This window comes from Corvus hawaiiensis, chromosome 7 (assembly GCF_020740725.1).
Source record: "Corvus hawaiiensis isolate bCorHaw1 chromosome 7, bCorHaw1.pri.cur, whole genome shotgun sequence".
Taxonomy (NCBI): domain Eukaryota; kingdom Metazoa; phylum Chordata; class Aves; order Passeriformes; family Corvidae; genus Corvus; species Corvus hawaiiensis.
Genome location: NC_063219.1, coordinates 6,755,217 through 6,827,305, shown reverse-complemented (window position 1 = coordinate 6,827,305; position 72,089 = coordinate 6,755,217). Strand labels below are relative to the sequence as shown.

Genomic DNA, 72,089 nt, shown 5'->3' with positions numbered 1-72,089 from the left:
GACTCCTGAAGGAACAGAAAGCAATTAGGAATAGTCAACAAGAGTTTGCCACAAGGAAACCCTGCCAGACCAACCTGACCACCTCCTATGTGACCTCCTAAGTGAGCAGGTTTGTGGACAAGGGGAGAGCAGCAGACAGTATCTACTTGATATTTAGCAAGACTTTCAACCAGAGTCTTGTATCCCAGTTCTGCTCTTTACACTCTAGATGGATGGATAGGTCTAATGTTTGGAAGGCCAAGCTCAGAGGCTGGTGGTTAATGGATTAACCATCTCTCCAGATGGAGACCAATAACTTCACCTTGCACACCTGCAGCAAGGCCAGGGCTAAGGCAAGAACTGAGGTAAGGAGAAATGTTCACCTGTGTATTATCAATGGCAGATCAGGAGTTACTGCCACTGAACTGTTTGCTTTGCCATCTTCCCAGGTGTCTGAGAGGGTCATAAGCATTCCCTGGGTTGCAGCTGAGAAAGTCTGTGTTGCTCTCAAGTAATTTAGATTATATTCCACCTGGAAAGGAGCTATTTTTACCTTTATTTCTGTTCACAGAGGCACAGCAAGCTCACCTCCAGCTGCATTAATGCTCACTATGTTTCAAGGTCTGCTCGAAAGTTGCGAAAAATGGTGAAATAATAGCCTACGGGAAACTCTGGCATCTTCCAGATGGAGATCAAGCCTACTGTCAGTTTACTATAACTGTTTAGCCAGCCAAGTTTCACTCTAAGATACCCCCCTTTTGGCACTGCTCCCTCCTGAACATTGCTGCACAGCATCCTGGCAATGCTCATCCCTGCAGCGCACAGCCCTCCTCACTTGGAGCTCAGCAAGACACTTTGGAGTGGATTCTGGAAGCACTTCAAAAAGCACAGCCATAATATTCTTCACAACAGTTTCCTAAAAGTAGAGATTCATTTTTCACTAATGAAATGCTAATATATAAATAACTGAATATTTATGGAAGTTGAAATTTAACAATGAACACAGCAATAAATAGCGCAAACAGCCATTTAGTTCATAATTGTATTTTCCCATTAATTCTTATTTTGCTACTGCAATTCCCTTCACCACCACCTTCATCATAAACAGGTGATATGTGGATACTTAATGCAAAGAGCGAGGGTTTAAGCTATGAATTTAGAGAACATTTCTGAGGGCAGAATTCACCTTTAAGTGCAGATTTATCTCTTGCACAGACTTTGTGCCATCCCCTTCCATCAGCAAAATCATAGGTTTTTCAGGTATCCATCTAAAGAACATACTGCTGTGAAGTTCCAGTTGTGCAGTGATTTACATTCCCTCCAAACATTAGTTGACAGAACTCTTGAGGGTTATATCTGTAAACCATTAATTTTTTTATGCATCAGGAAAGCTTTTTATTAACAAGTTTAATATTACACCTGTAAACAATATGCTTGCAGTATACACCAGATGATTCATCGCAGTTGTTGATATTTTTATTCTATTTTAGGTTTACTTTGTATTAGTTTCCAATAAGGTAACACGGTCAGAAAAAAGAGTGAGGAACAAAGCTGTAAATGGAGACCAGGGAAAGGGCAAATAACAACAATTCCTGGGGAAAAAATATAACTTCTATGAAGTGCAAAAGTTGTATTTTTCATCATCAATGACATTGCCATTGTCATTATTAATATGTCTCTTTACATTACTGGCACTTTAGTGCAGTTAATGGCCCATTTCCCAAGCTACCTCACTCTTAATCTGTGCCTTTCTTTATTAAACTACTGGTAAGTGAGCAAAGACAGTGCTCTTTATTAACACCTTCCACCAAAGACTGGATGTTGCATTGCTTCAAACAAGAAGTACACAGATCCCTAGAAATATTCTTAAATTATAAGTAACACATGCAATTCATGTCTTAATATCCATTAGTTCAAAGATTCTGTGGCAATTCATTTTCAACCCATAATGTATTTTAAAAAGTCTGTTTTATTTGCATGAGAATATTCAGAGTGAGCAAATACAGCATTTTTTGTGCCTGGAAATACTGATAAAGTTGGGGTTTCCACTTACCACTCATTTAATAAATCAAACTGATTTTCAGCAATTTTTTTAAATAACAAATTGTTGTTCTACTGTTACTGTGAAAATAGAATATGCATTTAAGGATAAATATTCATTTCTTCCAAGAACAACTAGAGAAAGTAATTTCAAAAAAAATAAGACTACAAGCCAAAATATGGAAATATTTGCTACATTCTTTTCATACACAGAACAGAAGGGCCAGAACTGCTGGTTCCTGGCTTAATTTTTTCCTACATTTATCACACCTCTGTTCCAGAAAGAATAACTGAATGTGCAAATGTGAATATTGTGTTAGGCCACACACTACTGTGTACCTGTTTACGCAGCAGAATTTTGACAATAGAGTAGATCAAGGGTCCAAAGAAAATGCCTGAATATTTTCCTTAGGACTGATTATACTGATACAGGAAGGTTACTCGTGAATCTGCCTTCCTTCCCTGTTGAAGCAAGGAAGGAAGGCAGGGACCCTCCTCGTCACCTGTTTTGGTACAAACCCAGAGCTTCACTAAAACCATACTGGATTACAAAATTCTGTGCGAAGTAACTAAAAAGGTGTGCTAATGGTTGTGCTTACAAATGTTCTCTTTTGACAGTTTCCTAGTGTTGTTTGCAGTGGAAAACTGCATGAAGCCAGTTTTACCCAATCCTTTGCTATAGTAAACAGATCTCTTGATATATCACTGAAATATGGGAAAGTGAGGAAATATTTCAAAACAAAAATATTCTTCAATAGCAAAATTTATTTGGATAAAGAAAGCTGGAAGTTTGAACCCAGTATGAAGTATAACTCTGATTGAAATATATTAAGGAATGGAAATTTCACATCCACCCCTTTTTTTTCTGCTGAAGAGGCAATCACCCAAATATCTCATCTATCACAGAAAGCCTGGCTGCTGCATTCAGTTTCTTTGAGACTCAGATCAGCTGTGATATGTCATTTGACTTTGAGGCTCTGGAAATTCATCCATCACATTCTTTAAAGCTTTGCACATCACCTTGTGCACAGAAGATGCTCAGAAAAAAACCAAAAAAAACCACCAAGATGATGCTGTGTCACCCTGTCAAGTTGCACTATGAAACAGGTTTCCGAAAAAAAAAAAAAGAACTGATTGTTGCTCCCTCAAATATTAGATGACGGCTTTAAGACTTGGCCTGCTTAAGGCACCCGCATTCATTTATAATTCTACATTTAAAACTTTATTTCCTGTTTGAATTTGACCTAAATTCATGAACAGTTTCAGATCACATTTCCCTGTACAGATTATTCACCGAGAGGAAACAACCCCAACTCTGAATATTAAATTTAAGAGAAAATTATCTGAATGGCTTTCTCCAAGAAAACCCAGAAGGGGATACATTCTAGTGTGGAAATTTTTCTGACATTTTGTTAAGCATTAAAAAACCTCAGTGAAGATGGTGGGGTGAGGGTTTGTAGGGGTTTTTTCTGGGTTTTTTTTCCGGGTTTTTTTTCCCGCTACACTCAGAAGTTTAAACTTTTTCTTTTCCACCCTTTTCAGACTCAGCCCCAGAGCATTCTATCTCCTTCCACATCACTGCATTGCTGCATGTCCATCACCTTTTCCATCACACACAGCTCAGATGTACATGATGCAGATCTGGTGCTGCATTTTGTACTCTAACTGACAAGCTGCTCTGGTTCATTTCTTTCCTCTCCTTTTCTAAGGGTCAGTTTTACAGTAGGTCACAGATTATAGGAGCAAATAGGTAAGAGCAGCAATAATCTAAGAAGCCATGTTATGCATTCTCAACTATGAGAGAACAATTTAAGCCATGTGGAAGCACAAAACTTAGCCTTCACTTCTAGACTAATAAAGAGGGAGTTTTGAAACGATGCAGCTGTCCTGATAAGGTGTGCTAACCAGGGAACAGGAGGGGTGAACACCGAATTTTTTTAATCATAACATGACTATGGAAGCTTGCCAATGTAAGTCCAATTATGTAGAAATAGAAATGTGCTGTGATAAGCTTTAAGCCACTTAGGAGTTAACAAGCTGGTATACTATATAAGTGCCTTTGGATTGCTAATAAACCGGAGTTTTGCGCTTATCAACCATATTGGTTTGGACTTCATCTCTCTCCCCGCCGGGATCCCCGGGCTCTCATCCTTTTACAATTCCAACAGACTAACATCTCATTGTTTGAGCTTGGACTAAGAACTTCATGGGACAACTTATTTTGGTAAGGCACAAACCAGGTGAATGCACTGTTCCTATACAGCCCATGGATAACACTGTACGTCCCCAACCACCACAACACTTCAGCTATTGACCACAGACATCTTGTTAAGGACTAATCTTCCACTACACCTGATAGAGCTTCAACACTAAAGCTGAAATCACTTCTATCTCTAAATATTAAAAAGATTCTGTTGTTGATTCTGACTGCCAGAGGCAAATTCACTGTTGATCTCCTCGTAAGATTTAACACTGAAATTGCTACAAGAAGAAAACAAGACGAATAAAACTAAACTTCAAATATAAACAGAGAAGAAAATTGGGTGAAGTATCAGTCTATCTAACTCCTCACAGCTGATTATAACGTAACAAGACACACACAACTATTATATAAGCCACTAGATAGAATATAAAAATATTCATATTAAATACAGTTGGAAAATATGCTTAGAATTCCTAGAATAAGGGCAAGAGGAATGAATGACATCAGATTTGGAAGTGTCACATGCAGTAATTGACTGTTAACATTTCTCCTACCTTAAAAATGTATGCTGCTGAATTGCCAAGAATAATATTTTTCACTACTCTCAAACAATATTTCTTGTTGTATGTCTAGATCAATCAGGTAAGTTAAAGAACACAGGATATTCAAAAGGAAGAGCTAGTTTTTACTGGGAATCTGACCCATTGGCAGGCTGGGAACGTCTTTTTTACAAAATGGATCTTGAAGAATCGATATTGTCAGAAAAATCAAACCCCTCTTACGTGGTAATGACCAGGAGTGTGGCAATTTCCTCCCTGGTGGTCTGTGAAGAGCAGCTTCCAGCCCTGTAAAACCTGCCTGAGTACTGGATCTGCAAGCTGAGATAACACAAGACACCACTTGCAAGTGACAACTCAGTCATCAAAGCATTAGAGAGCGATTACTTCCCTCTCCTTCTGCGAAAAATCTGAAGTAGGCATAAATGAAGTGTCTCCTACTACAGAAACAGCTGCTGATCTTGCAACACAAGCACAGGCAAAGCTACCTGTGACTACACGTAAGGAGTTCCCATCCCAAAAGTAATCACACTTCTAAGCTGTGGATAGGGCTCCCAGCCAAGCAGCACTTTGAGAGCTTTGAGGGAACAGAAAATTCAGGATCAGCACTTCTGGTGCCTCGGTTTTACCCCACCATTTGTCAAATACTCAGTAAAGGGTTGGGTTTCTAGTTTTGATGGCACCACTCAAAATAGGATCTGGAGAGAGGTGTTTCCATATGGCATAAAAGCACATCATTTTTTGACTTATTCACTACAGGAAGACCTGACAGAAGGTCAATTTACTATTAAGTAAATTGTCTGCTATGAATAATCATTCAACAGCTATGTACAGGAAAAACAACCAGGCTCTCATTACGGGAAGGACCAATGACTGTCTCTGTGTAGCCTCTTGTTGGGGTTTTAAGAGTTCTAGGGTTTTTTTCTGTTAAAGGAATTTTCCCCCCATACTGTTACTAAGACAACAAATCGATGGGGTACTTAAGGAAGACAAAAGAGCTACCCACTGGGGGTGGGGTGGGCCTGGCTACTCCTTTGTTTCACCTGGGTGTGGGGTCAGTTCACTCTCGGCGTTCAGAGAGAGAAGCTGCTGGTTCTTTTTGGCCGCTTTTCTTTCTGTTGAGAAAGATCCCAGGATCCCTGGCCCACCTTCCCTGCCCCGCTGGAGGCCGGGCTGTGGCCGCCCTGCCCCGCCTCTGCTTCGAGCCTTCCTTGCGTTGTAGCCATGCTCGACCTGCCTGCCCAGACCTCCGGGGGGTTCCCTGCTTGGATACATCTCGTCTGCCATCCGGGATTTGTGCTCATCCCTGCTGCTCCAGCCTGCCGTTCCAGCCTGCTGTTCCTGAAGGTCCAGCCGGACACCGGGGCCAGCTGCCCAGGGGTTTGTGAAGCCTTTGTTCCATCCTTCCCCGGGACCCCAGACCACCAGTGCCGCGTGCTCCCTGAGCTCGCTCTAGAGCGCCCCCTGCAGCCGCGGGGAAACCATCGCACCTGCCCTGCTCACCGGGAGCCGCCAGCGCCCCTGCCGGCTGTGAGCGGAACTGCACCCGAGGGGAAAGGGCCTGACAGCCGAGAAGGCTGGCACTGGGTTTGTGATTGTTTGCTGTTACTGCCATAGTTATTGTTGTTTTGTTTGACTGGTTATATATATAATAGTAAAGAACTGTTATTCCTGTTTCCCACATCTTTGCCTAAAAGCCCTTGATTTTAAAATTATAATAACTCAGAGAGAAAGGGGTTACATCTGCCACTTCAAGGGAGGCTTCTGCCTTCCTTAGCAGACACCTGTCTTTCAAAACCAAGACACCTCTACAGTCACTTCTCTCAACACTGTTCTGAATTTTGAAAACCCAAATATCTTTAAGCAAAGATGACCAAAGAAGTTTAAATCTGAATGATATCTTCAAGATGACAACCTAACTAATTTGCATTGAAAAGAATTCTTTGTATAGCACCTGAAGGAAAAAGAAACACTCTCTTATTTTTAGTTTAAGAAAAACATATAATTTGGAATTTAAGATTAAATTATTCATATTAGAAGGGTTACCTACTTGCAAGAAGCAAGGCCTCAAATGGGTTGTCCAGAAAAGGACCTGTGTTCTCAAAGACTGTGTGGTTGAGCACAGATATTTACTTCATTATTAACAACCAAAACAGCTGTTACTCCAGACCCTGACTTCTTAGTCTTTGCTTTCTCTAGCTGCCTTTTAACGATTTTGGTTCTTTAGCTCAAACAACTGATTTGCTAAGAATCAGTTGCTTTACTGTTTCACAGTCTCCAAACAATGATACTGTAATTGTATTTTTAAGAGCTGAATTTTAAGTGGCAACTGCAAACCAGCATTGAGAATAGTTTCTACAATAACAATGCAAGAGAGTCATGTGATGGAGTACTGGCACCAAGGTGGAAAATGGGAAAGGTGGTTTGAGAAAGGCCTTTTTTGGATGACTCCTACATCAGCAACCTTAATGGAAATCAAATAGATAAGAAAAGTACCAATCTCAAGACAGGGTATGGTTTTATATTACCCAAGCTATATTTCATTCAGTATGAACATTTCTTACAGAAGCTTCATGAAAACAATCATTTAACACTTTCCATTACAATTTAATTTAAGAATTAGTAATATTTTACCTGTACAATTTATTCAGCATAAGGGCAGACAGGAAATTGAAAATACATGGAGAAAATCTCTTACTTCTGAAATCACCTTTATGTTTGTACAATAAAACCACAGTCAAAAGACCTTGCTACTTGTCCAATAAAAGATATAACACAAAGCAAGCTCATACTGAAATGCAAACCAAAGTAAAACAGTTTACTGAATCATCTAGAAACCATAAATATTTTAGTAGGACAAGGGAGGTAATTCTACCACTCCATCCCACTCCCAAACCCACTCCTCTTGGAGTACTGCATCCATCTCTTGGGTGTCACACAGGTCTGAGACTTTGAACAGAAGTGTAAAGGGATTTTAGGAATCTTTTGTTTGAATTTCCTATACCGCTGCCACCTTTTTTCTTTTTCATGCTACCCATATGTGGATACAGAACACCTGAAAGAGAAGGAATTGAAAAGCTGAGCAGCAACAGAGGCTGATGAGTACCCCTGTGTGAGACACTAACTGGGAATTCTTGCAGCTCTGGTGTGGTCTAGTGAAGGAACCACAAAACATCCAGAGCACCAACATGCTCCACACAAACATCCTGCAGGAAGCAGGTATTTACTGCTGCATTCATTCCTGCTAATCTGACATGTTCGAGCAATTAAGGGAGCACAGTGTTCTCTAATAAGTACAGTCACTTATTTAGCTCATACTTTGCTGCCACTTAATCTTTTACTTTGACTTCTAACTACTCTTTCCTAGAGATATTTGACTCAGCTGCACAGCACTTCCTAAGGGTTTCTTTACTTTTATCCCAAACCGTGCATGCACACACTTGGCTTCTCAGGACTGGCGTTGGATTTCAGGTTTTGGGATCTTTTGTTTGGGTTGTTTTTTTGGTGGGTTTCTTTTTTTGGTTTGGGTTTTCGTGGTTGGTTGGTTGGTTGGTTGGTTGGTTTTTTTATTGTGTTTGTTTGTTTGAGGGTTTTTGCTTGGCTTGTTGGTTTGGCTTTTTTGGTTTGGATTGGTTTTGGAGGGGGGATATTTGTTTGGCTTTTGCTTAAATTATTAGCTAGTTTTCCTTTTTCCATCTGAACTCTCCCCTGACTTCAGCAGCCCCTTCAGGAGGGCTTTCTTAGCTCAATTTGACCCTTTGAACACCTCATCTACTAAATATTTCCTCCATGGCTACAGTTATCCAATTCAAACTCTTGTTGAAAGCCTTAGTGAAAATAAAGAGCACTTCCAACGTAGACATAGTATTGAAATAATTTTTCTTGGTTGGTGTTTTGGTTGGCTTTTTTTTCTTTTTTTTTTTTCAGTTTATTTTCCTTTGGTTGGTTTGTGGTGGGTTTTTGCAGGGTTTCTTTTTTGCACATATATATATTTAATTTTCTTGTTAAATGGGGTTTTCAGCTAATTGGACACATTTCAGTTGTAGCTTTTTTTATTGGTTTTGTCTGCTATGACAGACATCAAGTATCTGAGCCACTTATTCAAGTGTGTGTTAAATGATTCCCACAAGAACTGATGAAATATCATTTCTGTAGTTTACTTTTGAAGCCTACTTTTTTTACTACTTTTTTTACTAGGGAAGGCAAGATTGGGAGAGTACACACACAGAAGAACAAAGGGAAAAGCCCATGTATGATATTTTGCTGATTAAGGTAACAAGGACACATTATTTTCTGAAATAATATTTCGCTTTCATTTGTAATTCCTCACACAACTGATTAAAATCATAGAAGTACCACCAGCAGCCTTCCATTACCTATTGAAGTCAAGTTGCTTAGGTAAACATTTGTATTTGTGCAGCAATTATATAAATAGAATGGTCCCATTTGCCTTTTAAGGAGTAATGAGATGGTACTGACTGCTCTTACGTTGTACAGACATAACTTTTTAATTAATTTATTATGTTAGAAGACATTTAAAGGCAGAGGTATATTTTTTTCAATAAGTTGAGTCATTTCTACTTTGATCTATCCATTCCACAGTAAGAATTATCATTTTTTGGGTAGCTATTAGCAAAATACTTTTGAGCTAATATTTTGACATATTGCCTAATGGCAACAAGTCATCAATTGAGCTTTTTCCAACAGACACCACAAAAAGGCTTTTAACATGTAACAGACTGTTTTAATATTGTTTCCGTGGAGAAAACATGTGAGCTTTACTAAAGTTCTCTGCAGTAGATAAGTATTTTATACATTGAAGAGGCCGCTGATGAATATAGCTGGATTGAAGAGATAAAGTAGACACACATGGTTATTAAAAAATTAGTCACTTTCCCTAAATGGAGACTTGTGCCCTTCAGAGCTGAAGGTACTTCTCACATACCAATGTCTCTTAAAACATTTTAGAGTAATTTCACAAGAGTGTGAAAAGCACAAATTTATTAGAATAAACCTTATTTTAAATGTTGCAAGCTAGTCTGCCTAAAACTCAGAGTGAGTCATTTTGCTCCTCAAAAGGATGATAAATGAAAATGCTTAATTTTAGTTGGACCCAATAAGTGATACTTAATCACATGAACTTATACTTCCTTCAATAGTAATGAAAATCTAGCAGGACTACTTTATCTCTCCAGTTGATCATCACATCAGTCTGAGAAGAGGGACAATTTCCCTTTTGTGTACTCACAGCGGATTTCAAATACTGCTGCACAAATGATTCAATACAGGCCATGGCCTGAAACAATGCACCAGGAATTTATCAAGAAGTGCCCTTCATTCACCTTACAGCAGTGCTCTGCTAGGAAGAATTTCCAGTCCTACATCACATACTGCTCACAGAGATGAGAAAAAAGAGTTGTTGTATCCACCAGAAACAATTTCCATCCTCAGCACAGCCCTAAATTGCAGATGGAAAGCAATTTTGAGTGTGCCAGCTTATCACACAGACAAACCACACAAGCACTGAGTACAGCAGTGGAACAAGGAGTCTGGCTCAGGCAAGGTTATGCACATGTCCTGACTGTGATCATACACACACATGCCTGAATAAAGAAAACACCAAATTTCCTAAACATATCATCTTCTTAAACGCTGAGAGATACACAGAGTGAACCAGAGTTCAAAAACCTTCCTGCCCCCAAAACTATAGCATAGAAAGCCTCAGCCCAGTGAGAACATCAGTACAAATATTTTAAGCTAACACAGCAAAAAAAGTTGAAATCATTTTGTTTCCTACTTTATTCTTTGAGCCTGAACCTGGTTTTGCAAGATCCACTTTTAAGCACAGCAAGATCCAACTGAGAGCCGTCTGCATGCAAAAGAGCAAATCTAAAGGCAGATGAGAAAATACTGAAAATACCCTTTTTACTCATGTCCTGGGTGTCACACAATACCCTGGTATGTACACCCTTCTGCCAGAGTTTGACCTGGGAGCTGAGAAGTCCAGCTACAAGACCTGTTGAGAGATCTGAAATCTGTGGATTAAATTCACATTTCTTGGCATACAGAGGCTTTCAAAAGAGTCTTTGCAGGAGTGGCTGAGATAGACGATACGTGGCATTGAATAGTTAAGAAACCATACAAATCAGAGTGTGTGTATCTGGCACAACAATGATCTCCAAGGAGCAAGATGCCTCTAGATCCATTCTGCATGAGAGCCTTCTCCACCAAATACCTCAGGAGGAGCATGCAAATACCACCACTGAGAACGAAATGGTCAATTAAGACACAACAACGAAGTGGAAAGCTTAATCTTTTGTCTTGCAAAGGCAATTTGCTGAGGAACAGAAGCACACCTGTGGGCCCTAGTACTTATTTCAGACTGGCAAGAGATCAGAAGCTACCTGTAGGACTGAACCCAATGTTCCTCCATGTGAGAGGGCCAGGAAGCACCTCTATAATCCTTTCACTTAGTTCACACTTCAAAGCAGCAGAAAGCCACTGCTGAAGAAACTAGGTCTTTCAAAATAACAAAGTTCCTAGCTGTTTATTTAACAAAAATTCCCTTCTCCCATTTAACATCCTGCTTCAATATGAATTAAAAACCATCAATCTGCACATTGTCTACTGCCTTGTGCAACTCCTGTTCCATCAGGGTCAAGATACCAACTTGCAATATCAAGTTTTTTGGCACAAATGTGGCTGCTTGTCTTCAAGTGAAGAGGAGAAATAACAAGTGATAAATTCAGAATACCTGAATTACAGCAATGGGCTCTGAAAATCACAGCACCACAAATACATTCAGTTTGACTTCTGGGTAATGGCAACATATAGAACAGAAATTATCTCAAGGCTTTAAAAGGAAAATAGATACTTGCTTATGGGGCACATTTTAAAATCATTCTTAGAAAGATCTCAACACAGGAGTGTACTTGCAGAAACCAGAAAGGTAGAAGTAATCTGAGGAAGAGAACTCTATAAAGGAACCAGATAAATTATCATAATATCCTTAATTATTCCTCCTTATTCAATATCAGACAGCCTACCAGTTTTCCCTTCCAAACAGGGAATAGGGATTCCAGGAATGCTAGAGGAATTTCCATGTGTTCTAACTCCCATCTCCCTCAATAAAATGCCTCTGGTTTGTCTCCTCTGGAAATACAAAGGCAACCATCATTTCTGAGTGAATGATTCATCTCTGAGCTTTCTGTTCTGGCATCTCCTTATGGTTGCTGATATTTCAGCTACAGCTCAACAACGCGAAAACAGAAATCCTGACCTTCCCACTCAAGTTAACTCTTTTTCCTAGTCATGCAAGTCAGTTCTCTGCTCCCTGTCACTCAAACCCATCACTTGCAGGTCACTGCCAATTCTTTTCCTCCCATCCAGTATCTGGCTAAGCCTACTCCTGCTATCTTTCAGGCCAGGCTTTCCTGTCCATCTGTGCACCAAGGATTCACAGCCACTATTCGCATCACAACACATCTATACCCTGCAATGTGCTCAGTGCAAGTCCCCCTTGCTTCACTTCATTGACCAGTCCTCCAGCTGCACTGAAAGTTCTCCTCATACTTTTCCTTCTTATTCACCACTATCTTAAAAGTAATCTCTTTTAAAGAGGAAATTCTTTTTCAGTGCAAGTGTGTATGTTGCAAACACGCTGCAGTGGAGGCGTGACGATCTTTACTGGTCTCTGCTGCTATCAAGTCAATACTGTGTCACCACTGCCACACACACAAAATAAATACTGCAGGACACCACTCAAAGATGAGGAAGTATCAGTAATTAAGACTGGTGGACAGACTTCATAAATCACACACTAGAGCAGGCGTGTGACAAAGAAAGAATGAGGATGAAGGGGGAAATGGCTACTCCGAAGCAGAAGGATGTCTGTAAGGAGCAAGAGCACAAGGGCACAAATGAAAACAGGCAGTCCAAAAGAGAAAATGCTTCTTAAGAGATAAAAGGGAGGCAGTGAGCAAAGAAAACATAAGATAGTGGCTGCACAAAAAAAAGTCAAGACAGGTGATGGTTCCATGTTTGCTGTAAATCGCCCCTTTCATGGAATCTTCACAGATAAGTGATTTTTAAGCCCAAAACCCATTGAAAAGTGACGGGAGCAATAAAGTAGTTTGAAATTAAAAGGTCCACCAGGGTGAAAGGAAGCTTAGATTAGAAATAAGCTGCACAGAAGGACAAAATGACTGCTCTGATCTGTTCAAAATCAACAGGAATCCTTGAATAATTTTAAGTTAATGAATGAGGTTTTGGTTTGGAGGAAGAGAGGGAGAAGAAATAAATTTGAAAGTGAAAATTAATTGAAAAGAAAGATCTGTCCTGAAGGAAGCTGAAAAACTGGAAACACTGATTTTATCCATTCTTATTGCCAGTTTAAGGAACTTCTAAATAATTTGTCTTCTACATTTATATCTCAAGTCTTTCATCAATGTAAACACACTAAAAATGCACAGTAATTATATGAAAAATGTCAGTCATCATTGCATTACTAAAATTAGTTTATTCAACAAGTCTCTTCTTTCCACATAAAGCATGAGAGGACAAACACCCCATGGCTACTGAATTAAAATTTTACAGCCATCTTCATACACCTTTTTAAGCTTAAGTACAATCCAAAATCCTAGAAGTAGCAGAAAATACCTGATCCATAGATAATAGTTATTATCACATTCAAGGAGTTTAATAAAAATTAGATTAAAAAATCTGAAGTAAGTCTATTTCTTATTTAAAATTACATCTGCTACATGCATTCTTTTCAAGACTTGTTCAAAATTTTCTAGACCTTTGATAAATTTCTCCTCTAAAAATATCCCCAAATTTTTTACAACAAATGTTAAATGAAATGCTGCACATCCCTTCTGAAGAAAGCTCTCACACAGTACAATTAGAAATGTCAATCTGAAAATGTCAAAATATCTCAAAAATAGCTGTTTTGAAACTGCAGGAATTTAAGTGTTTCAGCATACTGATGGAAAGCTTTCTTTCAGGTCAACAGAAAATAGCACACTGTCTGCAGTGAAGCTTTTTGGTTGGATACCTCTATCCCACCCCATTAGAGCCACTCAAATTGATTCCCTGATGCACAGTTAGACGACCAACAGATTATCAGCTAGAATTTGGGCATGTTTAACTCCAGCACTTGGTAAGGAAAGGTGTGTCCCTCTGGTGCTCACACGCAGAACAGAGCTGCAGTCTGAGCTGTCCAGGGAGAGGGAAGATTGTTTCATGGAAGCGGTTTGAAACATCACATTTTGAGATGGCTCAGCACAGCAAAATATTATACTCTGTAACAACAGAGCAATAGTGAAGCCTTTCCCTCCATTTCCTTGACAGGCAAGTATCCAAACTTAACTAGCAAGTGAACTCAAAAATTCATCCCAGTCTTACAAAATAGAGGTGTATTTGGATTTTAAGTAGCAAACAGATCACCTAGGTTCAGATGCTCAAGTTTAAACATTACTTTTTTTCCAGACCTGAGCCTTCAGATTTAGCTTTTCAGGCTTTTAATTCAGGAAATCACATTTATTTGTTCCCCCTGGAAGTACCTCTAATAGCTGACTACTCATGTCTACAAATATTTCACAGAATCAATTAGATTGGAAAAGACCCCTGAGATCATCACATGATTAGGAGATCTGTATTGCTTGGGCTGGAAGGGAGGAGATACGTGAATCCCAGTCTGTATCAAGAAGGAGTGTTGCTCTTTTACGGCCTTTCTTTGCTTGATGAAGAATTGAGCTAGTGAGGCTTCTGCTAATTTGTTAGCTGTAGGAAATACCCACTAATCACCCATCAGAAATTACCATGTCCTACAGGACACTAAGCAGCATACTGTAAGAGAGGAATGAAAAGACCACATATCTGTTCTGACTTGCATTTTTTGGAGCCAGGTTGTTCCCAAGATCTTGCATCTGCCACACACCCCTCACACTTCCATTAATAAAATTTTCTAGAGGCCTGAGTTGGTTTGTTGTTGCTGTTGTTGGTTGGTTGGTTTTTGTGTTTTGGCTTTGGAGATCTTTTTGGTTTTGTTTTGTTAGGGGTTTTTTAATCTTTTCATCATACACATAAAGTTCTTTACATGTTCAGGCCAAGTTTGGTGTTTAACTCATGTACTTGTTTTCTTGCTTTCAGAGAAGATGACCAAATCAATCTATTTCTTCAATTTCTTGCAGAGAAAAAAAAAACAGAGGAAAAAGATTAGACACACTCTACAACTGCCTCTGTCTACACGAAAAGGCCGTATGGTGGTCCATCACCTCCTTCACACTTCAGAAGGGGACACCAACTGGCCCAGAGCAATCTTGTTCCAACTACTTAATGATTAGTTTGAATTTTACTTTCAAGTAAGGGAGGGAGAAAATTCAGAGGCCAGACAATTTTTGCATCCAAACACCAGGAAAACACAAATAAAACCAGGAAGAGATTGACACATCAAAATTAACAATTATTATTTAACCTCTAATGAAGGGTTTCCATTCACTGTCACTTAGTAGAAAGTTATTTGCAGCAGCAGTCTGCTCTAAAAAATATTGTTCAATATTCACCAGAGCTCAGAATATCTTAAGGAAAAATGTATCCATGTCTTCTGAATATTAGCAGATTAATGCAGACATATCAGGAACCTTAAAGAGGAGAATACTATTCAGGAACAGTATCTGAATTTATAAACACTAGAAGAACTCATTAATTAGAGACCACTGAGCTACTCCAGCATTTTTACATGCCCTTCTTGAAGCTTAGCTCAAGGTTAGGACCACATTATGTAGTTAATTTGTCAAGTGCACCACTGACACACTTAGCTGGACCTTTAGAACAGGATTCTTGAGCTTCACCTTGAAAGAGGAAGACACAAACTTGATGACAGCAGACACAAGTGATCCTCATAAACACTTTAGTCTCAGTGGAGCTTATTTTATTTGCAACACAGCTTCGTCACCTCTTACCCTGTTATAAGAGGATAGCTTCTCTGGCCATGACAGATCAAGGCTGGAGAACAGTTCCAGTTTACGCAGACCAGTGCACACAGATGCATTCCCAACATGAACTGGAAGCTACCCATCCCTCACTGAGCTCCCAGAACCCAGCTTACAGACAATCTGTGAACATAAAGGGATAACAGTGACTCAACTCCTTATACATGGCAAACTATCTGCTATTATGAATTACTCATTCAGACTCTAAACACCATATTTAAACGTGTGAATCTTCTCACTTTCTTGTTAATAGTGAAGGGCACAGTTGCATTTACATATCTCTGTGAAGGTTAGTAAAGTAGTTTATGCCAGATCCTCGTGGAGGAGGAAACTGGTACACACTCACAGCTTCGTTGTTTTGGTTTTTTTGAGCTACTGTTACTTGTCAAATAGTTTTACGTCAGAACATATTAAAAAATATCTCAATTCAGGGTCACGCCCGTACCAACAGGAAAATCACCCTGTTCTCTACCAATAACTAGTTATTCCCCGGATAATAATTAACGTTCAGGCAATAAACTCATAAGTGTGGATGGAGATAAAATTAATTCATAATCGTCACAGCTAGAACAGTGAGGTGAACCCACCATGGCTGGACATCAGGTGCCCAAAGCCACTCTACCACTCCACTCCTTAATTGAACAGGAGAGGCAAAATAGAGCTAAAGTCTTGTGGGTCAAGGTAAGGGCAGAGAGAGATCACTCAGCAATTACCATCACAGGCAAAACATACTCAACTTGGGGAAATTGGTTTTCAATATTTGTATAAACAATTAATACAATCTGTGTCACCAAAACCAGAAGTGGCAAATAACATTTCACACCAAACACTGCATTTTTTATGCCCTCACATTATTAAGACAGGGCTCACCTTCAGAATACACAACATATTCATTTCTTATGTCCCCTGGAAGAAGGGGGCACACAAGTCAGCCTGATTTACTGGACCAAAAAATAATACTTTATAACATACGCTTGTCATTAAATGGCCACGTTAATAAAGTTAATTTTGTCTGCCAGATAACATACTTGACAGTTGACTAACAGCTACAAAAAAATGTACAACATCAAGAAAAATGCAATCAATGCACAATGTCACCTTGCCTGGCTGAAGCAGTTCAATGTCATTTGGTTCATTTTATTTTTTATTAATGCTTGTTCGATATTTTAGTCCATTTTCAAGACATTTTTCAGAATATCCTTCTGTAGGCAAGTAGTAGTAAATCAAGCCATTATAGAAAGATATTCTACTCCAAGACCCGTAAGTTTGGGGCGAGGGGAAGGGGTTGAGTTTTATTTTTCTTATTTTAAAAACTTATTGATACATAGCACACCCAAATGACAAATGCATCTTGTTTCCACAAATGTTTTCCTCCACAGAAATAAGTAAAAAAACCCTGTTATTATCATAAACCAAGATATGCACCTTCATTATCTCCAATCTCTCAAATTTCTTGCCTTTGTAATTTTTTAATAGTTTTAATATCATGGGTATAAAACACATAGACATCTAAATTGCAGACGATTATTGAAAATTTTAAAATAGTAAGCCACACTAGATTATGAGACATATTCTAACCATGATAATATTGTCCATGAGACTATATAAAATCTGAAAGATAGCTCCCAGAGTGAGGCAAAACAAGTATAATGTTAATGTTTCATTTTGCTGATCTGGTGGGTACAGACACATTGGGAAGGGATAACACAAATTACAGAAGTTCATCTCAGTTTTTAAAGGAAACCATATGTACAGAGAAGAAAATATCATAGTATTAATATGAACTGGGAGTCTCTAGTTAAACACTATAAAGAATGTTGAAGAGGCAAAGCTTAAATTTTTCAAAGCATAGTGAGAACTGTACAATCAGCAGAACTGAAGAAAATAACAAGGAATGTTCTACCACAAAAATAGCAATTTCCACAACACTGCCAGTATTACATGGTAACATTTTAACTTCGTAATAGAAAAGGAAAAGACAGTCAAAAACCTTTTTTCTTCTTCTGCCCTTCAAAATGCAGAACTGTATTTATGTGACAAGACCAGCTGTTTTATTCCAAAACTAACCCTGGAAGATACTTAGAAGCCATTTCTGCCTGGACATCGCTCATCACACCAGATACCTGCACCCAAACCCAGCCAGACAGGAAGATGTGGGAGCCAGAGAAACAGCAAGAATGGCTGATAGACAATAATTTCATATTTTCAACAGCATTATCACATAATTAATTATAGCATCTACTGCATTTATGGAACTAGACTGTGTCAATGTACCCTATGCTAAAACATTTTGTTCTACTCGAGCTATTCCCATATGGGGCAAAGATATTTAAGCACCAGAAATAACTGTTATATCCTACATCAGATATTTAGAAACTTGCAGAAGGTATCTGCAATGATGCTGAATGAGCTTTTAACTAAGAGAGATGCCTTCAAAGTATACAATGCTTAGAGTGGTATATTCCCACAAGCAGAAAATACAATTGGAAAGCAGGAATCATTATACACACATGTTGCTGGCCCAAGTGCCTCCATCAGCCTTGAATTCCTTACTGCTTTCCTCAACATCTAGAAGACAAAACCAGGTATCTTCTGCTAAATAATCTAGGATGCACCACTAATATGCTTTCTTTCATATAAAAGGTAATGGTACTTAGGGATGAAAATTATCCTATATCAATATGAATTAAAGACTTGTTCCTATCATGCCTTAATATAGTTTTTAATGTTTTATAGAAACACTCTTATACGAAGCATGCAGTCAATAAAACCATATGTAGAGCCATATTTCCTCCCTCACAAGCAACATCGTAATGAATATCATTTTATTTCACTAACATTGGGATGAAAGATCACTGCTAAATCAATCAGGGCTCTTGGTGAGGCCCTGGCACAGGTTGCCCAAAGAAGCTGTGAATGCCCCATGCCTGGATGTGTTCAATAGCAGGTTACATTGTGGTTGGAGCAACCTGGTCAAGTGGAAGGTGTCCCTGCCCATGGCGGGGGGGTTTGAACTGGGTGATGTTTAAGGTCCCTTTCAATCCAAAGCATTGTATGATTCTATGATATTCTATCTTTGTAAAATTTAGCTATAACACATTTTTATCACCCACAAAACTATAAATTGATGGTACTAGGCTTGAACTCAGTTTCAAAAAAACCCCAAAAACAACACCAAACTTTTAGTTCCATATTTCTGATTCAGAACACAGTAGAAACATCCTGATGATTTACCAAAGGCACTGATATTACCTACATGGCATACCAAAAGAAGCCATCAGAAAGGTATATGTTTGAGCTGTGTGGGAGAAGGGGGTCTGGTGTCACTTGTATAGTTTGAAATTCAAAAGCAGTTTAAAAAAAGAATTCAATTAGCTCATGCATCTACTGTGAGTAGGAGGTCTCACTGGGTTTGTCAGAGGAAATGCTATTTAATCAACATGATGTCAGTCAAGTGCTTGTCAAACCTACTGCAATTTTTCAAAATCCAAAATCTTTTAAACAATAATTGATAAAAAATTATATAGAGAGATCTGGCCACTTTAAAATAAATTACAGTATTTGAGTCTTTTCTAGAAGTTTCTGGCAGGAGACATTGTTAATATGTTTATTTTAAAAGCCTCCATTTCTACAGTATGGAAGAAATGTTTAATACCCATCCACCCAAGTAGGATTTGGACCATCTACAAGAACATTTAATTACATAATTACGAAATTACATGAGGCAGGCATTAATTTAACCTGTAGCACTTTCTCCCTGAGTTGCATTACAGCAAGTGTTTCTGAAGAGTGAACCACAGGATCACCCAGATCCAGGCTTCCCCCTGGAAGCGTGCTGGGGCAGGTTACTCCTGGGGAACTCACAGCTGCTGCTGCACCCACCTCAGGGGTTAACCAGCTTTACATTAGGCCATTTTAGTGTCACTGCCTGGTGCACAGAAGGATTAGATCAGGGTTCAAGACTCTAGAGATTCAACACAAGATGATACATTCTGAACGAGGTTCAGAAGAAGCTGCAAGAAGTCAGCTCAGGGCTAACACCAATGTCAGAGCTATAGATAAGTCTCAAGACCAACTGCTGACCTTGGCTTTCATGTTTGAGTAAGGTCAGCCTAGAAAACCCTGAATTCCTGCACTCTGATGTGCTGCCCTCCCAGATGGCTGCTGCATGGTCAAAATCCTGGAAAGTTCCAGAGCAGGCATCTTGAGACAGTAGTGGCCAAAGCAACATGTGAAAATTTTGTCAAATGTCATCTTTCTGGAGGACTGGGAATCAGAAGCTCTGAAAATTTCTGGTACAATCTCCTTTTAACAATTTACTACGTCTAGCCATATGCCCAGAAAATTTCTCTTAGATAACAAAAAACTATTTTTTTTTTAATGAAGTGAGGGTCTAGGCAGCAAATGAGATCAACAGTATTCCATAACTCCTAACTACCATCTGTTGGAAATACCAGGTTTGTATCATGCAGAGATATAGGTGTAGTGGTTTGGTTCAAAATACTCATTACTTATTTACCTTCTGTGAGATAAGAATTAGGAGAAAGCAAAGCAGGCACAAAACTTAAAAGAATATAAAGAAGTTTATTAACAGACCTAAAAGAAAGGAAAAAAAAAAATCAGACCAAACCTTCAGAACACTTCTCCTCCCCCTACCTGTCTCTGTTCTCCCACTGACAATGTAAAAAGACAACCCTTGAGATTTTCAGTCAGTTTACCACTTCCATAATAATCTTTTTGCGGTTCACTTAGGGAGAGGAGTCTCTCTTGCTCATGCTATGGAGACATCTCCACAAGAAGTTCTTTCATGGTTTCATTGTCACAGCGAGACAGCTGCCCAGGTTGGTTCTCTGCTCGCATGTGAGAGTCCCTTCCCCCGACTTACAGCTTTCCCCACAACTGCTTTCGAGGGTCCAATCTTGAGCTACTGGGATATGATTTTAAGGTTGAGCTGTTCAGAAACAAAGGTTCTCTTCACCTATCTCTGGGAGCATCTTCATCTCCAGGACTGTCTCTGGGAGCATCTTCATCTCTAGGAACAGAGGTCTTCTCCTTCCGATTTGGAGCAAGAGTCCTCATCACTTCCATTTCTCCCTGTTCAAACTTCTCATCAAATTACAGCTGCTTCAGCATTTGCTTATTTCAGCACAAGTACTTTTGATCACAATTACAGTCATTTGCTTGTTTCAGCATAGGTACTTTTGCTCACAAGTACAGTTTGAACACTCCACCTGCCATGCTTTCATGAAATTACATCAGGTGCTCTGATGTATCATAGTCCATCACCACCATAGCTTTACAACATAATTTCAGCTTCTAAGCATCTCCTCTTTCTCCTCCCTCAGGGTTTCAGCTCTCTATGGTGTTTTCTTCACCTTCCCTCTTCCTCAGACTCGGAAGAGCATTAATGTTTGCAGGCTTCATCTGTTCTGGAGGAAACATACAGCACAAAAAAAGGGTTAATCTCACCTGGCCCCACAGCTGGAGTTTGCTTATCGCTGTTGGTCACATGATCTTTGCCAGGCAGCAGGGCAGCTTCAGATGAATCTTCGGCCACACTGGAGAAGGGGGGCTGTGGAGCCGGGCCACGCTGCCTGCACATAACAGGGCTGGGTGGGGGGGCGCAGATGGAACAGGGCCGCATGGCTCCAGGATGGCTATGTCCCAGCCTGGCCTGGGCCGAGCAGGGCCCGGCCCCACTGGGCCGCATGGGCCCCCCCCCCCGTTACCTGTCCCAAGGCTGGAAGCAAGAGAGAGCTTTAGTTAGTCCATTCTTAAATGTGGACTACAGAGGTGTGTCAAGCTCTCTAAGTGGCTTAAAAAGTTGTCAATATTCAAACTAGCCAGTTGATAGGTTCTGTCAAGTCATAGGGGAAGCTGTAAGCACCTCTTTGCAAGAGAATCACTTCTGTAGCTATGCTAATCCATGACATTTGGTTAGGCTGGAAGCAGTGTGGTGGGGCACCACAAGGCTGATGATATTAAGGAACCGTGAGGGCTTCTCCAGAGGACTAAAACTTCTGCATCAAATTCTCCCAACAAGGAGCAAGTTCACTTCAGATAAGTGTCAGGTCACAGAACAAAGCACATTCCAGCTTATGCAAAAGTACATAAAAAAATATGATGGATGAAACAGCTTCATAAGCATTTGTGAGCTTCAGCAGAAGCTCTCAGCACAGATAAAGCTCTGCAAGTTCAAAGGGAATTATTCATAAGAGGAACGTGTGTTCCTGCAGCAGTAGATGAACAAACTATTAGGCCCAAATCAAATGGAAGAGTTCATGTTTCTATGCTTGAAACTCTGGTTACCAGCTCCCTGCTAACTGAGGAGGGTTTACCACAACTACACAAACTGCACTAGGAGACTAGAGGTAAACAGATTTAGATAAACTGGAACAGAAACAACTTAGAGTATTGGCAGTACCACAGTGAGGCCCTACTCAAAGCAACAGGTAGTTCTGAAAAAGCTTAGTTTGATTGATAAATTTTTGAGTTATTGTACACATGAGGATTCTTTGCAGCCTTCCAGTGAGCTCGGGTTATAAAAAGTGCGTTTCTGAGAAATGTAACTTCATTTTTCTTTGCTTTGGAGACAAACATTCTGGGGAAAGTCTTTTGAAATCCCTGGGTTGTTTTGCAGCTACTGCCAGAATCAGCGAAGGAATGAAGACAGTCTCCTCTAATCATACTGAGCTATAAATTGCTATTAAGACAGCCAGTCCTTTCACAAAGCATGATTCAAAATGTATACACCTGTATTATATACATACATTTAATAAAGAAGATCTCACTATGCATCTACACATGCAGCACCATCTGGCAAAAATGCACTTTGTTATTCGGAAAGAAAACTGCACTTGATCACTAATTTGTCTCAGAGCCATCCCCACTATTGATACAGACTGGGAGATGTACAGATCAAGAGCAGCCCTGCTGAGTAGGACTTGGGGATACTGGTAGACAAAAGAAAAACATTGGAATGGGGCAGCAATGCAACACTTGCAGCCCAGAAAGCCAATCTTAAGCCGGGCTGCATAAAAAGAGTAGCTGCAGGTCAAGGAGATGATTCTGCTCTACTCCACTCTCATGAGATCCTCCCTAGAGTACTGCATCCAGCTCTGGGGTCCCCATACAAGACAGATCTTTGACAGCAGCTGCAGAGGAGAGAGAAAACTGTTAGAGGGCTGGAGCATCTCTCATTTTGGGGAATGTTCAGTCTGGAGAAGAGATGACACCTGGGAGACGTTACTGCAGCCTTTCAATAAAAGGTGGGGGGGGAAAGCAGGCTTATAAGAAAAATGTAGATGGGCATTTTACCAGGGTCTGTAGTGTCAGGACAAAGGGAAATAGTTTCAGACTCGATTACATCCAATTTAGATGGTTTTAAGTAAGGCTTTTTTGTTTACTTTTTTGTTAAAACACGCAATGAGGGTGGTGAGGCCCTGGCACAGGTTGCCCAGAGAAGCTGTGGCTGTCCCATCCCTGAAAGTGTCCAAGGCCAGGTTGGAGCAACCTGGTCTGGTGGAAGGTGTCCCTGCCCATGGCAGGGGTTTTCAAACTGGACTAGATAAGCATTAAGGTCCTTTCCAACCCAAACCATTCTATGATTCCATGAACCATCTAACAGTTGACCAGGATATCCCTAATTTTCAAACAAGAAACCAACACCATGGATAGTTTTGGACTGGAGGTTTTTTGTGGGGTTTCAGGGGTATGTTTTGTTGTTGGTTTGGGGTTTGTTTTTCGAAGTTCATCAAAATCAAGGTATTTAAGACAAGCAGCGGACAAAGAAGTAGTTAGTTGTAGAAATGGATGTAGCATTTTATACCATATAACTGGACAACCAAATATGCTGAGCTTCAGTCTCTCCATCATCACCAAGAGAAGAATTTGAAAACTCAGAATATTGAAAAGGCTCTGGCTGGTGTCCTTGAAGAAGTGGATCTCAAGGTGATAATTATCATAATAACCTGTCACCAGAGAACTACTCTTATGTAGCAAATGCACTATAGACAGATGCATTTTAGCTAAAATCCTGAAAACTCTGAAGCATTTGGGTGTAGCAGGGGGGGTCCCAGGAGCAGGGGAATCCAGCCAGAGTCACGATACGAACACCGATACGATTTGAGCATCATGCTCCAGTTTTATTATTCGGTTACACCAAGTTATACTTTTTCCCAAAGTTCACGCCCCTTTCCCATGAGAAAACCTCTAAGCAGCAGGGGAGCTGACCAGTGTATACCTTTTCCCAAGGCTGTTCAAGGCTGCCGGCTGGCAGGTGCCTTGCAAGCCTATCTTCAGCCTGAGGCCCCTTCAGGGGTACTTCTGCAACAGCCCTGGGATGCCCAAGCCCTCCTGGGGTATCCTATATTCCACAAGGAATTTGGGGGATAAAATGATTATTCAAAACCTAAACACCAGATTTAAATGCCTGCCTGTTGCCACATCTAACCTCTGCATCTTCAAAACTGATCTAAACAACCCAGTCAAACAGATTCCTGCCTCCACTTAATGTCACGGTTTAAATGGACTTCTGTTCCACACTATCACAAACTCTGTAGTCCATTCCACAAACACGGGATTACAGTTTTATTTGAAGGTCTTTTTCTTATTGTCAAGTTCAGCCTATATCATTAGAAAGAATGAATGTTTAAATTGGCAATCACCCAAGTTATGCTTTTGCTTCTTTATGGTTGGTTGTCACTGTGTTTCAAAGAAGCTCAAATGCAATTTTCAGAATTTATTACAACCTATTTTAAGTAGTGCAGAACGTCCAATGACAATTTTTTTGTTGTTTTACTGTTTCGTATAAGATGGGCATTCACATTTAATCATATCCAATGATTACCTCAATGAATACAAATGTGTTACATTATCTTTAAATAAATGAATGTCAATATGTTCCAGGGTAACAGAAGTAATTGCATATTGATAACAGTCATTATCGTAAGTCATGGTTGCTGGCAGAAAACCCACATGTATTTTTTAATAAGGTGCAATATTATGGTCTATTTTGAGATGATAGCTTTCTATTTCCCCATACATAATACAGTATCACTTCAATATAGCTGGCAGACGCTGAAAATAGATAAAAATTCAGAATGCAAACCTGCAAACTGTAAGACTTTACAGTCTTTTGAAACTAGTCTGGATAGTCCAAATACCTCAGAAAAAGTGATATGAGGGAATCATTATCTGTGCCAGGCTGATGTACCTTCTGTTCCACTCACCACAGTAGATAATAGCAACCAGAACATTATCCCAAATTGATACAAACAGGTATTTCAGACTTTGCATTGTAGCTCATTGCAGTTTGCAAGGTAATTTGAAAGACACTTGAGAAAGGGACACGTCTCCCCTGTTTTTAAGGGGCACAAAACTTTAACTTAGATATTCTGTCTGCATCTGTTACATGAGAGCAAGGAAGTTCTAACATCCAATATCAGGATTGGAGGCTCTTGTTCTGCACTACTGCTCTACTTTGTTGCTTTAAAGCAGCAGAAAGGCAGAACTTATTAAAATGAGCAGACAACTGCAGAGTTCTGCAGTGTGGGCAGATTATCCCCTGGAAACTGCCAAGGCTGGAGATGACTGTGTAGCAGGTTTTGGAAAAAAAGCTTCTGAGGGGTCTTACCTGGGCAAGGATTTTAATGTGGGTCAGTAATGTGTGGATCAGCAAGATCACAGCAAGGTCAAAGCTGAGTGACTTCCTGCTGGCATGCCTGGAATATGAGCCCATGACTGGAATACTCTGCCTACTTTGAGTTCCCCACAAAAAGGACCAACAATTAGCCCTCAGGGGAGGCAAAAATAAGAGTGCACCTTTAACTTGCCAATGAAACAGAGGCTTTAGTTCATGAAGTGTGAAAAGAGACTGAAGAAACAAGTTTTATTAGCCCTGGAGAACAGGAACCTTGCAAGAGGTGGGTGTTGCTAATGCTCTCAGCAGCCTATAGCATGGCTGTGGAGATGACATGGCTCTTGACTCCTCCCCAAGTCAATCAGTGAAAGGACAAGCAACAACTACTGCCTGCAGCAGTGGAGACTCCCATTGCATGCAAAAAAATATTGGAATTTCTCAGTGGGAGTGCATAGACCCTGGCAAAGCAGATAGACTTACTCAGAGAGGATCCACCACCTGTGGAGATTTCCAGAACCCAAACAGCTGGGCCTACCTAGAGCAGAGTTAGTTTCCATCAGAGCAGCTCTTACAGTGCTGTAGGTTAGACTGTTGACCAAAACAGTTCTGGTAACACAGTGATGTTGCTTTTGCTGAGCAGCATTGAGGCCTTTTCTTTGTCACTCTGCCTCACCAGTGACCAGACTGGAGGAGGGTGTGCAGTGGGCTGGGAGTGGGCACAACCAGGCAAGTGACACTAGCTAGATACTCATATCATGTAACAACATGCTTAGCAGTAAGAGAGAAAACAAGGGGGTTTTGGAGGGTTTGCCATCTTTTGCTCAGAAACCTGTGTGGTTCAGCCTGCACACAGCAGGCGGCAAGTGATTGCCACTGAATCACTTCACAGAATCACAGCATCATTAGTGTTGAGAGGGACCTCTGGAGATAACCCTGTCCAATCCTTGTGCCAAGGCAGGGTCACTTGGAGCAAGTGACACAGGTGGTTTGGAATGTCTCCAGAGAGGGAGACTCCACACCCTCCCTGCGCAGATTGTTCCAGTGCTCTGCCACATTCAATGTCAAGAAGCTCTTCCTCATGTTGAGGTGCAACTTCTCATGTTTTAGTTTGTGGCCGTTGCTCCTTGTCCTGTCACTGGGCACCACTAAAAAGAGCCTGGCACCATCCTCTTGACACTTGCCTTTGAGATATTTATACGTATTAAACATCTTGCTTTATTTTTCCTCTTGTGAAACAAGTTTATTCCTTTCACTCTTGACACCACCACCTGAGTCAGCCCCCTAACAGTCACAGAAGGGTTGGTGTGAGGGATTCAGAAGAAACACAGGTGATCAGCCTCACCAGAGCACTGTGCCATCCCTTGGGAATGCACTGCCACACCAAGCCCCACCACCTCCCGAGGAACACCCAAACCAGCACTGCAGGAAGAGCCTCACTTATAATTACTCATAACTTCACAAGATAAATACACAATGACACTGTTTCGTAGCACAGTTCTGTCATTCCATTGCAGTCTCCTGCAGGTAAAAGGAAAGTGTCAGCTCTAACTTTTCTTAGTCATGGGCACAGAAATAAAATGCTCAGGCACCCAGAGAACATGGTCACCAAGAAAGCTTTTTCCGCAAGTGAGGAGTGGAGTCTTAGGGGGGCAAACAAGCCCTGAGTGTTCTGAACTCCTCTGTAAGGAGGTATAATTAAATCTTCATTTGTTTCTATGCAACTGTTCCATCAAAGTCTCGAGCCCGAAGCTTTTTATCCAGCAGCCAAAGCCTGCAACTTTTAAAAAGCCAAATATTTTGAAGCGTTATAACGTGAATGCCTTTAAGGCATGCCCTGAAAGCAACCCACACTGCCCCGAGCCCTCAGGCGGGTAGGCCCTGCCACCATGGGCAGCACAGTGGCCCTCGGGGTACTCATCAAACCTGTGGTTTGAGGTTTTATTTCTGGTGTTTTTGTTGGGTCTGGGGTTTTTGTTGGATCTGGGGTTTTTGTTTTGGTTTTTAAGTTATGCCCGGCCCAGGCCCGGCCCCGTCGGCCCCGCCGGTTGCCTGGCAACCCCAATCAGCCCAGCAACCGACACCGGCCCCGGCAGCCAATGCTTCACTTCTCTAATTAATTCTTTTTAATTACCTTTTCTAATTAACTTTGTTAATTCATCATAAGTAGTGTGATTTTTCCACTATGGCCAGCACGTAGCAAAGCCACTATTGTTAGAACACAGTTTGGGAAAGCTCCTGAAACTAAGTTTTGCTAAACCAGCCTTGGAATGTGTCAAAGCACAGAACCTGGGGGAGAGATGTATTGCCGAGAACTGCGCACAAAAGAAGGCACAATTTATGGACTACAAGGACGTCTTGCAGAAACCAGAGATAAAGAAGAAACTAACAAAGACAGTTCAGCAATTGCACTGAAACACTCTCTGAGAAAAAGATAATAAAAAGACTGCAAATGTGGGCTAATTAGCATGAGAATGGAGAATCAATAAAAGAATACTAATTAATGAACAGAATTATTTAATTTATAGCCAATGAACATTAATTGCTTTGTTTGCTAAAAATATATAAATATTGAGAAGTTTTCAAAGTGAGTGTGCACATTTGGGGAGCGACCACACACACACCAAGTACTGTGAATAAAATAATGCCTGCCTTCTAATATTAACGTTAGTTTGATTTATCCCAACATTTTTGGTGACAACAATTAAAAGCAACAGCAAAATAGGTACATGTTCCTTGAGGTCGAGTTGCTGGTCTTCCCTCAGGGAGGAAAGGGATGCTCCTGCATTCCCCACACCTGCTCCTGGTTCAGCCCCAGGTGTGCAGAATGGACCCCACCCTCATTTGCAGCAGCAGTTACATTAGCAGAGTTCATTGGGGCCAGCTGTGGTGCTGCAGCCACACCTGAAGATTATCATTGTTGATTGGGTGCAGTCAGGCCAGGGCATGTGTTGGGAGAACCGTCTGGAAGGGCCAGGACTTGATGGACCTCAGCCTCAATTTGGGGTGTCTCCATGATGCTGGATGTCCAACTGGGGCTTGCCTAAAGGCTCAGCAGCCTTGGAAAGCATGCCAGGTGTTAGGGCTTCAGAAATGGTTCTGGATTGGGGTGATATGAAGGAAAGTTACCCCTTCTCCTGTGCCTTTCTTGTCCTTAACAGCAACAATGCACTTCCTGAGAGCACCAAGAGCCTTACAAACCCTCCAGGATTCACCACACACCCAAATTCTCCCCAGCTCCACATTTGAGTTGTGGAAAATATTTCTCTGACATCCACCGAAAGATACAGCTTCTGCAAAGGAGGAAAGGCCAACAAAAATATATCCTTCAGTAACCAGTTGTGACTGAGCACATGCACTTAAAAAAACCCTTCACTATTTGCATGCTACTTATTTTTAATAGTAGAGGTCTGGCAATGTTGGTAATTAGTGCAAGTGTACTGTAAAGTCAATTTGAAAGTGGGCATCTAAAAAACACTGAATTTGTAGTAATTTACTGCCTCATGAAGGGCATCTAATTTGGACACTGAACATTTTTGCAGTGAATAAGCATTTCTATGAATTTCAATACACATAGTTTCCCACAGAGTGAAATTTTTATGGAAAGTTGCACAATTCTGAGCTGCAAATACTGTGTGTGCTTAGTTAGCAGTTTTATGAGCAGCCAGGTTGTGGTTGCTATCAGGTATCTTTTTTTGCTGTGTGCTCTTCTTTAACTTCACAGCAAGTATAAAGGTTGTTTTTCAGAGAAAATCGCCTTTCCACTGAGAATTAATCTTTTTTGGTATGCTCTCTATTTCTGGCTTTCGCTATTCTGCTGCTGTCAAAATCCAGGTTCTCTTACAAGGTGACTGACACGTTGAGTACCCCTTCCTTCCCTCAATTTTAATAATAAAGGATCTACAGACATAATGATTTGTTTGTGCTCTTGTACATTTTCTGTTGAAGGAATTTTTCCTTTTGTATGATTACTCTGCTCCAATTTAAGGCTGAAATAGAGCCACACTGTTAAAACTATCCAATGGGCACCAAAGAAGTCAATACCTGTCCGGTCTGTACATTATATTTCCTACCATTTTCAAAGTCCTCAAGATTTAAAAGGACTCTCAATTAACTGTAATAACTCTGAAACTGGATAAAACTGTCATGCATAGTTAGGTGAAGGTCTCTCCTCACTGAAAGCAAAAAAGGGGAATGAGACTAACATTGATAGTATTTATAATGCACTTAGGTACAGTGGCAGAGCTGTCCTTAATACTGATCAGTATAGGAGAAGTTATGTGACAAAAGAGGATTAAAGCAGAAAAGGTTACAATTTCAAAGGAAACTTCGAAGATGAGGTTGTTTGTGTTCAACAGGAGACACATAAGGCAATATTTTAAAAATACCAGTATTTCAATTAATTCCACGCATCTCATAATACTACAGATTTGGCCTGTGTCTCTGTACTGAAACATAGAAATGATATTATGATGTGAGTTATCAAATAAAATAAATCCTAATTGGGGAGGGTGAGGGCGTGGTACAAGTAGCAATTTTAATGGATTTCCTGTGTGGAGGGCTGGTAGCTCTGTTGCTGAATGATGTAAATGAGATCAGAATTTAGTCCAAGGTTCTGTTCTCCATTTCTAAACCGGTTACCTCCCACTATGGCAGATGTGAATACATATGGGAGAAAGAACAGAACGGATCAGATCCATCTAGTGGGAGGACAGGAACAATGTACATATTGATCTATTACATGTAACCACAAATCAAAGTTAGAATTTTCATATGGAACAGGAACATATGTATTTGTTTCATATATGACTTGCATTTTTAATAAGCATTACATTTAAAATCTTATAAAGTAATAGCACATAAAGATATGATAAATGAACACCAGAAGTTATGTTACCAGCTATTCTTTAAATCAACACATTCTACTTTATTAGGTTTATAGCTAATGTTAAATTCAGAATTTTCCTATGTTTGAGCTTGGGGTCCTTTAAATATACCTAATAGGAACTTAAATATTTCTAATAAAAAATAGGGCACAGTAGAACTTTTATTTCTAATTCTTCATCCCTGCCCTGTCTGTATTCTCACTCTTAATGCCGTTAGTATTTGTTATTTTTTACAGTGACTGGTTTCCTGGAATGCATTTTCCAAGATGAGTTCATGGTAACTATTTATTGTGATGGGATCTTGTTTATGTTTCTGTCACATCATAAAAAGTTACCTTTACAACAAAAGAGCTGAAGTCATGATGGAAAATCATCCAGAAAGTTTCTGCATTATAAAAATATGTAAATTATGCAAAACTAAGTCATGCCTGAAGGGTGAGAGACAGGAAGCCTTAAAGTAAGTTGACACAGTTTGTGAAGTGACAGACAGGCCTTGTTCTTGTGCAGTTTTTTAAATGGTAGGAAATTCAAAGAAAAAGGCCTATAGTTAAACTGAAAATCACATATCTCCACAAATCTGAAGTAAATGTTTCCTGGGATGATTAATTTGCTGGCATGAATATCCAGCAGCTTGGCACATGAGAGTCAGCCCTATCTGGTCAAAAGTTTAATGGGACATGGCTTTCATTAATACTTCCACCATTTCTTCCAGTATTTTTCCATACCTACACTAAAGCAGAAGTAGTAATTGAGCTGCTGAATGTTTCCTCTCTCTCTCTCTGTTGTATTTTACTGCAGATGTCCTCTGAAAGGATTCGCTGCTGCCATAAAAAACTGCTATTGATGATGAAAAATGCATTAGATCAAATTATTCCTTCAAAACGGGCACAGCCTTGCAGGAAAAGGATGAAGGCGCAACATGAAACTGGAGGATGTAATTCTTGATACCCAAGATGATGGGAGTGGATCCTTGCAGGAAGATGCACCCATTCACCTGCCAGCTGTGTTGTGTAGCAGTTTTATTACTGTTCCTGTTAGCAGGAGTAACTGGCTGGAAATGAGAGAAGTGGCAGAGCTTTCCAAAGATGGTGGAAGTTCTCATCACCATGACAAGAAAAGAGGAGGAGAAGGGAGAGGTTAAAACCCTCTTACAGCTGTCCCCTCTCCAGAAAATGTCTGCTTAGGCCAGTGTGCTGTTTTACACAGTTTCCAAGGACTAGAGTATAATCACTGCTGGAAACTGTGCTGGGAGAGGGGTGTTAGGACAATAGTGAGTATTAAACAAGGAACATAAATTTTCACCTGAAAACTGTTATTTGCACTCAGGTTCACATAGGAGCTTTAGATCCTGACCATTGTGCTCAGGAGTATATAAAGAAACACCAAAAAGTTGATTACTGTCCTGTAGGGAAAAATAAACACTTAAACCTACTAAGTTCCAACTATTCTAATTTGCATTGTAACTCTATTCCTAGAACTTAGAAAACTGGTTCAAGGGGGGGTAAATCTGGTTTCCTGTGAGTCCATCCTTGTAAAGCTTAATAAATCATGTAGTAATTTCATTTTCTGAGTCACTGTGCTGGTTTTGCAGCATATTTGCCAAAAAGCAAAAGTTCAGAAGAGGGATGCAACCTGTGAATAGAAAAAAGGAGAAAACTGGAAAAAGGGGGTAAAAAGTAAATACTCTAAATATATCTATATATACACTTCATATATGCTTTAATTTATATATATATATGTACACACACAAAGTGTAAGTCCTAAAGGCTGCACCTGCAAACAAAATCCTTCAGTTTAAGAGCCAGTATACATCTGCTAGCTGCCATTCTGACACGCTATGGGAAAGTTGGCTCCTTTTGCTGTACATTTTATTAGAAGAAAGAAGAGAAATCTGGATGGTCGTTGGACGGTTTCCAGGGCTACAGTAAACCATGCTACCTGAAAACAACCCAGAGGACAAGAGTTCATGTTTCCTCAAAAAGCTCAAAAATAGTCTAAACCTAGTGGTGACTGAGAAACAGAGAGGAGGCAAAAAGAAAAAACAAATGCAAAATGTAACTACATCTAGAGCACCTCAGCTCTATGGAAATGAGATTTTTTTTGAGATGCCTTCAGTACCTCATGCACATGGTAAATTATTTATTAATATAACCTGGTACAAAAATTATGTGAAGAAAAAGAAGACAAAATTAGGCCCATGATAATCAATTATCAAATGTTCACTATCTAGATTTTCAGTGGATTTTTTTTTAAATAGTATTAAGTGCCTAGAAATGGTTGGGTTCAATCATATTAATTTATTTGTCAAGACACAGCATAATAAATACTTAGCAGTCCTGGATTAAATGTCCATATGTCAAATTGCTGTTCTGTTCGCTATCAGCTGATGTTTATTTGTTCAGAAGCCTGTCAATATTCTTCAGAGGTGCTATTAACACCTAAATTTAAATTCTTTACGTCTGTACATTATTTATGCTGTCTAGGGGAAACGACTCTTCATAGCAAGAACTTAGTTTAGCATTGTGGGCTGTCTACTGCAATGTCCTCTATCTGTCATGTGATAAACTGAGGAGAAATATTCTTCTAATTTAGATATTTGAGTTAGTTGCCAAATGGCAAAAAGGATAAATATCCTAGTTTCTCTTCTTTTTAAATACTTCCCTCAGGATCTCATTTGATCTTGGGGGTAATTTACTATTTTAAAAGTAGCAGGATTAAGCCTTTAGCTAGAAATGAAAGCAAAGTTACAGAGAGAAAGAATATGAGAAGGAATAATATATTAACATGGCAAATAATTTAGCCATTTTTCTGTTTGCATTTTAACCACTTCTTTAGAGCTAATTAAATCAGAACATTTAGCTGTACTTTTTATCAAGAAAATGGTTTTTTTAATCTGCCCTCTCTGAAATTATCAATTTGAAAGATTAGACTGTAAAAAAAACCCTGTGTATTTCATCCTGAAATGATCTTCAAGTTAAAATATAAGTCAGTGAGGGTACAATATAAACCAATACACTCTAAAGATACCAATTTGTGCCTTTTTAATTCACCGGGTAAAAAAAAAGAAAAAATAGAAATGTTTTAACTTACTTGGTTCAGAGGAAAAGTGATGGTTTGGTTCTTGCCATTTCTGAGATTCAGAAATTTCTAAATTTCACCTCAGGTATCTTCCAGACCATTTCTTCATTATTTCTTTCAGCTTTTCCAGTTTCTAATTTTCCACATAAAAATGTATTTTCATTTATAGATATGACATAAAGTGAACGTTTAAATAAAGTAACTGTAGATAGCAAGCACAAAATTTTAACAAGGGTAATTGACCAGTCAAACAAGCTCAGATTAACTGTGGAGTATTCAAAGTTTTATGTTCAAAGCAATGCTGGGAGAGGGGTGTTAGGACAATAGTGAGTATTAAACAAGGAACATAAATTAGGCGGTCCAATCTCAATTCGGTATTTGATATTTCTAACACAGAGGTATCAGGGTAAACATGGAAGCTTGTGCTTAACTAAAACATAGACAAGATGATTTATATGTCTTGTTCATCTCTATAGATACTTGATATTTTACAGTCATCAAAGCAAATGCTTCAGTCGTAGCAAACTGCTGAAAATTAGAATTTGAAATGTGAGATCCAGCACTGCCTTCTACATCAGCAAATTACATATATTATTTAAATGTATGTATATTTTTATGTAAGTGTTACCCACGCTACTGCTCTGTGGGTTTAACCTCATGTTTGCAAATCACACGACTGGCAGAGTTCGTAATCCCAAAATCACCAAGGACCCTAAAGCCTTGCAGTAGACTAACAGGGTAAGACACTGCCATAGAAATAAATAAATATATAATAAACCATGCAGAAGAATTTAAAACTTGAACTATATATATATTTGAACTTTTGTAAGGCTTAGAGCCAACTGAGCAGAATGTTAGCTGGCATGAATCCAGATGGTGCCCCAATTTCCTTAAGGAGACACCAGTGTCTAGCCTGGTGTATCCGTTATTATAAGAATAAAAAGAGGACAAATATTAAGTCCTATTAAAGTAACCCATATGGACCCCCCGAAGTGATAAAGTGAAACAGCACACAGTGTTCCTTCCATGTGCTAATTTGCAGCAGAAATTTCTGTTCACTCCCCTCTTTTCTAACAAGAACTATTTCTCTTTGTGACTGAGGGGAGTGCAGAGAGCAGAATAGTCCTGGAAATAGCAATTTAACCTCTTGCTGATTCAACAACAATTTAGCTAAACAAGTGGAGTCTTCAAATGCACTTATTTAAGAGGAAAAATGTTTCTCTTAAGCACTTATTGAAAGGTCTGGGGAAAACCATGTGTATTCTTACCATGGAAATCCCCCCCTTTACTCACATTAAGTGCTCCTCGCTCATCTCTGCAGAGATGATGTTCACATTGGACTAGAGGCTGATAAGATCTTTTTCATAAGAGATATTTTAATTACTTTACCAGATATAACATGTATAACATATTTATATTTTAAAGTATTTGTTTCGTTACCTATTTTTATAAAACATTTATTGCAATTATATTTGTCATAGAGCTCAAGAGAAAGTAGGAGGCGGGGAAACACGAGGGGTCAATGGAAAGGGAGAAGATTGAAATCCGTCTGATAGAAGTAAATGTAAGGGGAATAGAAGTTAATTTAGCCATCTGATATCTGGCCCAGATATGTGTAAATCAGGAGAGCAGAACTCCTTTCATAAAGGCACGAGGTTATTTCTTTAGACATGAAAGTGGTTAACAGGGCATATAATTTAAAAATCCTGCTTCCACAACAGATGGTTTTATTTACCCTGTTAGAAACTTGACATGGGGGAATCTTCCACTGGAAGCGCAGTTGTGTGTGCTGCAAAATAATCAGATCTGGGTCAAAAATCAGACTGCCCTAATACTTGGTGCCAATGTTTATATAAGATTGTCACAATCTGTCCAAAGCAGGAAAAGATCCAAATAATTAAATGTATTTAGTGTGTGATTTTTTCCCTCCGAAAATAATTGTGACCATGTCTCAAGTGAAACATCCATAAGGGAACAGGTTTCCAGTGCTGCTTTTTTCCATTTGGTACAGTGCTTGCAGTGTGACTTTCGCAACATCCTTTCTTGACATCAGCCTTCTGATAGGTTCTGGGAAATATGAAGCCATATAAAAATCAGGGTATGCTGAAGAGAGGCTTATGGATGGAAACACTGCAGAGCAGCTCTAGGAGACACTAGAAGGAAATGCTGGAAAACACTGCTCAATCCTCTTCAAATTTCCTTGCTAGTGAATGTCTCAGACCTAAGTACCAAGTCCTGCTCCTTGTTTTTCTGCCCAAGAATGCTGCTGATCAGTCTGACCAGAGGAAAAGTAAAAGGTGCTGTAGCACAAGGACACCCAAACAAGTAATTAAAGGAGAGCCTGGAAAATAGGAGGCAGCATCTCAGTACCCTGTGTTAGGTGATGGGACATAATGTTTTGTTTGGAGGAGAAGTGGCCTAAGTTAAAATGGAGATGTTTTTCCAGAGTCCATGGGCATCCTGTATGCATGACAGAGCTGCCAGGAGATGATACCCCTTTAAAAAATCCATTTCCTTCTAAATTCAGTAACTATCCATCCTGTTCATACAGTAAAGGATAAAAATGTGTGGTTAGCTTATGGATCTTGAGGGTTTGAGGATTTTTTTCCAAATTTGCCTAAAACCAGAAGCAGCTTCTAATGAAATTAAGGTCATTGACCAGTTCCAGTGTGATTTGCTATTAGCAGCAGTAGGACCAAACTCCCATAGTGGTTCAGTCATAAGCATAACCTAGACTATATTTTTCTGTTGTTTGCTTCAGAGAAAGGTCATTAGCACAACAAAACTACACTGGTCTGACTGGGCTTCTCACAGATCTTCCTTCAAACTGTGGAGCCAGAATGAGAGAACAACAGAAGTGGTAAATTAAAGATATTAATTAAAAACACAGAATTGGGATGCTGTTCAACATTACTAATTTCTGAATTATCATTAACCTAGAGCTGTTACTAATTTTAAGTAGGAATGAACCATACGAGAGTTTTATCAGTTCACTAACAACAAATTTTTTAAGGGAAGTGAAAAGAAGTGATACCAGCACTCATCTGCAGCTTCATTGTTACTGTACAAGAAACTGAAAAAGGGTGGCTCAATGGCAAGCTAGCAAAACTGTTTTATACAGACATTCACTGAACAGGACAATCAGGATCTTGGGGGTTTTCAGAAAAAGAAATGAGGACAATTTTAAATGCAGTTCTTTAAAAGTAAATGTATATTGCAAGGGCTGGAAAGCTGATTAATATTACTTTGGGTTTTATGGCTTGATTAGCTATAAATTCTGCAGTGCTGCTGCAACAGCAACACAAAATTGTATGTGGGTTTTTTTTTTTAATTGTGGCATTAATTTCTCTGAGTCTCTCATTTTTCTCATACTGAAAGTTTGTTGACTCGCTGATTTTCACACTGTTGGGTGTCCAAGCTGTGCCTGGCTCAACCGACCAAGCCTCGTATCTTGGCTCCATTAAACCGAGTGGCAAGCTGGCTGCAGAGGGAAGGGTTTCATGTGTTCACAGCAGATGTTCTAAATTGCCTCGAGGGCATTCGCACTGCAAAAACAGGAGAACACGACAAAGTCTACAATTTCTAACATATATACCAAGCAGCTGGAAGCTTCTCAGACTTTCCACGTGCTGTGGAGGTACTTTGCAACGTATCAATGTCAGAAGTTCCTACTTCAACATTTTCCATAATGATTTCCAAGGAAAGAGCTCTAGAAGTCAGGCAAATGCATGGGTTAGGTGCTGTGCAAATTGTGTGTCCTTTGACATAAACCAATTCCTTTGAAGTGTTAATTTGGAGAATTTTTCTTCTTACTCCCTAAGTTTAAAAGGCAGCTAAAGCACTCTGGTAATGATAAATTTTTGAGATAAGACAATGGATAACAAGGCTAAAACAGAATAGTCCTTTTCTTCTTTAATTTTGGGTATGGCGTAAATTTCTTCTTAGGAAGCCTTGGGGGCCACTAACAAAAAAATTTTTTTCTTTGGAGGAAATTTAATTTTAAAAAAAGAAGCAGACAAATCAATCAATGGATATTGTGGACAAAATACTTTGTACTTGCCTCCATCAAAACAAGTGGATGAAATTGGAGGGGGCAGGAGGAAAAAAGGGGGAAAGAAAGGAAAGAAGGAGACAGTATTTTTTCCCGTTTCTAACAACACCATGTATTTTACTTTTGAATTTTTTCCTGACCACAGTATTGTCTCCTCAAGGAAGTGAAGTTAGTTAAATTGCTCCTGTATGTGTTTTTTCTATTAATACCACTTGCAAGCAGCCTTCCTGCAGTTTGATTCTGTGTCTTTCCTTGGCCACATCTGCCAACTGTGTGAAAGCATATGTGCGAGATCAGTGACATTGAGGAAAGGCAGAACACTGACACCACGTTAATTCTCCGTGGCCAGGCTCTGTGGATGGTGTGTGGTGGGGCAGTGACCCTTCTCCCGGCAGTGGTCCCTTGGAAGGGCAGATGCTAGGCAGGGAGAGCTTGTCACAGCACCTGTGCAGACCGAAGGAACCTCTGCACATCTCAGTCTGCGATAACAGACTGCAATTTCTGCTTTACGGGCAGAAAATGGTTTTTGTTGAAAAAATTAATCAATGTGATTGTGCAGGTAGTCACAGAAATTACCATATTCTGAGGCTCATGAAACCTTTTGGGTTTGTTCAGAACAATAACTCCCATCACGTACCATTGCTACAGTGATAGCAAATTTATACTAGGTCCTACAACAGAGAGCATGGTTGTTTTCATGAGTTCTGTATCAAAACCATATGTCTTTGCTTGATTACATGGGTCTTTTCTGGACAATGATAAACAATTAATAAGTAAGAGCTTCAGTATTATCTCATTATCTCATTAATAGCTTTTTTCAAAAGCACAGAATTTTGTTAGATTTTAGCATTATGTCCACGCACATAAAAATTCAGAAGACAATTCGTTGACATAAAATCACTAACCTAACATCTGAAAGAGCCCTGTGGGAGGTGTGTGATGGTTTGAGATGTGCTTATAGTGATGGATAACTACTTCAGGCACCAGGCCTTCCAGGGTGAATTATTTTCAGAGAAGTCAGGGTTTGCAGAAGGTGAGGGTGGAAAGTCAGGTCCCTGTGAATGAGTTCATCTATCCTTGCTGGACACACTGTCCTACCTGCTGTGACTTTCCTCCAAAGAACTTTGCCTTGCCATGACCTGACCTCGGTCTGTTATTTAGACATCAAAACAGGCAGATATTTTCAGGTTGATACAGTTAATCCTACCAGCAATGTGTACCTGAGGCAAAACACCTGAGCTGTCTGTGGTGAACGGATGTGACAGTGAACACATCTGCCTGTTATTAGGGAGATCTGGAGACCCACAGGTGTAGGATTTTTTAGTTTAATGCATCATTAACAAGAAAAAAACTCTAATTTGAAACAGAGAAGACAAACATTAGAATTTTTTTCAATCATTTAAGTTACATAGTTCTCACTCAAGAAGCTTTGATCATGTATAATCCTGTTGAAAGGCTGACTTGTAATCAGCCTCACATACATTATGTTGCAATGCTGTAGCACTAGTGCATGACAGAACTTTATTTTCCATTAATTCATTCTTTTCTGGAAATATAAACACTCTATATGCTTAATATCCCTAAAAATGAATATTATTGCTTCTTAAAATTGCCTGTTAATGAGAATTTTGCTTGCTATTAAAGAAATCTGAGTGCCTGAGGACCATCTTCCAAATGCTGACGCACCTATTTTCAACACCAACAGTGCTGAACAATCAAAACAAAATCATCCCAGACACTGCTTTTAGTAAAAGAAACCATATTTTTTAACTGATCAAAATAGATGTTTACAGCATCAGTGAACCACAACTGATTTTAAAGTAGGTTTTCACTGAACTTATGAACAGTTTTGTATCTACTCCAGCGCAGCAGTGATGGCTGTGCAAAAACATCCATGCAACAGGCAGTTATTTTCTAAGGAAAAAGCCTGTTGTTCTAAGAAGGTGCCAAAAAACAAAAAAGGTAGGAAAGTCTGCACTGAGCTGAGTCATAAAATCCATGCAAATACAGGGCCAGGTAGAGCTGTTGGCACTTGCAGAAGAACCATTTCCCCAGGCAGGGATACTCTGACTGCAGGAGGGGGCTGAACACACACTGGTGTGTGGGAAAGGCTTCTACGAACCCCAGTCACATCCAGTGTACCTTACTCTGGCAGCAAAGAGCTTCTGTGTAGTAACAAATCACCTAATCAGGAATAACTGAAAGCGTAACTGTGCACTCCACAGAAAGAATGGAATTCATACTGTTATCAGTTTTACAGAATATTAACTAAATCTGGATTATCCTACCTGCAGTTTTTCATGTAGACTTGTAAGAGCAAGAGCTTCATGCAGTCAGAATCTGAAAGGAAATAGTTACCCAGAGTTGTTGATACAAATCTTGTGTTTCAGGATTAAAAACCCTTCTTCCCAGTTTTGCAAACTTAAAGCATTACAGGAGAAACAGAACAATTCCTTATCTTACTTTCACACATAAGTAAGGGCTTCTGATAGCTTTTGGTGACTGATATTATACACGTGGAAGCTGGATTTAAAGCTTAGCACAGTTTGAATATCTGGATTTTTTTCTTTCTATTTTCTGCTTTTTTTTTTCCTGTGCTGGGAAGCAGGGAGGGGAATCCCTTCAGTTTATTCTAGATATAAGTGTTAAACTTCAGCGTATTTTGGAAAATCTTAAATTTACACAGAATGTGGCACTGATGAAGGAAATAGCTGAATAGCCTGTTTAAAAATGCTAAGATTATTTCTGTGTAGCAACAGTGAAAGAGAAAACATTTCCCCAAACTTCTAGGTCTAGTGTCTGCTTTTTGTAGCTGCTTATAGATCTGTGATAAATTCTTTGGCTTACTATTAAATCTTAATCCCATCTGCATTTGTGTTTAATTTTTGGCTGGCACTAATAATGTAAAGAACATTTCCCTGCCCATGGCAGGGGGTTTGGAACTAGATGATCTTTAAGGTCCTTCCAACCCAAATTATTCTGTGATTCTAATGTAAAAAAAGGTTTACAAAATTAATGATTCTGTGTTTTTCATCATATTGGAGAAAGAGATCATATTTATAGGGGTATACTCAAACATAAAATATGGATAAATAATCTTGATCAGAAATCATATTTTCATTCTATTCTAGTAGGATACAGGAATATCACATCAAAAATCTTTCATTTTGTACTTCTGATATCCTGTGGTGGTGTTCTGAGGGAGCTAGAGAGCTATTGGCAGTCGTGGGTGTATTTGTGATTGTTCCATTCTAATTCTGTGTTGACGTGGAAAAATAAAAGAAAGACAGAAATTAAGTTTAGGGGGAAAAAAGAGTTTGCCTCCACTCAGTTCTAAGTAGAGATATATTGACACCACAAAACCTTCTTTTGTGGCAGTAGGTGTAGTCACTGATGGAAAGGTGTCCTTACTGGACAGCCGGAAAAGGAAGCCATGGACTGAGTGGGTCTGACTGATGATTTGAGACAACACCTCCAAAGGGACCACTGCTGTTTCCAGCTGAAGCATCTAAGCAGGCAGGTACCCCCTACTGCCCTGGTCCATGCAGTGTTATCTTTTGTCTCCAGGGCTGTCCAACTGACATGCCTCCTATGTAATGTTAATTGTGACGAGGGGCAAGGGGAGAGGGTGAGATAAAAAACCCTCTGCATTTATCACTTGATAATGCATTTTAACCATTTGGCAGCATATTAGGATACCTTTTTTTCCCAGCCACTTGCATTTGTTTTGTAAAAAAGCTTTCTATTCTTAAAGCAATACTGGGTAAAAGAACAGAAGTAAAAAACTTTTTGAAATTCACTCGTCTAAATGCAAAAATAATCCGTCTGAGAAATAAATATTTTGCAAGCAAATATATAATTTAATTTCCTTCTACCAAAAACTGCTGAAGGTATTGCACATAACTAATTAGTGCCCACAAGAAAGGAGAACTTTTTGATTTTGTTTATTCTGATTCCCATGGTGCTGACATAGTTGTTTGTCTGAGAGAGGAAGCTGACAAAACATAAGTGATATTAAAGAAAACAATGCTTTCTATATTATTATTTATACTGAAAATAAGGTGAAAGTAATGCAACATAAAATTATGTGGCTTTTTAAAAAATAGTTCACTGAGGATGCATTTGTAATGATACATCCTGGGTTTTTGCACAGCCAGTGAAGTTTTATATCAAACATCTCATAATGCACCTATTGGAGAGGCCCAAGTATCATTTAGGAAACCCTATATATTCCCAGCATACCGCTGAGAATAGTGTAAATAAATACTTTCTTTCCTGGGTTAATTTCCAGCATATCTGTTTTTAGGAACCGTGCACTTCTTCATTATGTATAAATACTTATTTTTTCCCTACAGGCAATCACCACATAACACATAGAGGCTGCAAACCATAACTATACATAAATAAATAGTCCCACAAGGACTTTCTACAGAGACTGTATTTTCTGATATTCAAAAACATATTCTCCTGCTCTTTTGTTAGATGTCTAATTTCATTTTCACCTAAAAGTATAGGAGAAGGAACCAAGCCAGATCCTCACACATTAGGAAACCCATACATGCCCACAGTACATGGAATTATTGGCTCAGAAAGTCATTAGAAAGGTGTCCAGCCACTAACTTTTCATTTGTTGTATCAGGATTTGATGCCAATCCATATGTATCAGGCATGAACTGTAACATCAGAGTAACCTTCTTTACTGCACTGCTTAATAGTGTCCTCAATACCACAAGGTTAGTTCATACACTGAACCAAGAAAAATACATCAGTTCAGTGTTAGAAAAATTTTCTTAGATTTGAAGAACCAAGCCAAGAATTTTGTTTTATTTCAATGGAAAAAGTGTTGTTTTGGACTTTGTACAGTTACGGCCACAAATGGATGCATGATATAAACTACAGACATCAAGGAGGGAAGACAAACCCCGCATGAAAAGAGTTTACAATTGCTTCGCTTGTCTGCTATACTGGTGTCTAGAATAAAGATGAAGTACCAATTGTAAAAGACTTAAAAATCTTGAAAGAATGAGGAGGTATAGTTTTCCCTGGCACCTGGAGCCCTGTTTCTAAGGGTAAGGAAATTGAAATCTGTCTGCTGAGTTCTGTCCTCGTAAACCTGGTTGCCTAATAGCATCCTGTAGGCCCGTGACATGGTAATAAGCTGGAACCTCAGATTAAAAATGTGTACAATATGAGGAGAGACTATACAAATTGAAATTCCATCATTTTAAAATATTTGAGGAAGAAGGCAGTGGTGTAATTAAAGTACTTACATTTTTGAATAGGATAAATGAGGTCAACTCAAGTTGCTATGTGCACTGCAAAAAACAAAAAAATGAATGTTAGTTAAATAAATAAACATGCAGCAGGTGTTTCTAACTACTTTTTCATGCACAGAGTTATAGTGAAATAGTAGCTGTATCAAACACAGGAAAAATTAGCTCATTCAACAAAGAATTAAAAAGAAAAGACACAAGCAATAGGCTATAGATAAGGAACCTGGAAGTATTATTTTTAGATGCCTGAATTATAGCCATTAAAAAAATTCTTTTCCAGCTCTCACTCTGCCTTTAGTTCCTATAAATTAGTAACACACATTCCGACAGAAATAGAACTATGTTGCACACTCGCCTCTGAAAACAGAGGTGAAACACATCTTCCGAGCCACACAAATAAATCCAGGCTCTCAATATCCCGACTCTAGTAACAGTCTGTGAAAGCAGGTGTTTGTTTCGAGCATTCCTGTTTATTTTACACTAAAGTCATATAATGCCATTAATGCCCACTTACAAAAATTTAGAAGACTAGACAAAGTCTTCTTCAGAAGTGATGGCAGTTTTCATGGAACAGTGTAATTTTCAGGACAGAAGAAAGAAGACATCAGTGCTTTAATGACAGAGTAGGTATTGAGATTAAATGCAACAGCTCAGCAAAGCTGGCCTAGATTTCAAAAGAACAGCTCACAAACTAAGATTTTAAGAGTAGAGTGGACTTTCCTTGACTTCTCCACTGTCCCTGCACAACACAGCAGGACATGTTCCCTTTGGCTCACATACCCCACTTTGTACATCTACTACCCAACAGATACACTAAACAACAAGTTCAGCAAATACTAAACATCAAACACTATTCAGTAACTTTTTTCCCATTTTACCTAACCATAAGTCAGCCTTTTCCATGCAATTAGGTCATGTAAGAAAGGAAGCAATGCCAACAGCAGCTGCTTTATGTAACTCACTTCAGATATTTCCCAAGGGGAAGAATTTTGCCAGTCATATTTCACAGAATAAATGGTGGTGCTTTTTCCAGGAGTTTGAGCCCTGTGGTCAGACACCCATGTTGTAGCATTGCCTCTGTCATTGCTGGCTTTCTATATCATATGCAGCACTGCTGAAATACCGAGACCTTTCAAATGACAACTCCCTAGAGTCCTCTTCTGAAGGACTCCTCTTTCCCAAGATTAGTGATGGTGTTCTGACATGCAGAGCACTTGGCATACACATAGTGCATATATTAACATACACGCCAAAAGAAAAATTCAAACTATTCAATAAAAATTAAGTTCTTAAACTTTCCAACTTTCCAGTTTTCCCTCAGAGGGGCAAGTCAAGATGTTCTGTTGCCTGAAGGAGACCAAGAGCATCACTGTGATTTTTTAGTTTTATTCCTCTAAACAATCCCTATCTGACGCATCTTAAAAGTCATTTCAAACAAAACCTGAATACCCGAAGGCAGAGCTGAACTTCTGTGTCAGAGAGCTCTCTCAGGCCATGCCCTCACACAGTACTAACTACACTCCTCAGGCAGCTCCTGTGTCACCAAAGAGCAAGTATTTCTTCAGTGTGTGATTGATACCTGGCCCAGAACATTTCACCTCAGCATAACTCCATCCTTGGAGATACTCATAAGTCATCTGGGGATGGTTGGAAGAGACAACCACCAGAGGTACCTTCAGGCTCAACCATTCTGCCATTCAGTAAGGGCTTAATAGGGTTTAACAGGCTGCATGAAGCACTTTATACTGGATTTCCACCCACAGATTATACGTTTCTTCATTTATCAGGGCCTTAACTTGTGTCTTTTTTCTCCATTCGAATCTTCAGAGTGCACCCGGGCTGTCTGCAAGGCACATCTGGGTTGTATGAATGAAACTATCAAGCACATAGAGACCATCTCCAGTTTACAATTCCGTATATGGAGCTAGGTACCTTGACTCCTTGAGTGATAATTTTCAAGTTATTATTCTGATGGATATTATTCTTCAGGTTTCTTTGTGAGAGTTTTTTCATGTGCAAGCAATTTCCCTTTATTTGCTAATTTTATTTTAAATTGCTGAGAACAGCAGGAAGCCAAACAAGAATAAAGGTCCAGTGGTACCTTCGCCTACATTTGGACAAGCTGATTATGTGCCATCTGACCCCTAAATGGGATCTTTTTCTAGCACTCCAGAAGAATAAGAAAGTCTCCCCTTTGCCTACCAAAACAACTCTGTGAACAAGGATTTCACCTTAAACCTTAAAGATCATCTCATTTAAACTCCCCTGCCTTGGGCAGGGACACCTTTAACTAGACCAGGTTGCTTAGAGCTGCATCCAGCCTGACCTTGAACACTTCCAGAGATGAGGCATCTGCAACGTGCTGTAGGTGTGAGCCCCCCACTTTTGGCTGCCCCCCTCGTGTTGCATTTTGGGGACACAGAGCAATGTCACCTCTCTGGTACAGCTTGGCAGAGCAACCAGCAGGTCAGCACACCCCGAGCAGGCAGGTTTTGAATACAGGAAAGTGAACATGAGGGCCAAAGGAGAGCCATGGACTAGCAGGGATTTTTTTGCAGGCTCCAAAATGTTCCTGTTCAGATAAAAATGGTAACACTGGCACTGTTTTCTTGCCCCGAAGTAGCTGATTTCATCTAAATGTTACACAGTCCTAGAGGAATTGGAAGGGTGAAAGCAGGAGGCAACTTTAAAAAGGGAAGATTTTGTATTTTCAGGGCAGGGTTTATCTCTTTGTTCTACACCATTAATTATACAAATCATGCATCTGATCTGACAGTTTGATATGCTTTGCATCTTAGGTGAATCTTTTTCCTGGGAGGGAGGAAAGAGAAATTAAAAACTTGCCAGGGTTAAGACTCAGGAGGAGACCTCCCTTGTCAGGATATTATTATATTTTTTTAAAGTCTATACAGTTGCTGAACACAATTTTCAAAGCAAAAATTTTTGTCTAAAACTCAGATCCTTAAACCCACAATACAGAAACTTAAATAAGAAGCTTGATGTAATGCCGAGCAGCCAGTAATCCCAGGAATGCCAGAGAACTGCTGAATGCTGTGCAGGCTGAAAAATCAAGCCAGCAAACTGCAGATACTACGTTTTCAGGTTTTCATGAAGATATAGTTGTTGAAAATTCCCTGATTAGCTGGAGAATAGAGCTGTGGTTATCTTACAGGAGGAAAAGGAAAACGGATATTTCAGATTTAGATGCTGAAATTGAGGTGTAGGAAAACTTGCTTCCTACCTAATTTAACATAAGTTTTGAAACTTCACCTGTAAAGTGGCCATATCATTTTTTCCTACCATTTCTGCTAAGCTCCAAAGGTCTCCAAGGGCCCAATTCCCTTATTTTGTGTATGGAATGTATATGCCCAGATACTGCTTTGGTGTACACCAGAATAGTATCACACCGGGCTAGGGAACACAGATAAGGGCTAAATACCTATTTCTTAAAAACCAGACTGTATTATTAGAAGAAAAGTCCATCTTAGTTGGTCACATCCTTATCCCCCCTCTTCCCATCCCTGCTGCCTGTCTTTGTGGGGTGCCCATCCCTCACAACCAGACCTGTTGGTGCCCCAGACAGGCTCTAAGTTTTATTGCCTTCTTCCACCCACATAACCACCAGTGGAATAACGTGGCTTCATGATTTAAAGGAAAGGGTGAAAGGGTGGCTGTGGGCTTTGGATCCTTTGCTTGGTTTTGAACCTTAAAATTGAGGAGAATTTACTATTAAGACTTGGCTGAGCACCTTCCTAACACATCACAGAATGGCCCTGTCTCAGCCAGTTTCGAGCTTATTAATTTATGGCAGAGATTTTAGGCTTCCCAAATGTACCATCTATTAATAGACAGCTTGATGATCAGCAGGCTCCTGCCCTGTAACTTTGATATAAGTACATTTCCCTCACCACAGCCAAAGAACAGCGTGGGAGCTGCCCAGCACTGTATCCCAACTCCTGCTTTGCTGAGCCCACGGCTTCACATGGGCAGCAGTCACTCCTCATAAGAGTTTGCACTTCTTCCCTGCACCCTGAAGCCTTGTTTTTGGAACACCTAACGTCAGTCTTCTGTGGCTGACCCTCGCTGCATTTAACAAGTATCTTTTGTTTCAGCAGCTTTTCTGCTAATCTCACACTTGGGCGCGATCACTGTTGACGAGGTGAACCTCTTCGTGGAGCTGCTGCTGCAGAGGCCTCTGCTTAAATGGAAGTGGCAGCAGTTCAGCAGGGCCTAACGTACGTTCTTTGACAGAATATAGATTCCCAAAGAGAAGTAATTCTTGCCGCTGTCATAAAACACTGCTTTTTTCAAACGTCAGCACTGTTTGGCACTGCCATCAATAGAGCAACTGCTACCACTATCTACTGGCAAGTGCATAGAAGGGAAAGAGTAGAGGGCGGGTATTGCCTTCAGGTGCATCTCAGCGGGAAAAAAACCCCAAGAAATACAGTATATGATCATCTTTCATATGTCACCAGCCAGTGCTGCACTAGTGACAGCTCTCCAGTTGCACTGGTAGGGAAGAGCCTCAAAAATGAGCTCCAAGGTAAAACCTATTTGTTCCCTGCAGCCCATGGATGGTACTTTACTGTTCAGTTCTGCCTTGCAGCAAAAGAAAGCCTGGCTAATCTGCTCTCTACACTGCTTTCACTAGGATGTGGTGTCACAGGAGAGCAGCAAGGGCATCACTAGAAACACAGAGTCCTGACACAAGATTTGCGTATCTGAGCAGAATTCAGGATAGAGGGAGCTGGGTCAGCATTACAAAGTAACTGGGAATTACAAAAGAGTTTAAAAAAAAGGAAAAGACTGTGCTGCAGTACAATGATTCGCTGTGAATCTGATTCAAATATTATCAAATAGGAACACCTTCTTTTACACTTTTGGGAATTAAAGCAAGCACTAGACAAAATGTACTGATGGGGAATGTTGATACTTCATAACAAATGTTCTGATTTAACTGTAAAACTGTCTTTCCTTAGAGACATGATGGCATAGTTGACTTAGAGATGTTAAGCACAGATTCCTGGAGTTTTTTTGAACTTGAGTCTAAATGAACATGCAGGGAAATAACAGTTTAAGAAGTCACAGTGTATTTCCCCATTTTTCACTGACACTGACTGAAAGATAATTGAGGGTCTTGGATTAGGTTCTAATATGAGGCAAATAAATTAATCCTGTTGTATTCAATCAATTTTGGTTGTGTTCTCTGCATAAATCAAGTCCAGAAGAGGTCTTAGCAAAGACATTTAATTCCAGTTCTGACAATAAAAACAGAGCCAGATCGAGATGATTTTATGGTCATTTTTAGACTATCACAACGGATCATAAAGAAATGCACCAACACCTCTGTCAGAATCAGATATTCAGACTCACAACCAGACAAATCAGGACATGCTGAAGTCCCAGAGCCCTCATCCACATTTCTTCCCGAGCAGCGCACAGGTCACCTCTGCTCTAACCTACAGGACAAACAACAGCCCAAATCTTGTCTGCCTAGATGTGAAGACATCTGACAACCAGTTACTCTCTGGAAGAGACTATCCCATTTGAGGCAGTGGTCAGCAACTTTCAAGCTTCCAGACAAGGATGCTGACCCATTACCATTTAATCTTGATAATCTCCTGCTATCCTTTACCAGATAGAGGGCACAAACTACTGATGAATGCCAAGGAGTAAGAACTGGTACGAACATGATGTAACACAGTGAAGTCCTGAGCCAAGACCTGCTGGACCAGCCAAATTGCATCCCAGTGAACTATCTGAAATGATGAAACTATCAGTTCTTAGAAGTTGTACTCTGCATCAGTGCCCAACACCAAATACTGCCAAGAAGTCTTACTATATTTCACTTTAAGTAACCCAGGCACTTGGAAGATTACTTAGAGTGCAGATCCCCTCTGCCTGTTTCCATCAGCTGAGAACTCAACTGTGCTCCCACAATCCACTGCATTCCTTGAGAGACTGATACTTTGTAGAAATTTTACCCAAAAAGTGGTGACCCAGTCCAAGTTCTGTACAGTCTCAAGAAACAGCCCCTTGATCAGTGCTCCCACACCTATGTGCAACAACCTTGCTCCATGTTTGCCTATCAATCCTTTCCCTCACTCCTTTTTCCCTTCATCAAATATCAGCAGTCCCCTCTTCTTTTCCAGGCTCCCTTCCCTGGCATCTACTGGGGTCACTGCCACCACGGCTTATGGATGAATTTTCTTTTAAAAGAAAATCTTTAAACTTCCTTTGATATAAACACGTACAACTGACCTGTTTCTTCCCACTCCAGAGGGCAAAGTACCAACCTCATAACAGCTCGAACAGTTCTTCAAGCCTTCCAGAGTATCTGAGAAGAAAACAAAAGAAAGGAAAATGGTTTGTCCAAGCCTCTTGGCACCAAAATAATGCAATTTCTCTGATGTTTTGTAATTTATTTATTTTGGAATTAAGGTTAGAAACCAAAGTAAATAATTCTGGCTTTTTCTCCTTTTTTTCACTTCCTTTTTACAATACTGTTGCAAATAATATGATCTCTTTGGAATAACTGTTACTTTTGCTTCAATCTTTTTGGTTTTTCACAGGGTCAAGTGTCCAAGGAATGTTGTTTCTCTGCATGAAAAATCCCAGATAGCCCAAATGTTATGTTTGGTTACTTCACTTATCCTTAAAAGCTAATTGGTTTGTTGTTTTCCTCCAAATCCTACCCTGGATTTTAATAATCTGTGACTGCAGGAAGGTAGTTTTGTGGTAAAAGCATAGTATAGCCTTGATTATCTGTCATAATTACATGACTTTCTTTATGTCCTATTTCTGGGCCTAATTCTGACCCTGTAAATCCTGTCAGATGCTGCAGGTACACAGTATCTCCATTTTCTCCATTTCCTACTGATTATTTTACAAAGACATTCAGCACATCATGGATTTGAGCTTTGCTGGTGTCAACAGCTCCCAGCTGGGTAAGAGAACAGAACCAAGCTCTCTGTGCTTGTATCATCTTCAATAAAGAAAACTGGAATGCATTGAAAGCATCTAAATACTTAAAAATTTGTCAAAAGTCAGGTGTTCAAGTCTCCTTTTCTAAGGTGACTTGGTCACTAGATGCCCAGTCACTACACCAGGTGTCAGTAGGGCCTACCCCTGAGAATTTTATACAGCAACAGTTTCTTCTGTTTCAGCAGTGCAGTGATGTTTATTAATTGCTCCAAGAGCCTTGCATGAAAGGACTTGCAAAGGTAGAATACACTATTCACTCTCATTAATTCATTTCATAAACTACCTCAATGTCCTTCTTAAGCTGCTGCTGCATCTGGAGCTGTTTCCAGTTACAGTTGGGATTAGCATTAGACAAAATGCAAATTTGAATAACCTGGCTATGAAAGGAAAAGAACAGGCTGTTCACACCATTTTTATTTGCAATATTATGTATTTTTACATATCCTGCAAACATTAATGAACAAGTAAATGTTGACTGTTGGGCTCCCTTCTTTCTGATTAATGCATTTCTTCATAATAAGCTATGATCCTCTACGTTTCCCTCCAAACCCTGTTGCCTGAACTATTCATTAATACTCCAACTAAAAAAATTCTTTAGTTAAACTCTTACGCATCTTTATTGCTTCTTTAAGTATCCAAAGAGTGATGGACCTGTACCAGAGAAACTTGCAGAAATAAGAAATCCCTATTTATTTGCTATGAAGTTGAATAGGTCATTTTTAAATTATCTGCTAAAGTAAACCCAACAAAAATAGTGCCATAGGATTCAAGCATGATTGACCAGTTGCAGCTGCCTTAAAAAACACAATCTTCTTTAAAACATGTCTATTTCTTCAAGGAAAAAACCCCAAATCTTTAGGGTAAGTTTATCCCTTATTTGATGTAAAAGAAAATAGTTCACTGTAATCAGCTTTCTTCATCTCACTAATGAATAAGTCAAATTCATTTCAGGAACAGAATAGTCTTTCTCATGATGTGACATACTTTGGAATGCTATTAATGCTTTATGCTGCACGCACAGTGTTCGTTTTGAACTACCTATACACTGTTCACAGCACTTTAAATGATTACATAGTAGGTGTGTGTTTATATATAGTATGTAATCATCTCAAATGCTGGGATTGCAATGCGAATAGGTAATAGGAAATAAACTCTACTTTTGATTACATAGGCCTGTGATTAATTGTTTGAACTTTGGTAAATGAAAAAGACTTAATTAATTTTAAAAAAACCAACGAAAACCAGAAACTCCTGAAAATGGGTTGTTATTATTTAAGGTTTATATGTATTTTATGGGGTTTATGTGCAGAGTATAGCAGTTTTTTGGGGTTTGTTTCATTTTTTATTCAATTTGGTTTATTACTTTATTCATTGATTTCCCATAATAATGCTCGTGCTTATATACTGCCTTTCACTTGGGCTCATAAAGTACTTTACAAATATTAATATATTTTTCTCACCCCTTTTATTTACATTCCCCTTCTAATGAAACTATCATAGACTAGCTGTATATAAATTACACTGAGAGAGCAAGAGAAGCAGAAGGCAAAACATGTACCAGATGGGAAAAAAAAAAATTACAATTCCTGGAACAAAAGCCCAAAATGCCATATCCCAGGTGGCTGTTGTACCTTCTGGTCTGCCCTCAACAAGAAGAAGTAGGATCGTGGATAGTAAGGCTGCACTGGGGCTGAGTCAGCTATACAGAGGTCACTCAGACATTGGGTCAACCTGTTCTTAAAAATTTCCTATTACAGAAATTGCCTGTAGAGAGCACAGACTCTGTTCTCACCTTGAACTACCCATGCTGTTGGAAACTTTTTCCTAATGTCTAATCTAAATCGGTTGCTTCAGGTTTAGCTTATTACTCTATGTCTCATTCACTTGGACACAGAGAAAAATTGCTTCCTACCTTTGCAGCAGTCTCTTCTCAGTTGGAAGGCAATTATCCTGTAGCACCTGTGTCTTCTTTCCTCTTTAGATGAAATAACAGCAGTTCATTAAATCCTCAGTGGTAGTCATTCTCATTGCCTTGCACTTGCCAGTCTCTGGTGTTATTTTCCATGGAGCCTAGTGTTGGACATCAGATTTCACCAGAGCACCTTCACTTACCCTGCAGGGCTTGTTCTTTTATAGAACATTCTGAGTTGGAACAGATCCACAAGGATCATCCAGTCCAACTCCTGGCCCTACACAGACACCCCAACAATCCTACTACGTGCCTGAGAGTGTTGTCCAAACGCTCCTTGGGCTCTGTCAGCCCTGGGGCCATGACCCTTCCCTGGAGAGCCTGCTCAGTGCCTGACCACCTTCTGCGAGAAGAACTTTTTCCTGATATCCAACCTAAATCTCCCCTGACACAGCTCCAGCCATTCCCTCAGGTCCCGTCACTGGTCACCAGAGAGAAGAGTCCATTGCCTGATCTTGCGTACCCAGTGAGTGCTTGTGTTTTGCACAACAGCTTGACACCGTTTCTTTCCACTAATGATGCCCAGTAATAGCTTCAGATCTTCCCCTGCAGTTTCACCACCCAGTGTATTCTGGACTGTCAGAGCTGGCTGTCCTTGTACAATCATATTGTTGGTCAGCATTGTACAGTTCATATTTGTCCTTAATTCAGCTCCGCTCTATTTTTCAGACCATTTCTCTAAATTATAAAGTTATTGGAAAAAAAATTCTTATTTTCCCAATATGCCTGAATCTGCCTAGGATGGTATGGTCTGCATATTTACTAAGCATAACCTTTGCTTCATTATGCAAGTTACTGATGAAGAATTTACTGCTGCATCCAGAGTACATGGGATCCTGCTTGAGCGTTTGGCAGTGAGTCATTAATACCCTCTGTGAAGGAGGCTTTCCAGAGAGTTCTGTATCAAGCTTAGGGCAGTTTAATTACAGATGCACTTTTCCCAGTCTACTTTGGAAGCTGCCATGTTATGCTTACAAGGCTCAAAGTGCACCACTCTGGCCAGTTCTACTATAGACACTCTTCTTTCATAGAAAAAAAAACAGGTTTGAAACTTGGATAATTTGCTTTTGACAGACCTTTGTTGTTTTCCAGTTCCTTGGTTCATTTTGTTCTGTGCTGGCTTTGGGTTTTCTCCTTAAAAATTATTTGTTTCTTCAGTATTTTTTTCTGGAAAGGCTTGCTGATCTGTAATTCCTCTGAACTTCCTTTTCCCTCTTTTTAAAGATAAGGACTGCATTTACTCATTTCCAGGATCTAGGACTTCATAAATCCTTCATACTTTCTCAAAGATAATTTTTGATGCCTCTATTTGATTCACCTCTTTCATAGCTCCCAGTAAAGAGAGACCAAGTCCACCCAATTTCACAAGTCAAATGTTGCTTAGCTCCCCTTAGTGATGATTTCTTCTCCTGCTGTAGCTCCAAATCCTGCTTCTCTTCCAATGTTCATGTGCAGCTGATCTTCCTACTGAGAACTGAACTCTGATTCACAGAAAAAAAAGTGGTATGAAGTATGTTAGCTTTCTCAGTGGTACCTATCAGGAAAATTGCTATCTAAAACAGTATCCTAGCACTCTCCATCATTGATAATCTCCCTATTCTTTCCTGGAGTGTCGTATTCTGTGCCCTAATGAAAAGGCTGATACTGCAATAACCAGAATAACTCCTGCAGAATCCCACTTGATACATCCTTCTCATTGCATCTTATATTGTACAATTTGTCATTATTAAACAAGCCTTATCAGTATAAAGGGCTATTTGGGCATCTTCCTGCTCCTTTCACTTCTCCTACAAGATTATTTCAGAAACACAGATTTGACAGGAGGCTTGAGCAGTGTCCATGAAAGGCTCTCTAGCCACAGGCACTTACCACTTTAATTCTCCTTGGCATTTAACAGATTTCACTTATGTGGTTACAAAATATATGGCACTGGCATAACACTTGCCATCAGAAGAGTTCAAAGCACTTTCCACATGAAACTTTTTAATAAGGCAAAAGTAAAGTGACTTTCCGGAGGTTGCCCAGCAAGTTATGGGCTGAGCCAAGATCACAGTCCAGACATCCCAAATCCCAGGCCAGTGCTCCATCATTATGTCATCGGCTCCCCATATTATTAATGCTCAGCCTAAATATATTCTTGTAGCAATTGATTTAATGCCATTAGTTTCAGACAGCTAACCCAAAGCTCCTTTAGTTATCCAGCCTCCAGGGATTTACTGGAACAAAGAACTTCAAGACTGATCCAGAAAATAACATAATAACTTGCCCGGGAATCCTAGCTAGAGTTTCCTAGTGGTAAAGTTATTTTGAAGGAAAATGATCACCTGTAATTCTAAATCCACTGAAAATCAATGTAAAGATTACATTTAACTAAGTACATTTGTGAGCAGGCCCACAATGATTTTCTGCATTCCCTTTTCAGATGGTAACGTTCAATAAAGATGTATAGTAGTAATTAATGGCATGAAGTCAAGACAATGATCATGATACATGAAAAGAGAATTAAGTAAAAAATCCTTAGGGTCTTAAAGAGATAGTAGGGTGGGTGGAATTGGAGGCTGCAGAAAAATTATATCCATTCACCATCTCTTGGGCACAAGAGGAGATAAAGTTTCTGCATGAATTATAGAAACAGACCAGATTAAACAACAACCAAAGGGAGATGAAGTACCTTCACATACAGCCATAGAAAGGGACTTTGGAGTCCCAAGTCCTTTGTCAGTGGCCAGAAGGGTGCAGTTCAAAGTCCTCAGAAGATGGCAGAGAAGTTGGAGAACTCAACTGTTGATTAAGTGTGTGAGAGAACACAGGCAATTGGGACAGCAAGACAAATATGCGCCAAGAGAAAGATCAGGAGGAGGTACAGAAATCTTCGTATTAAATGAGCCACACAGTTTTCTTTGCTTTTGGCTTTCATAATCCATCTTACTGAACTAGGTGGAAGAGGCTAAATACACTTTTCAGTCCAGTGTCTCAGATCCGTATATAGATTTTCTCACTCACCTGGATACCTCCATGGTGTAGTTTCAAATTACGGAAGCTTTCAGAAAGATCTGCTTATGCTGTGTGTTCTCCAGGACTGTATATCAAATAATGGAATATTATCTTCTTTCTATGTACATTGTATGTTTCCTTTACAGAACATTTGTTTTTCTCATCTAGACAGCCTTTGGAACAGACCTTATTCTTTATAGTGCTTTTTAATTGCCATTATATAACAATGCCAATTACTAGGTTTTATATCAATGAAATTTACCATACTTTTTACAATTTAGAATAACTTATTTTTATTATCTGTGGTTCAATATGGATGTCAGTGTTCTTAACAGCTAATCTAGTAATAGCTTCTGTTTTCTACAGCTGAGTACTTTAAGAGAATGCCTCGTGCTTCAAATACTCTATTGGGTACACAGATAAAATATAAAATAAAAATATAAAATACAGAATCAATTATTTAAAGAGAAAATTTAAGAATTGTAGTAACATATAATGGAAAAGTAAGACTTTCTCAATTCTAAGCAGAAACAGCCCTGAACAAATGGAAAAGTTAAATTTCATCCTACCGCATTTTCAGCTCACTGATGCCACAATTTTACATGGATAGAAAGACTAAACATCTGATTTTCCTTTACATTCAGATTCAGCATCCACCAAGCCTGATGCATTATACTGTCTGAGTACATCCCAGCCTCAGAAGAACAACTGAGATTTTAAATGGTACATCTTAAGGATGGAATATTTAAAGTAACAGCAGACTTGAGGAAAAAATTTCTCAGTATGTTTTGTACAAGAAAGACCACTCCAGTTACCTATGTACCCAAGCTGAGATTTAAACATATTTTTATGTATATACAAGCATATATAAACTATACACAAATATACTTTTTATAAAGTATATACAAGTATATTTTAAGTATACTTTTCATGACAAAGCAGAAAAGAAAAGCCTGTGACTCATATTTAAGGTACAGAGCAGATTTACATGCAAATCTCTCAACTCATTCAGGGGAGATGTTTATCTGCAGGCAGAAAGCAAACACCCCTCAACACTAATCTCATGTGATTGATATCTCAATGTCAGAACTCGAGCTCTGAATCTTCAATAAATTGCTCAACCCCCATATAATATGCGACTGTATCTCTGTCTGCCATGAACCCTGTTTGAATCCAGCGCTGCTCGTTTTATGTCAGGCTGTTTATCACCATCCTGGTCTCAAAGCACAGGAGCAGTCAAACACCTGCCTCCTGCACTCAACTGCCAGGTCTGAACTTGGAGTACTTGAAGAAAACCATTATAAATCTCACACACAGTAATTTGCAGCGTTTTATCAGCCTCCACTAGTCACTGATCAGACTGCAGCAGTCCACAGTCCTCCAAGCCTTAATCCTTGTGATTTCTGCTGGCAGCCCCTCAGCAGCCTGACCTGCATGGCCACCTGCCTCAGCAATACGTGACTGCATAGGCATTGCTTATGGCCTGTCTAAGGAAAGATAAATGTGTTAAGAAACCTCCTTTTCCCTTCCTAAAGCTATACAGTGTCTCCTAACTTTGTCCATGTTTCCTAGTTCTCTGTAGCTGTCTTTTCTGATTCAGATTCCAGTACAAGTGTCAAATGAACCAGTTGTATCAGTCATGACAGTATGATTTCTAACCACTTCTTTTGTTTGCCTTGTCATTTTCCACCTTCAGTAATGAGAAGCACAAGCTAGGGAAGGTCACTTTTATTGCCTGTTTGGACATTGGTAGTTCAGGAATGGAGATTAAAACTTAGAAGAACAGCTGCAGTTCCTTGCACACTAAAGTATATTGCTTGTGCTTAATTCTGATTACAGAGGGGTGTTCTGTTGTACTGTTCTACTTGTGCTGAGATGTCACCTGCCCTTAGCCAAGCACAAACCTTGTGGGTTAACAGTTTTTGGAGAATTTGCTTTTGCCTTTCACCTGAATAAAACCCACCAGAACTGACTTTCACCCTCCAGAACTGACAAAAACCCATGCAGAGATGCATGTATATAGTAACATTAGCTGAAAAGAGATGGCAGCAGCAGCTTTTTGTGGTGTTGATGTGTTTGGCCATTTTCCCTTTGTGTTGGCCTTATCTTTTCCATGTGCTAAACAAAAAAGTTGTTCAAGAGTTTCTTCAACTGTTCTGCACTAATGGAAAAGTTATATCACATAAGGCTGATGTTCCCCTCCCAAGCTGAGCTGAGTCTGGTGCTTATAGAGGAAAAAGCATAAAAACAGCCAGGAAGTATTTCTTTTCTTTTCTGAAATTTTTCTTTGGATCAAATTTAAGAAGTGGTCCTGAGAGAATTCAGTGCATCTCCTGAATACGTTTTTCCAAATATCCTTCCAAAGAGCAAGTCATCACATACCTATAGGTGTCTGCACTTTCTATAGCAAGGACTGTGCTAAATGAACACAAATTGTTTATTTCTACAAAGCTGAAATTTGGTAGTGATGCCATAGTGATTTTTTGCCTTTTCTTTTATACCCCTTTTATATATCTTTTTATAGCTTTTGTATTCTTAGTGTTTTTTGCCTACATTCTTAGACTTATTTGTCAAGCTAGGAGGCCAAACATCTTAGAAACCCCAGACCCCAAGGTCCTCTCCAGAACACATTCTGTAAACTAAGATAGAATCATCCAGGGGAAGGTTCCTTGAGGAGGGGGGCTCATTGGAGCCACTCATTGGGGAATTTTTGATAGAGATGCTAACTAGTAAAACCTATAATGTTATACCAGATCTATCGTGTGTGTGTATCACGGGGTGCATTTCAGCACATTCCACCTGCACCTAAGGATCCTTAAAATAAATACTGAGGTAAAACCCCTTTCTTGTCAGGTTTTTTGCATGTTAGCTCAAAGAGAGCTCAGGGGTCTAGCCACAACCCGACAGCACTACAGCAGGCACAGACACTCACAAAAGCGCAGGTAGACAGGGGTGCGCTCCTCACCCAAGGGAGCCGTCCCTGACCAGGGTGTGAAGGCATGCAGAAGGTTTATTGAGATGAAACAATGGGGGGAAGAGACAGAAAGCTGAATATCTGACAGGGTCTAGGGATTTTATAGTGGGGATAGGAAAGGTGGGGATAAGGGATACAGCAAATGGGATACGTGACAGGAGACAGGGTTGAGGGCAAGGAAACCAATGGAAATAACACAAAGGAGGGATTTAGGGAAAGAACCAATGGAGTGTCAAGTACAACAGAACTTTCTAGAATTAATACATATTAATTTAGGGTAAATGAATATTAACAAACTTATACATGGAACAGGGAGGGGAAAACATGAACCTATCACATAAAAATATGTAAACTGCGGAACTGGGGGATTATGATCTCTCACCCTAACCACGGAGTGAGGCATTAAGCTTCGGTGCCTGACCACCACAGCTTGGTGTCTGCTGGATCTTCAGGGGTCAGGGTGGCTGCAGCCACTTGCATGGCTACACTTTCTCCCTTCTAACTGTGCTTGATTCTTGATTTTAAGACCAGGAAAAGGCATCAGTAGCATCAGCATTTTGAATTCTGTTCATGAAGGGAAAATTATAATGACAAATTCTTTTTAAGGAAGTGTAGAGGGATTCCTTGTGGAACAGGGGCATATGATACCCCATGACAGTCTGGTCAACCTAGGGTTACTGTGGAAAAACCCCTGAACTGGCCTCAGGCTGCAGGCAGGCCTGGGAGACACCTGGCACCAGGCAGCCTTGAAAATCCTTGGCAAAGTTATACACTGGTCGGCTCCCCCACTGCTTAGAGACCGTCTCGTGGGAATAGGGCGTGAAGTTTTGCAAAGTAGATATAAGTTGGTGTAACTAAAGAACAAAGTGGAGCATGATGCTCAAATTGTATCGGTGTTTGTGTCGTGACTCTGGCTGGCTCCCCTGCACTCAGAACCAACCCCCCTGCAAAAAGGAAGTATCTGAAGAACCACTGGAAAGAAAAAAAACCCTGAAGCTACCTTTCTCTTTGGAAAGAGACATTTCTAAGTGCCAAACATATTTTCAGCGATTGAAAATATAATGAAAATAGAAAGTTTCCTTTATTAATTACCACAGCATTTTTTCTTCTACTGGAACAATTTTATCAGGTAAAGCTGCAGAAAAACATTATATTTATACTAGCTGGCAGATCTTTACCATCTTCCCAAAACAACCATAACTCCTAGCGTACCATAATAATCATCTTTGGCCACAGTGGAGAGACACATATGTGTCAGGAGGACAGCATGATGGCATTTGGTGATATTTCAGATACACTTGCTGTGACAGCCAGCTGGGTGGGGTTTGTCTCTTTAGGTGAATTTCCACCAAACATACACTTTCTAATACTGTCTGGACCCTCTGATTCTGTGAGAGAAATCTTAACTCAAGGCCCGTACACTTCCTTTAAAAAAATAAACTCATAAAGAAAATTGCACATTATTGCTACATTAGGCAGCTTCTGATAGCCCAAGAGAAACCTTTTTGACCAGAATAGATTTGTTCATAAAATCCAGAACAGCCTCACACAGCTGATGAAACAGCTGATGCTTATTCTAGTACAGACAAGTTTTACATGGGGCATCATGAACAGTTTGAGTTCACTGAGGTAGAAGAGAATAGAAGAGAACAAGAAATAAACATCAAAACTTAGATAAGTTAGATCAGGTTCTCTCATGTATCAATGGAGGCAACTTCCTGAGGACTTTCAAATCTGTTTCACCGCATTATCACTTCTTAAGTAGTCTTAAAATTCTTTGTATTCACTTCACTTCAAAATATCACTGCTGGAGCATCTCCTCAAGCAATCATTATCCTGATTTCATCAGTAAAACACGCCAACCAAAAAATGTCTCTGAACTAATCTTTTCCATTGGCAGCTGAACAATTTTCACTACTTTGGAAGGACAAATATTTTACCATGGCAGGTATTTTTAAATCTGAGACCTGACCTTGGTATCCACGAATGTAATACATATTTGCAAACTAAATTTTGAAAGTGAAGTTCGCCATCTGCATCTCTGTGTACCCAATTCCCACTTTGATATTTAGAAACAAACTAAGATTTGTAAAGACAAACACAAAAGTGTGGGCAAAACACTTGCTCACATGAAGAAAGTAATCATTCTTCTGAATATCTACTCCTTACCTGACATGTCAGTCCAAGGACTTAATGCCCAAACATGCCATCTTATGTATAACTGCTAACATTAACTCCTGTGTTAATGCTAAAGTACCTAATTTTGTGATAGATAAGGTCTTAATACATTCATCCCTTTTTGTTTAAACAAGAGACTGGAACTCGCAAGGTTCTGGCATTTGTTATTTTTGGCAAAACACAAAGGTTTATAGAGGTTTGTTATGCGCAGTAAATGAAAATGCAAATCTCCTTAGTACAATGAAGGCATTTTGTACTCAGGGCTGAAAATATACCCAAAGTACAAAAGTAATTGAATAAATGGTTGCATTCCTAACTATTCACTGACTTCTGCTCTTCTAATTTATTTTTTTCATCCACACTATTACTAGAGGAGTCATTTACTGAAAGCTCATTTCATTGTGAAGCCCAAAACTATTAAGAAAGGCACCAATTCCTTTCACCACTTTGAAAGACAACAGCTTGACGTGCTGTGTATACTGCCTGAATTTAAAGCTATGCAGTTCCTCTTTCAAAGAAAGGTTGTGACAACGCTGTCTCCACATAACCCATCTTTTAATCACAAGTTATATTCCTGGCCGGTTTCACCTGATTGTATTTAATAGAAAATGCATCACTCAGCCATGTCGGAAAGATGAGACTCCAGCTCCCCTCTTCCTGCGATATCAAATTATCTGGTAATGCAGATGAAAACACGGCACATCACAGCTTGCAGCGCCAGCTTCGGGTTGCAGAATAATGGTATGAAATAATAGCTGGCATATTTAAGTTTAGGATAGTTCCAGAAATAGCTAGTGCTGCATACTGCAAAGAAATATTAATAGAACAGGCCACTTACAGATCAGAGACCCTGTGATTTTAACACTGCAATTTGGCATTATATACTTGCATATCAATGAAATATGCCATTTAAGACATAGTTCTATTTTCTCATATGGAAAGAGCCCTTTTCAGTTAATTTAAACTGCAGTTCAGCTCTGAATGGGGTCACAGTAAAAACTGCTTACCCTTCCACAGACTTATTTCTATGTCGAGGTACAGCTGATACTTCACACTGCTAAATCTCTTCTTTTTCCCTCTTCACCCATTTCTACTCTTTCAACAAGGACAGAACCAGTAGAGCAAGGAGCATTTGTGCAGGTTACTTGTCACCAGAGCCATCAAACCTGCTTACTATGATCAGAGTAATTATATCTTTATCCGTGTTGGTTCATTAATGATGAATGATGCAAAAGGAGAGAAGAACTGAGCTGGGCTCTCAGCCCTCCATTTGAATTTCCATCAAGGAAGCAAACTGTTCCATGGCCAGTAAAACTCCTAAAACTGTGTTCCTGTGGATTTATGTCCTATGCTTCAACTACCAGTTGCCCAAAAGTGCAAATTTTCATTCCTCAGTGATAAGAGAGTATTTCTATGGGGATGATCTGGTGTCTACATGACTTCCCAGTAACTAATGATAAGACTGATGTAATAACTGACTTTTTTTAAGTAATTATGCTTAAGCTACAAGCATATGAAGCTTTTGTAATGAAATGTAAGAGCTCATAAGCAATTCTTTTCCACAGAAAGGTGGAAGATATCCCTAAGAATAAATTTTCACAGAGATAAAAAGAAAATCAGGTAGTGCGGGCCCTCACAGAAAGTTGAATATACATATACAATTTCAGCAAAAAAAAATTGTATCAATCATTCAGACAAATAAATAGCATTTTTTCATAATTTGAAATACAAAACTGCAAGGCAGACATCAAAAAGTTGGTGATCTGGTGATGATGGTCTCTAATTTAACTTTGGATCGTTTTAGACATTTTGGTGTGTAAGATCAGCATAAAAACATTCTCCAACAGCTACTCAGAAAAAAAGGCCCTGGATTTATTCATAAAAGGTGCCTCTGAGAGGGAGACTTACTCTCCATCACTTACTACAGTGTCTTGTGGATTATGATTATGTGATAGGGGGCTTTTGTTGATTATTTCATTTCCAATCTGTTGGCAGAATGGAACCAATTTTCCACTGCAGTCATCTTAGATCCTCCTGTTGCCTTCCTTAAAAACAACTAGGTGATATTTTATATGTTTGAAGTAGCATTTCTCCCATTTATGTTATTTTATAGCAATATTAACTTAAAATTTCAAATAATACATGTCAGGGTACGTGTATACATATTTTTATGTATAAAATTGACACACCTACAAGGGTGAATGACTGACATTGACATACATCCTCATACAAATATATAGACCTCAGACAAATAGGCAGTTTTCCTCTATAACTAAAACACTGAAATGCAATAAACCCATTTATAATCATCCTCCAAGCACATGAAAAGTTTCCCATAAATGTTGTCATTTGACCTTTTCAGAAAAGGTCACCAAAAGGCCATTGATCTCTCATTGGATTTTGATTACACACACTTTGAACCAAGGATCTTTACATTTACTGCTCTCATTTATCACAGAATGCTGATTACAGGAAACATCCAAATTCTGACATTTCAAAGGTCAGTTTGCAATTTTTAAAGATTCCTCTCCATTAGTCATTTTATTGCCTGTTCTGCTCCTCAAGTAATCCATTAGAAATACAAGTTTACTTTTTGATCTAAACAATTTGTATCAGAAGCTCAAATTTGAGTGGAATTAAAAACCACTAAAAGGAAAGACAAATTATTATGCTGGTTATTCATCAGAGAAAAACATTTTGCTCAAGATAAACATCTTTAAGTTTATATAGCTGCAGAGGTGGTTGATTGGTTTTTTGGAAAGGAGGGGGTTGCTGTTGGTTTTTCTAATCATACTTTAGATAAAAGATGAGACACCGAACTTGAAAGCAAGTGGTGTGTATAGTTTTGATTTCTGAGTTACCTCATTGGCAGGTATAATGTCAGTAGCATTACAACTCTCCAAATCCCCCAAGTTCTTCAAGGTCATGCCTAGGCAACATGGCAGACATGTCTAATCAGCTCCTACATTCTGCTTCAACATTTCAGTGAAACACATTCTCTTTTTGAATGCTCATAAAATAAATGTCTTCTCAAATACATTTTAGTCAGGGATTACTTGTCATTATATATAAATAAAAAAATTATCCAAAAATCTTAATTTGGTGTTCTGTTGCAATAATAAAGTGAAATAAATGTTCATAGCTCTGAGCACTGACATGATGCTCAGCTTATTACAAAAGGGGAACACTTATCTGTGATTGATTTTTCTTTTCATGAGGTACATGCATCCCTTGCCAACTGAGCTGGAAAACCCCACAGATGTACATCTTCATATAGGCACAGCTACTGTGATGACCTGTAAAAGGATATTAGAACATGAGTGGCTTTTTCTGTTCTCTATTGACTGTTAGATATGTGCAGGTATCATTAAGTACATTTGCAAGATCACCCCCAGGTCTTCCTTCCCCTGCTCCCTACTGTCCCGCCTGCCCCAGGGTTTTGCCACAAAATTATATAAGAATTATTTAATATTTAATTAAATTTTGATATTTAACTTCAAGAGAAGGACTGGTAAGCTCTGCAGTGGTAGGCCCCTTGGTCTGTAACAACTTCCATGACGAGCCCTGTGCAGCTGTTGGCCTTGGTGGCCCTGGTTGTAAAGTACCCTGTCACAGAAGTGACCCAGCCCAAACGTGAGCTCCACTGACTGGCATTAGGCAGGTATTTATATGCACCTGTCAGCAGGAAAGCTGTAGCATGGGAGTAGGAATACACCACTAAACTTCATTAGTAACAAGGTGTGAAACCCAACAAACTGTCTCACAGAAATGTGTTCAGGGACCCCAAGGCTTTTTTTTGGTGCACCTTTTCGTAGGTTGAGTTGACCTGTGGTGTTAGATCTTTATTTTGAGCACTATACATTGAGGTATATTTTGATATGAAATATGGGATACTGGGGCTTTGCAGAGCAATGATATACTTAATCCAGAGTAGCTGAATAAATACCAAACAAGCAAAATTTGACAACCACAGTAAATCTTACACCTCTGGCATTGCCACAGGACTGCAACAACATATGCCATTTCCCTTTGGGATATTTGGTCTGTCCACTTCAGAGTGCACAGTGTGGATATGCTCAGGAGTGGTGTTACGACTTTTTGTGGGGGAACAGTTTGAACATCAGCATTTTGTACTGGCTGCCAGTTGAGGCCCAGAATCACTTAAATATCTGTTCTAATGCCATAGAAGATGGAAAGAACCATGAAGTGCCATGACCAAAAGGTGTATAAACTATTCCTGCTGAACATATGGACTCACAGATGCAGGATCAGCCCTTTGATGCACCCATATAACTCATCTACTATGGAACATGAAAGAAATCTCCCTGCATTAGTAAATTCCTACATGTTAAAGATCAAAATGAGTCTAAAGGGAAAAAAAACCACATGTGCTTTTTATTCCCACAGCCCAGACTTTTTGACTTTTGCTGGAGAGCTACAGCATATCAGATGGCTGCTCTTGTTTAAACCAAGAGCTGAATCCCTGAGGTCCTTCAGATCTGAAAAATGAAAGAAAACACTTCTAAATTACTTCCTTCTCCACCACTTCCATGCCCTGCTCTGAGTATGGGTTTTCCTGTTTCTAATTCAAATGAAAGAAGGAAGAATTCTAAGCCACAGCTGGCAGGATATCATACTCCATTTCATTAGTCTTTTTAATAGAGATTAATAGTATTCTCTCCTGTTTTAACGGGTTATCACACTTCCTTACGTACCATGAGAAGCACTTTTGCTAGACTAAATTCCAACTAGTGTCATATGATCTTTTAGGAAGAGCTTTTAGGAGGTTTTCTATTACTCTGCTGTGTACAAAAAAAGAAAAGGAAAAAAAATTGAAAGAAGCTATATTTTCCACTTGCAGACACAGATTATCTAAGGTGCACTTTACAGATAATATTTTCTCAATCCTCATTCAGAAGTATTTGGGATTTTTGAGTGTTTGCAATGTTGCTTACATGGCTGTTAATATTAACCATATAAACAAAGTCAGGCAAACACTAATGAGTTATACCTTCATTACAGTATACATTTCAGTAATGGATTTATTCAGAGCATTACAGCTCTTCATTATGCATTAGACTGAGTAGTTTGGATTTACTAGCACCACTTTGATACTCTATGAAAAGTTAACTTTAGAATCGAATGTCTGAACTTATTTGCCATGTTAAATGTAACTGAGTGCCTCTGCATCCTTTTTGGAGCAGTTCCCACTTTGCCCGGTCAGCTCTGGACGCAGCAGGCTGCGGGGGCCAGCCTCCGGAATCCGGGAGACCAGAGGTCTGGCTCGTGGGTCCTTCCACAGGACTGCGGCAATAGAGGCAGGTGGTGGAAGAAGGAGGCAGGCTCAATTGTGGATGAAGTCCAGAAGGTTTATTGTGTCTCCGAACAGGGGACCTCGCCCCCCGGGGGTGTCCAGCAATGAGCAACCCTGAACCCGCCTGCCAGGGGTTTTATGGGGGGGTGGCGACAGGGGAGGGATGACAAAGGCATCGAATCAGGGAAGGAGAAGGACGGGTCTGCGGGATGAAGGACACACAAGGGAACCTATCTTAGGAAAGGAAGGGAGGGATCCTCTCCCCAAGACCAATCACTCAACGCCCCTGCCAGAACTTTCTAGAAGCTTGGGAGGGGTGCCGGAGCGGTTGGCAGGGGTCTGGGAGGAGACAAATAGAGAAAGCAGGGTTATGAACACAAAACCAGGAGGGTATAAACTGGGATGGTACAGTAACACGAAACCCAAAGGGGAGACCCGGACTGAACCAAACAAGACACACTCCCACATCTCCCCCTTTTTTGTTTTTTAAGATGGTTTAAAGTTCGGCTGGGGGTAATATTCAGAGTCCGGATAAAAGACCTCGAACTCTTGCAAGTCAGGAGCCGTAGGTTCGAGCTCTGGTTCTTGCAGGGTCTCTGCATCCGGGAGTACCTCGGCTCGGTCAATATCCGTAGGGGAGGGGGAGCTTTTAATCAACTTTACTAACATTCTCTTGAGGAGTCCAAACAAAATTAGGGCAACCAACAAAACAAAAAGAAAAATCAGTCCAGATCGGAAAATAGATCCTGCCCATCCGGATAGTCCCCATTTGCTGAAGATGTCGCCAAGCCAGTCACCAGTTTCTTTCCGAATTTGCATCACCATGGCCTGCATCTTGTCGATGGTTCTGTGGATGTTCTCCGCCCTTGATGTTAAGTTAAGGCAGCACAGCCCTTCGAACTCCTCACACCGGTGGTCGTGGAGTAGGAGTAGGAAGTCGATCACGGCCCTATTTTGCAGAGTGGCCTGCCTGGTCAGTTCCTTGTCTTTTAGGAGGTCGCTTAGGGCGCTTGAGGTAAGATTTGCTTGTTTCACAACCCAACATTCTAAATGGCCCAATTCCCCTAGTGCTTTGGCTGCCGCCACCCACGGAAAAAGCACGGTGATTGCAACCCCTTTTGGTCTCGACCAATGAACGACTTCCGAGTCGCAATTTTGATCCAAATCAGAGAGCTCGCGTTTCTGGATGGCCAATTTGGAAGTCCTATTTCTTTTTCTCTCCCAATTATTAACTAAGGTTTGGTTGGGCATCAACAGCGTCAAGCGGCCTATGGTGCAAGGGCCTCCTAACAGGCGAGAGGGGATGCCTGCCCACGCCCTGTCACCGCAGATGAGAAACAGTCCCCTGGGTAACCCTTTCGGACGTGACCTATGGGGATTTTCAGTGGTCACCTTACTGACGGCCAGGCACCATTTGGCTGCCTTATACTCTCGGTGGCTTGGAGCTATGTTCTTAAAGAACTCCCGATCCGGGGACAACCCGAATTGGAATTGGACACAGTAGTGAGCTGGGTACGATCCCAAGAGATCCAGCTCCTGGGGCTCACTACTGGTCTTCGGGAGTTGGGGCAGCCATTTCTCAAGGGGGTTGTCAATGTCGCGTTTCCCCCTGCGGTGCCAGCCAAATGGGGGCCGTCCCTGATAGGGCACCTGGGGACGGTACGAGCTGACAGGTGGCTTGACGACAGGGGCCTTACCCGTTTCAGATGACTTGGTATTTTGGGCAGACATAGTCGAAGCCTGCGTGGGCTTGAGCCTTTCGAAAAGAGAAGCATACTCCTCTCGCTCAAGAGGGATCCCCACCAGACACGTGGCCATAGGATTTTGGGCTGCGGCTGTAGATAAACATATGTGGTCTTGGCCCATGGTTTGCGCCAGGACTGACCACATGTTTGCTGCCCGCTGGGGAACTATCCACGGCGACGCAGGCCATGGGAGCAGCTGCAGGATGACAAGCTGCAGGCTTCTGGCGACAGCTTGGATGGACGGTGCAGGATCCATTTCTGTAGTCTCCAAACTAGAAAGAAACTCAAAAGGAGGAATATCAAAACTGGGAAGAATACCTGGGGGCGAACTTAGGGTCCAAAGGGGTGTAGGATTAACCCACCCCGGTTTTAGGGGGTGCTTGACTCCTTCCTCCGGTGGGCTGGGAAATACACGGTTTCACCCATTTTGATGGGATCCACCTGGGGCCCTCGGGGGTGGATATGCATGCATATCCCTTCCCCCATGTAACTAGTTCATGAGGGCCCTGTATTTCCCAAGTCTCCAGGTCTTTAACCAACACCGGAGGCCTTTCTTTCATTTGCAGCTGCTGAGACCACCCGAAGTGCCGCACGATCGGTGGATTCAGGTTCTCAAAGGCACAGTTGAGGAAGTTTAGCGTGAACAGTGCCCTTGAGAGCCTGAGAGCTGGGGATTCTAATTTCTTTGAGGACCTTTGCCGCTGTAACATCTTTTTAATATTTTGGTGAGCCCTCTCTACAATGGCTTGACCAGTCGGGGAATAGGGGATGCCTGTCTTATGCTCTATTCCCCATTGCTGTAGGAAGCTCCTGAACTCCTTGGAGGTATAGGCTGGGCCATTGTCAGTTTTAATAACTTTGGGGATGCCCAGGGTAGCAAATGCCTGCACTAGGTGCCTTATGACATCGCTAGCCCTTTCCCCTGTGTGGGCAGAGGCAAAGATGGCTCCAGAGAAGGTATCTACTGACACATGTACATACTTCATTCTGCCGAAAGAAGCGACATGTGTCACGTCTATCTGCCACACCTCACAACTATTAAGGCCACGGGAGTTTGCACCAGTGCCAATGGCGGGAAGAGCTAATTGGTGACATTCAGGACACGCTGCCACGATCGCTCTGGCCTGGTCGTGCTTCAAATTGAACTGCCGAACCAGGGCAGGCGCATTCTGATGGAACAACTGATGGCTGATTTTGGCCTGCTCAAATACATTTGGAATCAGGGCCATCACGGCTGGCGCAGCGAAGGCATCTGCCTTCCTGTTGCCTTCCGCGATGAACCCGGGCAGGTCCGTGTGTGACCTGACGTGCATCACGTAAAATGGTTGCTCTCAGTGAGAGACTAGGCTAACCAATTTTGAGAGCAACTCATACAAGGCTGTGTTGGAGACCTCTCTCAATATGGCATGTTCAGCTCTGGAGACTACCCCTGCTACATATGCAGAGTCAGTTATCAAATTAAAGGGTTCAGGGAATCTTTCAAAATCTGCGTCTAACTCAGCAACTTGAGGTGATCCTTCCACCTCCTTAATATCAGCCTCCCACCGCTGAGTTTGGGGGTCTTTCCAAGTCATGACTGACTTATAGGACGCCCCAGATGCGTCAGTGAAAACGGTCAAGGCCTTTAAAGGTTCCTTGCTCCGAACACTCTTTGTATTTAATTCAAATTGGATTTCCGAATTAAAAATTTTGTGAGCTGGCCTATGTAAGGAAATTTGGCCTGTGTAGCCCTCCAGAGCGAACTGCAAAGCTTCACAATCATGAAGCAAGCTCTCCAACATTGCCTTGGTAATTTGGCCTGTTTGTGTCCTGATTGGTACGTGAATGCAGTCGAAGTCACACCCCTACAGTTCCCTGATCCGGACTCTAGCTTTCCAGATCAGTTCAGCCATCAGCTCTTGTGGCTGTGTCATCCTTTTGGACCTGTGATGACTGAGAAAGATCTACTCTATTATCAAGAGAGGGTCCCTCCGGTCCCGGTCCTCTTTGCTCTTCTTTTTGTCTTCCCATTGGAAGACAACCCCGTGCAGGTGTGGCAGATTGCCCAGGATGATAAACTTAAAAGGCAAGTCCGGTCTGTATCTGCTTGCCTGCCTGGTGGACATCAGGTGTTACACCTTCTCCAGGGCTGTCCGCGCCTCTGAGGTAAGTTTCCGGGGAGAACTAAGCTCCTCTCCCCCTTTCAATAAATCAAAAAGGGGGGCTAGGTCTTCGGTGGACAGACCCAGCCACGGTCTTACCCAATTTAATGATCCACACAGTTTGTGGACATCTGCCAAAGTCTTGATATTTGTTTGAATAGCCAATTTTTGCGGCACAATGGTCCGCTTGGTAATTTTCAGGCCCAGGTATTTCCAAGGTGGCATCCTTTGAATTTTTTCTTCTTGGAGCTCGAACCCTGCAGCAACCAATGCACTGATTGTTAGGTCAAGCACACTCGCAAGCATGTCATTGTCGGGGGCACACACGAGGACATCATCCATGTAGTGGAATATGATGGCCTCTTTTGCGGCTGCGCGAACTGGGGCAAGCAAGGAAGAGACATACCATTGGCAGATGGTCGGGCTGTTCTTCATGCCCTGCGGCAGCACTTTCCAATGGTATCTCTTCCTCGGGGCTTCTCGGTTGATAACCGGAACCGAGAAGGCGAAACGCGGAGCATCATCAGGGTGCAGAGGAATTTGGAAAAAACAATCTTTAATATCGATTACTGCCAGGTTCCAATTTTGGGGAAGCATCGTTGGGGATGGCATTCCCAGTTGGAGAGAGCCCATGTCCTCTATCACGTCATTAATTTGGCGAAGGTCCTGGAGAAGCCGCCATTTGTCTTTGTTAGGTTTTTTGATGAGAAAGACCGGGGAATTCCAGGGGCTGTTGGTCTCCACGATATTCCCCTTCTTAAGCTGCTGTTCCACGAGCTTCTCGAGCGTCTCTAATTTCTCATTATAGAGTGGCCACTGCTCTACCCACACCAGATGATCTGTCTTCCAATTCAGTTTTTGGGTAGGGCACTCCTCAGTGACCGCAACCCAAAAATTTTGTGGGGGATCAGGTATGTCAATTGTGACTCCCCACTGTTGCATGAGATCTCTCCCCAAGAGGGGTTCCTTGTAATCCAATACGAACGGACGTATGTTAGCTAATTGTCCGCTCGGTCCCTTAATTTGCACGATGCTCTTGGATTGTTTTGCCAATTGGATACCTTGCACGTGTCCTGCCACGTTTTGCAATTCCCAATGTGCCGGCTATTCCCGCGTGAGAAAGATCGTCACATCTGCCCCTGTGTCCAGAAGTCCCTTAAAATGTAGGACTTCTTCTCCCCTGTTGATCTTACAGTCTACCCTCGGCTTCCCCATTCCTATTACATGTGTGGTACATGCTGTCGGGTGTGGCCCTTCTGCAGGGATAGCCTGGGTGACTATCTGCCCTCTGGGCAGGAACAGAGGTGGACGGGCACAGCGCAGCCAGAGAACGGGTCCTTCGGGACTGGATGTCATGAGTCCCGGAGCGACTTCGATCTCTGGTGGTGTGCATTTAACATCTCCAACAATGACATACCTGCTAGGGCTTGGGTCCCACGTCCCCAGCTCACCACCGACACTTACTGGTGCGGCGTGCCACTCGTTGGTTTTCAGGAAGAGCGGTGTCGACAGCTGCAACCTGAAACAACCATCAGCTGGAGAAGTGAAGTCAGGCTGAAAAGTCACATCTGGTAATTTTACATAGTCTTTTTTGGCCCCTTTCTGTTCCCCCTCCCCCTAGCGGCCCGACCTTTTTATATCGTCACGGGGGTCGGGCGCGCGCTCCCCACTCAGTTTTTTTGTAACTGGCTCCCTAATCCCCCAGACCCTTGCTCCTGTTTAAATTGATGAAATTGCCGCTTGAGCGGGCAGTCTTTCGTCCAGTGCCCGGGTTGGTCACAAAGGAAGCAGGTGTTTCGGGTCTGCTGTTGGGCCCGCTTCTGGCTGTTCCTCGATGGAGGTTGTCTGCGGCTTCGGCCCATGGTCCTCTTCTGGTCCATAGCAGGATGGTGTGTTGCTGTTCCCACCGAGACCGCTCCTCGGGACCGTTGCTTGTCCGAGCTGGCAGGTTGCAGGTGGGGTGCTTTCGCAGCACAGACTTCTAACATGGCTTGGATTGTCGGCGGGGAGTCCAGTGGGAGGCTCAGGATAGCTGTCTTGCATTGGGAATTAGCATTTGCCATTGCCATCTCTGTTACGACCTCCTCTCTGGCCGCCGGCTGCCTGACCTGCAACTCTACTGCTCGGGTTAGTCTCTCTACAAACCGGAGGAACGACTCCGTGGGCTGCTGTTGGACCCGTGAGTAACTTTCCATGGGCGCGTCCGGTCTCAGGCCAAGGAATGCCTTACCGGCCAGTTCCTTGACTTGCTGCAGCACCTCTAGGGGCAGACTCTGGGCCTGCTTTGGCGCCAATGCCCATTCCCCCTCGCCACTTAAATGGTCCATAGTCAATGGCTGGTTGTCAGCATCAACAGCCGTATCAGAGCTCTGCAGAAGCGCAGGAAGGAGCCGGCAGAGCTCCTTTTCCCATGCCGCCCTCCAGAGCAGAAACTCTGCCGAGGAAAGCAAGCACGAGAAAAGCTGACGCAGGTCAAAAGGCGTCGTTACTGCTCCGGAGAGATTTGCCTTTAAAAGGCCACGAAAATATTCGCTTTCTCTCCCGAACTCTTTCTGTGCCTTGCAGAGTTCTTTGATTGTTTGGTGGGAGAGGGATTCCCAGTTGGTGTGGGTCATTCCCGCTCTCCTGGACCTTTGATAAAAAACTGGAGTAGCCAAAGGAATGGAGTCCAGTTCCGGGTTCCGGTCCTCAGGCCCCTCCCCTTCCGGCCACTCACCGTGGGAACCGGAAGGCCAAGCGTGGGAACCGGAAGCAGGAAGCGGGTGGCAACCAGACATGGACCTACAACAACTTCTAGGGGCGGAGCACAGGGGCGTGCACTGATGACAAGTGGGAGGGGCAACAGGGGTGGACCCAGCTTGGGTGTGGGAGGAGTTAGGGTACTGGGAAGGGGTCATGACAAAAGGGGTTGGGACTTGGGAGAAAGGGGTTTTGGGATGAAGAAACGGGGGGAGGGCAAGAGGGGGTTTCTGCCATGTGGCACCTGCCATCTTGTCCTCGTCGGGCAGGGAATCCATTTTCTAAGTTCTCAATATAACTAAAGCGAACCCGGGGTCTAACAACTGGGGAAGTCAGGGAACGGGATATGC

The 72,089-nt window shown here is 40.7% G+C and overlaps 1 long non-coding RNA gene across 4 annotated transcripts; it reads right to left on the bottom strand.

Annotated features, from left to right (window-relative positions):
- Window positions 1-21,090: 21,090 nt before the first annotated feature.
- On the bottom strand, window positions 21,091-57,192 carry LOC125328915. Of its 4 annotated transcripts, XR_007204950.1 has the most exons (7): window positions 54,326-57,192; window positions 51,598-53,135; window positions 48,963-49,038; window positions 42,696-42,740; window positions 39,714-39,765; window positions 33,387-33,507; window positions 24,090-31,928 (listed from the first exon to the last, which is right to left on the bottom strand). It is a non-coding gene; the product is annotated as an uncharacterized LOC125328915 (long non-coding RNA). The 4 variants fall into 4 exon arrangements; XR_007204951.1 differs by lacking the exon at window positions 24,090-31,928 and adding an exon at window positions 21,091-21,202 and having other exon boundaries at window positions 51,598-57,192; XR_007204952.1 differs by having other exon boundaries at window positions 33,387-36,919; window positions 51,598-57,192.
- Between the last annotated feature and the right edge of the window lie 14,897 nt (window positions 57,193-72,089).